We start from the raw sequence: 60,948 nt of genomic DNA, 5'->3' as shown, positions 1-60,948 counted from the left end.
AGAAATTCAAAGTTGGCAGTACAGTAAACTGCCAAGAATCTGTTTCAGTGTTTCAAAATATTGGAATATAGGTATTTTACAATGGAGCAAGTAAATTAAGTTACACTGTTTGACACTGTCCCTTAAGAGTAGAGTTCTGTAGGTTGTGATAGGTTTGGCTTCTACTTCTTGTAACTGTAGAGTAGGCTGATGGTCACAGTACATTCTCCCATTGCTACAGCTTTGTTAATGTACTGGTTATGTTTTCCAAATTTCTGGGAATTCACATTTATTCTGGTGTCCTTGTTCGGTCTGTCCTTGACACGCCTTTCCCTAAACGGACATAGGAATGCCACAATCTCCTAGCCAGACATCAAGAACAGGAAAACCAAAGAAAGGTATTCTATACAGTAGCATTTCAACTGTGAAACATGTTGTGTGATGTACAAATACTAACACACCTGTGATGTTTATTATCTTGGAGGTCTCTATTCTGATGGTTTTGGTTTTATAAATCAGGTTTGAGAGCAGGCTTTGGGCGCTTTTTGTTTGCGCGTTTTGCACGGGTCCTTTATTACTGGATTGAGTGATTGCTTTGTGTCATTAGTGATCGTAAATAATATTTAAAAAAAAAAATATGCTCTTCTGTTACTCCACAATGAAAATGGACTTCAATTAAAGTAGAAACAAGTGATCCCTAGACACTACTTTTCTAGATCCCATTTCTACAGTAGGGCATCAAGATCTGTCTGAAAACTAGCTCATAAACTTTCTCTCTTGCTTTTTAAAGGAGAATGGGAACTGGTTTTGATCATTGCTTAAAAGTTACTATCCATGGAAAGCAAAAGTTCAGATAACTTACTCAACACGATATGCCCTTTGTTTTCTTTTCCTTTTAATGATTTTGTCCAAGACCTCGGTTTGGCTGTCATCATACAACTTTATGGAAGGCCACCAATCTCCTATTTATAAGCAAGTTCATTTTGTGATGATAGTTAACGAGAACTAATTATCAAGGACTTGAGGAATGCTGAAATAGATACGATGTGGAGGCTCTATTTGTTTTTTTCCTTTCTGTCCTGGGAATTGTAGAGGCCTTTTATTTCATCTTAGTTGTTGGTAATTGAGAGGTTTTCGCACTCTTCAGGCTGGATTCCTAGAGTTCAGGTTTCTTTAGTACATCAGTGGTGTGCTAGAGTGCGCTGTCGTTGAGTTTGCAATATGTGCATCTGGGCCACGCTGCCATTCAGAGGGACCTTGACAAGCTGGGTAAATGGACTGTCAGGCCTGTCTTAACAGAATTCAGCAAGGGCAGATGCCAAGTCCTGCACATGGAAAGGAACAACCGTTTGCTACAGCAGGTGCTGGAGCTGCCTGGCTGGAGAGCTGCTTTGCTGGGAATAGCCAGAGGGTCTTGGCAGAAAGTGAGCTGAGAATGAGCCAGCAGGGTGCCCTGCCGGCTGGGAAGGTTAACGGTGTCCTGGGCTGTATGAAGAGCAGCATAGCCAGGGGACTGAGGAAGGGGATTGTACGCTGCTACCTGGTAGTCCCTGGGTTGTGTTCAGCTCCCTGGGTATAATTTTGAGCCCCCAGTGCAAGAGAGAGTGGTCTTTCATCCGTGAGCGAGTTCAGTGGAGGGCCATCAAACTTTGCCAGGAGCAGGGCTACTTGCCTTTTGGGGAGAGACTGGGGGAACTGGGCTTGTTCAGTGTAGAGAAGAGATGACTTTGAAGGGGACCCAGCAGCAGCTTCCAGTACGTGTAAGGAGAAGACAGAGACAGGTGCCTCCCAGTGGTGCGTGACATGAAGCAAAGGTACAAGAGGCATAAATGGAAACAAGAGGATTTCTAATGGAATGTGGGCAGCTTCACCATGGTGAGAACAGTAAAACAGAGAGGTTGTGCAGTCTCCCTCCTTGAATGGTTCAAGATCAGAGTGGAAAAAGCCCTATGCAGCCTCATCTGACCTCAGAGCTGAGTCTGCTTTGAGGAGGCGGTTGGCTGAGAGACTTGCCGAGGTCCCTTGTGACCTGATTTATCCTGTGATCCTGTGTGCAAGTTGCTGTCTTAACATGGATGAAAGCTTGGAGCGTAGTATAGAGTGCCCTGGTTACGCCTGTCTTGCCTGTTGAATACCCTTTTTGGTGCAGCGTAGAGAACTGCTGGGGATTCTTCTATGTGAGGATAAGCTTTAGATCTTGGTTATGCTTTTTGATGCTTTTTACCTTTTCAGGATAACCTGTAAGTGGGTGGAGCACCAACTAGTATAGTATATAAACCAGTAAAATCTCTGTCAACAGTGTGTGCTTGTGTGTGCAGTATGAGTACTTCAGCAGTTCATTTATTTACTGTCTTGCTAAAGCACCAGTATTTTGTTAACTGTTTATTAACGTAGCATATTCATGCTATGCTGGGCTTTTTTTAGTTTAGAGGTAGTTCTTAAACTTTTAGGTATAAAAGTTCAAAGGAGATATAACTCTAGTCTTTTTTGTTTTGTCAATTCAGTGTGACTTGAAAAAGCAGTTGTTTGGAAATGCATGCATTCATTCATGCTGTCTTACATAAAGTTGACTCCCCAAAGTTTCATTCTGCTATGACATGTAGAGTTGTCCAGGTTAAATGTTTGTATGTGCTGGTTGATTTTTAGCATGCCAAATCTAATTTCAACATGTCAATTCGTGTTTGAACAGCAATAGACGACTTGTCGCAAGGAGACTCAATCAGGTAAGACTTTAAACATACCCAGCACATACCTGAGGAATGATTGGAAAGACACAGTACTCATTTTGCTTTACTTTTTAAGAAGCTTGGAGAAAGAGGGGAGTGATGTCAGTTGGCATACTTCTGAGGAAGAACTCGATTTTTCTCCCAAGGTATGGTGTATTTACAGTAAATGTCCTATAAATATAAGTGATCTGAAGGCAAGTTTTCTGGGGGATTGAAAGAAACTACAGTTCTAGCCAATATTGTTTTCTCCTTAGAAGCAGTCTCTGACCTGCCAGTCTTTCTTTTGCTGTGAGTTTTTCCTAAAAGACCTGTAGCTGTGGCAGATCATGCAGTAGATTTGTGATTTGAGGCAAAAGAGCCATAGGCGACGAGATAAACCACCACAGTTTTGTTTGTTCTTGGTCATTTGAGTCAGATTTTCAGTTTATAAGTTACTAATATAACCTGTTCTGTTCTTCCCCAAACACTGTTAATGTTTCCTGTAAATTTCGTGATAGAATCCTAACTGATAACGGGCACTTTTTAATGAAGAGGTACTGAAATCCTTCATCACGTAGTTCTCCTTTCCTCCTCATCAGGTTACTCAAGAGTGCTCAGCGGATGAGTTACTCAAATGGGTCATCTTTTTTTCTTCTATTGAGATGGCATTCTGTGCTTGCACGTAATCTCACACTGCATGTTTTCCCTCCTTTTTTTTTTTTTTTTTTTTTTTGAATGCTTAGGCAGTATTCTTTTTGTCAGCTACAAGCTCTCAGGCCTGCTTTTTTTGCTAGTGTTCTGAAGAATTATTAACTTCTGCAGTGATGTCTGGAGCATCTGTTCTGTTGCTCTGGGATTCTGCAGCGATGAGGAACCGGTGTTCTAGTTCAACCTACTCTGTAATACTGGAGGTGCAAGCATGTTTAGTTTTAACATGATTTCATTTTCTTGCACTGATTTAAATATAAATTATGCATTTTTTGGGCATGTTTTTGAAATGTAAGGATATTCTGGTAAGTGTACTTGCAGGGACTAATCAATGCATTAAACCTAGGGTTCTTAACAGTTACTTCCCTTGTGCACACTTGCAAGTAAGCATCCAGAAGCTGCGATCTTAAATATAACTGAATTTTACTGAAGTACTACAAATATTAAACCCAGATTTTTAAAACTGCTATGCATGTAACCATAGTTGTGGAAACAATTTTCAGAAGGGTGCCTGCATGGTATTTTGGGGGTGAAATACTCACTGAATTGCGTATGTGAGGAGTGTTTTTGTAGTTAGAAGTATAGGATGGAGCCAACACCTACCTGACCACTATCAAAAGGACAGCCTGATTACATTTAGTGTTCAAGGTTTGATGTGACCAAAGGATTTGTTGTTGTCGTTAGTGTTCTAAAAGAAAATAATCATTTATTTACAGAAGCTGCAGAAGCCAAATTTGACATTGTTAATGAATGTTTCCCAGCAGTTCAGGAAAAACAGTAAGCTATTTGGAACAGATTGCATAGTATACTAATGTTTAAAAAACTACTTAGCAAATCTACTTTTATATAATTCTTTTCCTATAGTAAATGAGAAAAGTAGCATTTTGAAAACACAGCACTTGGTCACTTCAGAAAACATAAGCCATGTTGTTAAAATGAAGGTATTATCCCCTCCTAAGCCTTTGTCCCTGGCCAAGTCCTTCCTCCATCCTGCCCATCCTTGACTTGGTTCCTTTTCCAGACGTTCCCAGATTACTCCATTAATCTGGTAACATGCCTGTTGCCATTTCCATAACTCCTTTTGTTGTTGTTTTGACATAACTGCCATGTCTCCAAAGACGGTGAATAATGAAGTATCTTGCAAGTCGGTACCAAAGCAAACTGTCTTTCAAAATCTAAATAATTTGCAAGATAAACAAGAAAGTTGGAACAAGAAAAGCATGATTCAGGCGAAGTTTCGCAGAAATGATGACTCCCTTTTTGCAGAATCTAAGATGACAGACTGGAAAAAAGAGACACCTCAGCTTCTCTCAGATAGTTGTGGTCTTAAGGAGGAAAAGTCAAGCTTCAGTAATGGCTTTGAAAGTGATAATAGTTCTTTGTCAGCAGGAAAAAACCCAAGGCTTGAAAGTCAAAGACCAAACTCTGTCTTTCTTGAACATGTGGATGATGAAGATACAGAAGAAGAGCAATGTGAAGTAGATAATAAAGTCTGTGAAGCACTGAAACAAGAAAGTGAACACTTGTGCTTGAATAGGCATGAAGAAAATGTAAGAGCAGCATTTCACTCAGGCACCAAAGTAAGTTATATAAGGATGATTCAATCACAAAGGTATTTTCTAAGGGTGATAAAGGTAAGAACCAAAAGGTAAACTGGATTTCTGTTAATATTTCATGTATATCCATCTTTTGATCATCCTTTTTTTATATTAGAAAACGCCTTTACTCCTAACCAAAGCAGTTTCTTAGGTATAAGAATAGTGTTGGGCAGTATTTTCAATATTTTTTTTATTGGTTGCAGTGGTTTTGCAGGAAAACAAATAGGCAGTATAATTTTTCTGAAATAAATTCAGTTTTTCTCAGTTGTATGTACGGTTTTTATCTGTCAAGATTTATTGCCATTTAGTAATAAATACCTGGTGTGATGGCTGAAATAGAGGAACCAGAAAGTTTGAATAAGATTGAGAGCAGGAAGTTAGTGATTTTCCTGGAGCAAAGCAGAGGAAAAGGAGCGTGTTCCAAAACAATGTAACTGAAATGAAAGCTAGAGTTAGGCTGACATGAAGAATTGCTTCTCCGGAGCTTTGCAGAGCCAGGGCTAATGACTTAGGGCTAATGTCATTGCTGTCTCCTCAGAGATTCCCATGGAAAAACTGAAGGCCTTGTAAAACAAAGCTCAACAAAGTTTCCCTGTTGTCTTACACAGGAAAAGCATTTTTAAAGTTGTCGATGGGTGGCTAAGAAGGTGCTTGTTTCTGCTATTTCCAGCTGTTTGGTCAATCTCTTTTAGGAAAAATCACCTGAACAGGAAGAAGAGGAGAAGGAGCAGGAAAAGGAAGACACAGGTGAAGAGCTACAAACTGCAGTTGTTGAGGGTGTGAAAAACTCTATTTGTAATGATAGCCATCAAGTCCACAGTGCTTCCAAAGACAACACTGGTGAGAGAAGTGAGTTAGTGAATACTGATCCCAGTTCTTCCTCTATAAATATTAATGCACAGAAAATGAACTGAAATGGTGATTGACTTCTGAAACAGTAAGTTTTTCCCTTGCCTGTGAACCCTAGTGGGCATTGGCAAGGAGGAAAGTAGCTTTTGCTCCTTTTCATTCATTCCTGAAGAACAAATTGTGGCCTTGGATTCCAAACGATGCTACATGGAGCAGGTGTCATTCTTGGTTTTGTTGCTGTGTTCTCCCTGAAGCGATCAGAACAAAACGCACAGTTGAAAAAGAGGAGGATTAGAGAGTCTTGGTGTGACAGTAGTATTCCCCTTTCTGGCCCGTACTGTCAGACTGAAAAGTTGTGGTTGCTCTTGGCTGAAGCCTGGGAAAGATTTGAGTCAATCTGAGAGAAAGCTGTTCTGTTCCAGTGCCTCACCTTGTCCAGTTTTAAAACGTAGAAAGTCTCTCCAGTGCCACGCTTGAGTGTGCTCGAAAGCATTGCCCCGTCAGTCAGGGCTGAGCACTCTGGTACTCACCTCAGGTCTTGGAGCAGGAGGAGAAGGCACACTTTCCACTGTGTGTCTCCAGAGAGTAGAGTGGTGCGGTAGATGTTACCAGAGTGTGTGTAGCTGCTGATCAAATGCTACAGAGCGGGCCTGGCAGAACCTGCTGTATTCCAGGTGTTGTGCCTATACATGCTCTTCTGTCTGTGCATTTTGCCATAAGCCTGCATTTGGCACAGTGTGAGTAGTCCTAGCTGAGGCTGGAACCAGCAGTTCCCCTCTGCTAGGACGGGTGCCCTCACTGGTCTCTAGCTCCTTTCCCGTTTTTTGTGTGCATGTCTCCACAAGAGCGAATCCTGAATCAGTTTTACCTAACGGACTAGCTTAAAACGGAGAAATGAAGATAGTTTAATCTGGCCAGGAACCTACTGAGACTGAGCCTTGCGTGTGCCTAGTAGAGAAGAGATTCGGATGTTAGCCCCCTGGGATAGAGACAAGTTGTGTGTTTGGGGTGAGATTTTGGGCTGTGAGCCTCTCCTCTTTTTCAATGGCAATGCTTAGGTGTCTACCTTCTGGGAAGGTGCAGGCTAAAAACTGCTAGTCAAGGAAGGTCTTTTCTGGTAGTGCTACAAAAGGAGCATTGTTTCTTGGTGATTTTAGCGTGAAGATGTGTCGGGTGGTGTTTCTATGGTACTTCTTGTACAGTGGATGGTGGTAGTCAGTGGCAATTTCTGGAGCTGTGGACTGGAGAGCAGGTGACCTAAACTCTGTATGCCACAGGGCTGCAGCGTGCTGGAGCCTTTTCCTGAGTGTGACCCAAACCCGTCTTCAGTGCTGCTTGTAGCTGTGTCAGCTGTTGTGCATAGCCATCTTCTGCTGGAGAGGTGGCGATCCAAAGGAAGTACCATGATGTTGTGTGCTGGGTGTGAAGAAACCCTTGAATTCAACGCTCACTCCTTAGTTTGTCCTCAGCAACAGAACCGCTGTGCATCTTTTGGGCGCAGGGGTGATGGGGAAAAGCAGAGTGAAATAGAAGGGCTCAGTGTCTCACCTCTTACTGCCTTTGTAGGTGCCCTGACTGCGGTGGGAGCAGAGGAAGAGGAAGATGCTGGATCTCCCTGGGATTCTGAGGTATTTCCCGTGAAGGACACCGGGGTTCCCAGTGGGGCGGGGGTGGGGAGCGAGATCCAGAAGCACTCGGAGCTTGGGCCCTGCCGCGGCTGAGACTTATTTCCCCTTCTCCTGGTTCTGCTGTATGTTTGTAACTGGGGGCCCTTGAAATACTTGTGCTGTGTGCTAGCTGTTCAGCGAGGCTTGGGATGAAGGTAGGTCGAGCTAATGATTTGGGTCTCATGGCAGCTGGCCCTTGGAGTTGGGTTTCTGGTACAGTATTGCGGCAGTGAAGTTTCTTGCTGCTTAAAATAGTCTGAGCTCCTCACGGGGGCTGGCGGGATTGTTGCTTTTTCACCACACAACTCTATTCCGCTGACGTGTTCAGTGGTTGCCCTTAGGGTCTGCAGCCTAGATGATGAGCTGCTTTGGAAAAGAGCCTTTCTACCGTTTTGGCCCTTTTTGAAAGTAATGTTCAACAGAGATACCACACGTGCTGGCTGTGTTTGCCCTTTTAGTTCTTCCTGTCTGTGGTAATGGGTTAGAAGAAAGCGGGCAGAGTCTGTAGCTTACCCCCTCTGACTTTTCTTGTGAGGAAGAAGGAACTCTTCCCCATCTCCTTCTTACAAATACAAGGCTAAAATATTATTGGGGGGGTTTAGGTAGCTTTGGTTTCTGTAAGCTTTGTCTTGCTCGTCTTTGTTCAGCCCAAATAGTCTTTGTTCAACCCTTGCAACTGGGAGTAGCAGTGTGTTCGCTCCCCACTGCAGGACGTGTGCCTGGGGAACGTCAGCACAAATTTGAGTATCGGGTACCAGTTCAGTCCGAAAGTTGGGTCCCCCCCAGACCTGCAGTTACGGGTTCGCAACCCACAGCTCAAGTTACCGTGTTAATTCTTCCTTGCGGCTGTGCAGTTTGCCAGCGTGACAGACTAGTTTAGATGAGTTGTGAGGTTTTTGCCTAAGATCTGAAAACACACAAGTCTGCTGTGATTTTCCAATATACTGTGTCTTGACGTGCCCTTTCCAAGGGGCTGATCAAAGGCTTTTGTGATTCCATGCTGTGCAAGTTGGCTTAGCAGGAACATTTTGCGTAGAAATGAGTTGAGAATTTGTACCGATGCTCACGCCCGTGTTTTATGCTCTACAGATGGATTCTGAAAGTCCGGAAGAAGGATCACCTGGTGTGTTGCTTCCAGCTGCAGACAGACACGGAGCACGCTCACGGATTGTTTCAGGGGAGCGCCACACCGGTAACTTCGTGGTGGACTAAATGTTTGTCTGTAAACACGTACAGGCTGAAGTGAGCTTTTATCGATGTCTGCCTTAGGAATGCACTTACGGTGTGGGTGCGCGCTATAGCAATGAAGTGCTTAGTATTTGTTAATTAACACCAGCTGTCACGGCGCTTGCTGGCAAGTTGTAAAGGAAGTTACCTTGTTTGCGTTACGTGTGCCCTTTGGATGTGTTTGTATCTCTTTGGGTTCGGGCTCTTGTGGCATAGTGCTGAAAGTGTATGTGGCTTAGGGCTGACCTGTCTGAACACCTGGACATTCTTGGATGATAACGTAGCAGAAGAAAGCTATGATCTGGCCAAGCACTTTTCCCCCCCTGTCTTAATTTTTGATACCTTACTGTTACGCTTTGCCTAGGAGCTAAAACGTGACTGAAAGTTCAGGGTTTGTTGTGAAGGGCTTCTGCCTGTAGTTTGTGACGCTGTCTCTTGAGCATCTGGAGTGTAGAATGGCAGGGAAATTTTGCTGTTGGGGTAGAACTCTCATCTGAAGGATTTCTTTTTTACTAAATGGTCAGTCCTGCTTGTAGTGTAAGTACAATAGAATAGCTGAAGAAGCTAATCCAGTAAGCTGGAAGCAAAACTTTAAAAGCTCCTGGGAGTTTGTAAATCTACTTGTCGAGTAGTTGTCATGAAAGTCTGCTTTGTATGAATCTACTAAGATGAGTTTAAAATGAGTGTAAAAAGGGGATAAAAGGTGATTATGATAATCTTGCTAAGGTATTTCCATACTGCTAGACCACCAAGTTTCCTGAAATCAAATGCTGTTTGTTTTTTAATCATTTTTTTAAATACAAAAGTTTTGCTATGGAGCCATTCTTAATAACATTCCATACACTTCTTTCATGAGAGGACTCAAACTGTAAGATGACTAAAGCAGAGGACTTGAGAAATATAGGTGGGCCAGTAGATTGTGTGGGTTTGTAAGTGATTTAATGTTGGAAAAAAATCTTAAAAAAAATGAAACTGTTTGGAACTGTGCTATAAATGCAGACTACAACCAATTGTAATTTGGGTTTTTTCTTTTCTTGCAAGCTGAACCAGAACAACCTGATAAGAACTAGTTTGATTCTTCCTCATTGAATGATGTGTATGAGATTTCTATGTCTGCACCCATGTTTTCTCTGTCCTATCGATGGAAAGGAAAATATCCCTCAACATCACGGTCATAGAGCTGTTATTTTATATAATTCATAGTGTTATTTTATGATTATTCATTACAGCAGACCAGCTTTGGCTTTTGAAATAATCTTTGTAGAAAGCAGGATTCAGCTCCTCAAAATAAGTATTTTGATCTTGTTTTGTTAACAAGCAAATCCTTATTGCTTCCTATGGATTGTCCTAGTTCTGTATTATTTCTTAAATCCAAGGTGCATGATGGGAAGCGTGCATTGTCCATTTCTTGTATACTGATACAAATGCTGGATGATGAGGTAAATTGAATGTTAAGTATCGCAGTCTCGATGAAATAATGCTTGCAACTAATACTTAGTTGTAGAAACTACTGATGTTGAATGGAGTAAAAATTTTATAAATTAAATAAATATGAATAAAATAACACTTTCTGAAACATTTTTCACTTCCAGGCTTTTTGGAGAATTCCAACAATTCCCAGGTAAGTATTTGTTCATGTCAGACTGACTACTTGTTCTGCTCATTAAATATTATAGAGTTACTTTAAGTGTGGTTTGTTTTTTTTTTTTTTTGTCATTGGATTGTCTTTCATAGCTGAAGGCCCCTGAATCTGTTTTGGAAAGGAGTGAAACCTCTCCTAACAAAAAGCAACAGAAATCAGGTAACGTTCACTTCATGTGGTTCTGGGTTTAGCTTCATAATCTTTCTAGATAGGAGTATTTATTAAAGCATCTGATTTGTTTTGCAGATCTTTTGGAGGAACTCGGCTTAGGAGATGCAGAAGATGTTGAAGGTATTCATAACAATCTCTTTGTAGTGTTCTTTTATGGACAGACACTTTGTACTTGCAGTTTTCTTTCTAATATTAAATTAATGGCTCTAGCAAGGCATCCTGGGAGCAGAAGGTGTGCTGAAATATACCTCGGTGTATGTGTTTGCTCCCTCCTCTAGTCTGCTGTTCAGCACTGTCCATACCCTTCCATGATGTACGCTTCCTACACCGTACTTGCTGTCATCTCCCCTTTTCAGGCAGTCCTGAAGTCTGCTTTTCTTTCCATGGCTCAACACCCCCCCCCCCCTTCCTGATTGTCTTGGTCCTTTGAGCGTGTGCTGTGGCTGATTCCAGGCTAGGGATCTGTAGGCTAGGCTGTCCAGGAGCTGCAGGTGAGCCACAAAGGGTAATTCTTGGGCTCGTGCCGTAGCTGTAGTTTTCAGGAATTATTACTTGCCTGGCTTTTCTCTACCTGCCTGGCAGTTGTTTTGAAACATGTACAAACACGTTCCTCTGAGGCTTCCCTCTCTTGTTTCATGGAAAATGACCAGCAGGCTCAGAGGCAGGGGAGGGAGGTGAGGAAGAGAGACAAGATGGGAGGAAATTAGTGTCAGCGTGTTTCAGAAATTCTCTTTTCTTCGGAAACAAGGCTAAAGTTGAGGCGGCTAGCTGGGCGGCTATGTATTTGGGAGAGGATATGTAACCTTAATGGGTTTTTAATGTCTTTGTTCTAATGTTCATCAATTTGCATATTTGATAATTTGTGTTGTATTTTGTATTAATCACACTTGTTATTCAGATGAAAAACAATTTGCCACTCAGGTTTTAGAGTTTCTACAATTGGCTATTGACAATATAAACCAGAGAGAGGTGAACAGATATGTAGACAAGTAAGTGGACTTGTAACTTCTAAGTATAGAATACAAATAGTTCCAAGTTCTTTGGCATCTTCGCTTTAGGGGAAGAAAAAAAAGAGTATTGTTGTTCTTTGGACAATAATAGAGATGTAACTTCTCTCTAGAAGTATCTCCCTCCTCCTCCTCTCGCTCTTCTCCCTTTCATGTGTTTGCAATGGGTAAGCAACAGGTCCCCTTTTGCCCTTTATTTTGCACAGTGGTCTGGTAAGACACACAGGTATTTGTTAGAGGTTGTTCAGTTAAAACGTGAGTTTTGGTTATGTCTGTATTCCACAGTAATGTGGAGTGTAGCCCCATAATGGACCAGTACGTTACAATTTTACAAACACAGAAAGGAAAGGTTGCCTTTTCATGGCTTGTTTCATGTCAGCTGTTTTTCCTCTGTGGCTTTATTCATTTGCGTCATGCTGGTTTTTACCCATATGTTATCTTGAAGGTCAGGTGCTAAGAAGTAGATGCAAAAATTTCTTTCTTTCAAACAGTTTATGTTTGGATTTGGGTTTAAGGAATTTAGGTTGCTTCAGCAAAGCATCATGATTCCTGCAGCACAAATATTTCTGACTCTAAAAGGGTTGAAATGCCATCCTTGCCAACTTGATTTCATAAATCTGGAGAACGGGTACAGTATCTTTCACAGTTAAATGTTCAGTGAGAGCTGGAATTTCCCATTCTATTTACTTTGTTACTGACTCATAGTAATACATTCTTAAAATTATTTTTGAGTCAAAATAAAATAGTGGTGTTCTCATGTTTTCTGTATAGCAAAGTAGCTGCTGTCCACTGTAATCTGCAAAAAGTCGTTATGTACATTATGTACAATTTATGAAGAGGGAAGTCTCAGAATAGAGTGGAGAGGTAAAGACTAAGTGGAAAGAACTACGATGACGAGAAGTCATCTTTCAATGCTAGCTAGAGAGCAGACAGAGTAAAAGGTGGGGGAATGACAGGCAAAAATACTGGCATCTGGTTTACCCTGTGAATTTTTTATATACATTTTTTTGAATGACGGGCTCTTCAGAAGCCTTGGAGTAGGGTTCTGCCAGTGTTTAAACTAAGAATTTCTCCCTGTGCTAAAAGTGAAGAACTCTTGACAATGAGGAGTCATCCTCTTTCACAGTGTTGACAGAAGCCAGTAACACAGAAAATAGACTCATGAATTACTGCTCCAAGAAAAGAAGAAATTTTACTTGCAACAGCTAATGGGAGAAGTCCTTAGCTTTTTAGTTGATGTTTTTTGAGTTATTTTTCCAGTGGTTGGAAAAATAATTACTGACTAGAGTTACTGACAGGATGAGAACTGGAATTTTGCAGGTAGAGGAACACTGTAGCCTTTCACCTTTCCTGCTTCTTCCTTGTTCTGTACCCATCATACAGAAATGTCAAGACTGATTAAACCCTATGGAAAAGGATTCTTAGAGGCTCCAATGTTGTTAAAATCTTACCTAAAAAGGGAGACATCAGGCTCAAATAGCTGCTGCTGAAAACTTTCCTGTTGACCATGACGGGCAAGGCTGAAGAGGAGTTAAGGGTTGCTTTTCATTCTAGCAGCATGGCACCTAGTTTTAAAGTGACTGCACTCTGAAACAGAATCCAAAAGACGAAGGCACCTACGTACTCTGAACAGAGAAAGTGACTTGCATCCTTAGAAGGGCAGTACAAAACCCTGGGTGCTCGCAGGTCTGCTTTTATCCCGCTTTCAGGCAGATACAGTTGAGCAGAAAAGCTTATTCAGTCTGTGTTGTGCAGACAGGAGAGGTGTCACAGCTCTCCTGCATCCACAAAATATTGAAGTCTATCTTCTAAGCAAAATTGTGGTGCCCATGTTACATGATGGGAGTGATGGCGCATACCAAATTGTATGGTAGGAAGCTGCCTGCATTTTTCTGTTTGTGACCTGAATGAACATTGGTGAAGTGACAGAAGAAATCTGGTAAGCGTACCTTCATGGAAGCAGAGTAGGAGCAGCCCCGTCTGTCTGACCGACTGACCACCCGCTGCTGTACTTGGGTGGAGAGGCTTCTAGGAGTAGCACGTAGACAATGAAAGTTTGTAAAAGGAGTCACCTACAGGAGAAAATGCCAAGAGTAAGGTTGGCCTTGTGACTCATAAATAGTGAACCCTTTTGTACTTTTATGATTTTATCTATGTTCTTCCTGTCTTGCTCGCTTTTCTTGTGGGAAGAATGTTGTGTCCCTCTCCAGCAGCGAAGCTTTGTGTATTGAAAGGCTATTAGGTAGAAGCCATAGGCTTATGGAGCAGGAAAGGAGATGCAGAGTGATTGAGGTGAAAAGAATCCATCTCTGGTTTTAGATGCCACACTTGACCTGCTGGGACTTGTTTCTTTCTGAATACTTGTTCCTTCAAAACGTTCAGTGTGCCTTCCACACAAACAATACAATGAGTTGCTGCTTCTCAGTTGTGTCTGGAACTATCTGGAGTCCAGTTCTCAGATATAACAGAGATTCAAGGTAGGCACCCCATAATGGGGAGCCCAGACTGAGTGAGTGCCTGCTTCCGAGGAGTTTGTGACCTGTCCAGTATTACATAAAAATTCTGAGAGAGGAGAGGATGGAATCCAGTTTTCAACAGCAAAAACATCCGGATCATGGGTTATTTCTCCACATTTCACAAGCCTGTCTTTCATTCAGTGGCCCGTCCATGTCTTCTGGAACAGATGGGGCAGCAGTTTGACTGAAATACTCTGTCTAGATCCATGTCTAGAGACACATTTGTGTCGTGCAAGGAATAAAGCTGGGGTCTTCAAGATTTCAAGCCTGTGACTTTGTTGTTCATGATTTTCTGTGCGCAACACATAGGGAAACTGAAATTGCTGGAGGAATACTGTGTGGCACACTGTGTCAGAGATACAGAGGTGTGTATCTATGTATGAGAGAGAGGTTGTGCATGTTTAAGAAACAGGAATGGCCTCTTTGTGACCATATGTAGTGATTTTCAGCAAATTTCCCTTATACATTAAAAAGTAGAATGCCTTGGAAGAAAGGAATTCACCCAGATGCATCTTAAATCTGTGTTATGATAATCTTCTCTCGGAGTGCACAAATTTGAGGGGATATATTTTATGTTAAGATTTTTGTCACAAGTAGGATGATTCAAGATGCACTCTAGGTGTAAATAAGTAGTATTAAGTCATGCTGGTTAGAAAATTGTGTGGTTTTTCACTGCAGGTGAGAACTGGGGATCTACCTTTCATATGTCATCATCAGCTGAAAAAGACGACGTGAAGGATGCCATTGAATATTATGGGGTGCAGGTATGTAAGCCCAAATATTTTGGATTACAGTCTGATTCAGTAAGTTGTATTATACACTAAGGTAAAGAAAACTTACCAGTCTGTGAATATTGCTGAAGAGAGAGTCATGTAGGTGAAGGCTGCGTTACAGTCTGAAGTAAAGTTGGATACAGTCGTCTTATGGTGGGGTAAAATCCTTGTCACTATGTCGGATGCTTGCTGTTACACTGATTTGTTGTCAGTTGGTTTGCTTACATTTTGAGGGGTGTTTTTCCTCTTGTGCACTGCTAAGAAACAGTGCAGCCACATGTGGGTTTTTTTTTGCCTGTGCAAAATGCACGTTCAAGTGAAGAGGGAGATTTGTCTATAATATGCTGATCTGATTGATGAAACACGCCGGTCTTCCTCTTTGTAAGACAAAGGTCAAAGAGAACGTCTTGAAATGTGGTGACCTTTCTGAGGCTTCCCCAGCCTCTGCAAAATGTGCTCTTGTTTGGCCACGTGAAGTGTTTGAAAAGGGTTTTCTCAGAGGGTATCCTAGAGGGGAATAAGGCAGCCGTCCTGCTTGTGGCGGGCGTGCGGGGCAGGGCTGCACAGCGGGGTCTGGCGTCCTCTGGAACACCCGAAGGGACAGCGTAGCAAATGATTTCCACCCCACAGCCGGGCATCACGAGAGACGGACGTGCCTAATTCTAGCAGGCAAAGCGCAGGACTTAAGCCTGTTGCAAGGTGGTAGTAGTTGGCCAGTGAGCTTGGGAAGGGGGAGAGTGAGACAGGTGGTGTCTGGCTGAGGTGCTCCTTCCCTCTTGTGAGCGGAGGGGTCTTTGCCGCGGGAGAACAGGGCCTGGCTGACGAGAGGAGCGCGAGGAGCGTGACGGTCTCAGCCCGCTGGGACACCAAGGCTGCAGGCCCTCTTCAGGAGGCACCACGAGGGGAAGGGGCGTGTGGGCAGGACTGTGACACGGGGCAGAAGCAGTGGGAGCTGTTGAGAAACAGAGCGTGGGGACAGGGACTTGAGGGGGCTGGGTAGGGTTAAGGCATGGTGCGGTTTTCCTGCGAGCTTGGGTTCCTGATTTCTGGGATGAGGGCAGGAGCAGGCAGGTTTCCCTAATAAATCCTTTCCTTTGCACCTTGGAGTGGAATTTATTATTTCTGAAGCTTGGGTGAAGAAATAATCCTCCCTTAGCCAGTTCTCCGTGTGGTGAACGGTAAGAAGCTTGTCATGTTCGTTCCCGTTGGGTTAGCTTAGGTGGCCGGGGACTGTACAATGCCAGACGGCAGAGCGCGATGGAGGGAGGAGGGTGGGTGAGAAAAATGTTGGCAGTTTTAATGAAAAACGGTATTAAAGCAATAAAACATGAAAAATAAACATGCTCTGTGACAAATGCCGGCAGTTACAGCAAGCAAGCAGGCTAAAAGGTAAAAGCAACCCTAATGCCTAGGCAAACCTAACCCAAGAAACTGCTGTCTCTGAGTCCTTCTCTTGTTAAGAAGATGGTGTGCAGTGAACCTTTCATTTAGTGTCCCTTGATTTTTGTAATGAAAATGGCTTTCAAAATGCCTTATTTCTATTATAGGATGAGTTTGCAACAGAAATTGCATAGATTAACTGTAGTAATTTTTCTTGATAATCTTTCTGTCTGTACCTCTTTACTTAAGGATAAATATATTTTAGAAACTATCAACTTGATAGAAAAAACAGCACATGAAAATCGCACTGATAAGGCAGAAATTTTCACATCAGAAATTTCACAGCAGAAAATGAGGAATTGCACAGTGCTGACAAGCAGTTCTAAGTCCAAAACCTTGGAAAGAAAGAGATGCAAGAATGTGGGTTGAAAATGAGAAGAGGGAATTGAAAACAAGTTTTAAAAACGTTACAGCAGAGCTAAAGCAGCTGCTTGGTGAAATTAATGAAAGTGGGAAAACTCCTTCCCTTGTGGAAGAAATGTCAGAAGATGGCTTCAGTGCTGAGCTGAAGAGTTCTCATGTTGTTTCGTCTCATGCAACAGAATCAAGTAGCAGCTTAGAAAGTAAAGGTGAATTTGGAGACATTAAACTTATGCTAGGTGGAAAAGTACCCAAAATGGAAACTGTAATCCAAGTCTCGGTGTCCTTTCTGATCAAGATAACTGAAATGCAAACATGGAAGATACCTGGAGTACAGATGAAGAAGATTGCACAAATAATATGGATGATACAAAGGTGCCTCTAGCAAATGGAAGTAGTAGAAACGTAGTGGGAGGTCCTGAATACTCCCCGAGATACAGCTTAAAATCCAGTCTTTTGGATGACATTTCTAATATTATTCCTACAATAAGACAGTTTCTCCACGTGGTGAAAATGCGCTTTTTGTAACAGAGAGGGAACTTGGAAAAGACTCTGGATTTAGTGATGACTTTCCCAGGGACTGCTTTATCGACAAAATAGGAGAAGCAGAAATGGAAAGTCTTTTTGCAAATGCTCAGCAATCATACGTCATGCTGAAAAGGAATCTTGATGAAGAACTAAACCAAGATACGGGAAGATTTAAGGGTAGGGTAGGAATGCTGCAAATAGTATTCCTGGCTTTGGAGAAAGAGAAGGTACAGCTGCCAGAAGAGGTAGTTCACCTGCTACTCTTTATTCTTTAATCTCGCTCTGGATCAACGGTCCTGTTCACTTTAGCTATTCATCATTAAAGGAGGATGCTTCCTACAAATTGGGGTTTGTTCTAATGGAAATGTTCCTTGTGAACAAAGAGAGCAGTGGAGAGTTGTCTTTTTTCCCATTTTTGGAAAACGGAATGCATTATTGCTCCAGTTTAACAGCAGGTGGCACTCGGTTCCAGTGCAAGTAGTTATCACTACATTGCCTTAAGAAGAAATCCACAGAACTCTATCGGTTCTGATTCTGAATCAAAGAATGAAAATAGCTTCTGAACAGGGTCTTGACTAATAATTCATGTGCTGTGATATCTGCGTGGTGTGTCTTCATTGCCTTTCACTAAAATTCCTCTTTCCTGTGAAACCATTTGTGTTTGTGGGTTTGGGATCTTTTTTTTTCTTTTCTCCCCTTGTTCAGGGAGCAGGAGCCCAGCACAGTTCCACTTGATATTCTTTTCTGGTGGTGTTACAACTGACATTGTGCAGTCCTCCTAACTCTTTGTCCATCAGTAATGCTTTCACTTCATTGTTGTTCTCATGTTTTAAGAGACACTATTGTTTTCTTTCTAAGGGCTGTATTCTTGTTATCTTTAATCATGAGTGAATTCAAAGCACTTTCAATGACATGATACGCTTTGTAGTGTAATTTTGTGAAAAGGCTTCTCTAATGTTATATTATTTCAGGGGTAAACCCTGAATTAATCAATCTTGGATGTGGTGTTTCTGTCTTTTAGAAATACTAAGAAATACATGAAGCTTAACTTTCTTTTTATAGGTTGAGAAGGAAAAAAGCAAACGAAGAATTTCAAAAGTGCAGGCGGTGGTGAAACAGGAATGTCTTGGTAAATTAAATATACCATCAGACAACATCACTAATCGGCAAATGAAACAAAAGATTACTGTAAGGAAGAATGACTGTTTGAAAATGGAGAATGAAAACACTATAGAAGAAAAAGACAAAAAGAGTTTTTCATCTGGGGAGAGCTCAAAATTGATTGAAATGCCAATGAAATGGTAAGCTAAGGAAATGATCTCTAATTCTTATTTGTAGTACTATGTAAGTGTCTTAGGTTTTCTAATACTGTGGTAGGTGAAGTAGTTTCCTCAGTGGTGAAAGCCATAGTGAGTAGTCCACTGCTTCTCAAAAAGTGAAGAAAATGTCTTTTTAGAAAACACAATGCTCACGATATTCAAATCTATTGCCTGCTCTAAAAAAAGAAAAGGAAATAAAAAATAAAACCCCCACCCAAATTCCTGTGATTTCCTTGTCAATACTGAGGCAAAATGCATCTTCAAAACCAGAACTGAAGACTGGAAAAAGCAGTTATTTTTGTAGGAAATGGCCGCCTAGAAAAGAAAAGTAGGAACTTGGGGTTTGCTACTACTCCCTTTTCTAGGTGATTTTAGTGATCTCCGTGCAGTTGGTGTTTTCCTTTTCATTAAGTTAATATTTGTCGGGAGAGGGGAAAAGATGGTATTACCAAACGAATCTCAAAAGTCTAAAGAAGGCACACGTATTTTTATGTAAACCTAAAGCAGGAGTTTTTTCCTGTCTGTCCTTCAAAGGAATCTCTGCTCTAGATGCTTTCTGTAACATGGATATTATAGGTATTCCAGCTTAACCTGGCTCTAGCTCAGATTCCACGTGTCCCCCTCACTCCTAGGGGCAGGTTTTTTAAGTACTTGGGTATCTTCCACGATCTTTGCAGTCAAGTCTGTGTTTTTTATAGTAGATATTTTTTGTCTCAGTCGTTTCTGGACATCATCTTATGTCTGTTTCACAGAAATATTTTTTGTAAGCCTACTCACTTGGTGATTTATTTTTTTTTCCCCTTTGTTTGATGCAGTAAAATTGCCCTGAATGCCAAAGTTGCAAAGAAAAGTAGAAGGCAGCCTTCAAAGCAGAAGGCTCATCAACAGATGAGCTCTTCCAGTGGCAATCATGGTCAAGTACGGGATGATAGCACTTCCAGTGAAACATCTGAGGATGAAGGAAGGTATGCATAAAAGGAATGCTGAAAACAAAACTTACTTAATGATGTAAATTGACCTAAGAGCTAGAGGCAAGTTTGGGATTTTGTTGTGTGTTGAGGCTTTTTGTAAACCTGATGCATATGAAGATTCTTGTTCTTTCTTGTGACCACACTACCTGGTGCACTTCGTGTTGACAAACACTTCGCTTTTGTTTAGAGTGCTTTGAGCATGCTGGCCAAGTTAATGTTAAGGTTACTGTGCACAAATTCTGATTAATTACATGAGTGTGTGCACAGGCATAGAAGTATTTTATGTGTTTAAAAAGGGCGAGGAGAGACTTACAGAAAAGCAACATCACTCTTTCACTGCAGGTATCTCAGGATTTTTTGCCCTGCTCCCCGCTCCACCTTTTCTCTTGCAGCTGTGTACCCTCCTGACTTCTTGTCCACCCTGAACTTACTTGTGTGGGTTGTGGCAAAGTGAGAAAGAGAAGTTGTTGACACTATTCAGCCCTAGCTAAAAATCTGGTGTGTTATCAACACTGTTTTGGTCAGAAATCTAACACACAGCCCTGTGTGGGCTGCTGTGAAGAAAATAAACTGCATCCCAGCCAGACCCAGGACACCAGAGAATCCAAAGTTACAGTTCTTTGACCTGTAGGAGAAGGATTCTCGGTACTGAAGAGAGCTAAACCCCTGGTATTAAACAGGGAATGCACGTAAGCGTATAGCTACATGTCTGTAGCTGTAAGATTTCTGTCACTTTGCGTGAAGTTTAGGGAGCAGTTATTTCAACTATTTGCTTAATATCTTGCGGAAAAATTAGCCTTCCAGTAGACATTAATAGCACACAATAATTGTTTCAGTCTTGAACTATATCTAGCGAAGTTACTATACCAGATTTTAGTTTAATTCACTTCTGAAATGAAGTTTTCAAACGAACTTCAGGTATTATTCATACTGCAATGTAAGCATTCCAGTACTGAAATATATTTCTGTTTTCTAGACCTGCAGCAACAACTGGGAGTGAAAAGAACAAGGTACTGTAAAACGAAGTTCTTGATAAACAGTTTCTATCAAATTTTAATGACTTAGATGGGAGCAGTGTTTATGTAGTGATCAACCAGATGTACAAATTGCTGCTGGTATGCAGCTTTATTGTATTTGAGACAAATCTGTGGGCTGTGAAGGAGAGAATGAATCATTCATGCATTTGGAATGGTCTGTAATACTAGACAGTGAAATTACAGAAAGTACTGTATTTTTTGTAGGTCAGCATACCAATGGAAGTAACTGATGACCCTGGTTTAACTCGCTCATCTGACCCAACTTCAGAGGATGTGGAATTACGAACTTCAACCTACAAGGAGGCTATGCTGCTGTTAGAACAGCTTCGTGTGGATCATACCGGTATGTTTTCAAGTCACCGTCTTCAGCTGTTACAAGTTCCCCTTAAAACATGGTTTCTTTGTATGCATTCCTAAGTATTTTAGTTTTTATTTTGATATAGTATCTCTTTATGATTAGAGATCCCCCTCAAAAGCTGTGACACTGTCACCTGACCTGAGATGTTGCCTGTATTATCAGCCAAGTGCCTTACGTTATCATTGGTTCTCTGTCTAGTCAGAGCTGGAGAAGCAGTTTCTTGCAAAGTACAGTTCAGCTCCTTCTAATGCGGTCATCAAAAGTCAGCAAGAGCTTTTTCTTCTTTATATCCCCTTGATGTGGTTTAAGCCCAGCCACACCTGAACACCTAAGCACCACACAGCCACTCACTTGTTCCACCCCAGTGGGGTGGGGGAGAGCATCGGAAAGGGAAAAGTGAGAAAACTCATGGGTCGGCATGAAAACAGTTTAATAGCAAAAGCCACGCACGCAAGCAAAGCAAAGCAAGGAATTCATCCAGCACGTCCCATGGGCAGGCGGGTGTTCAGCCATCTCCAGGACAGCAGGGCTCCGTCACGCATAACAAATACTTGGGAAGACAAAGTGCCATCACTCTGGATGTCCCTCCCTTCCTTCGTCCTCCCCCAGCTTTATATGCTGAGCATGATGCCGCGTGGCATGGCACATCCCTTGGGTCAGCTGGGGTCAGCTGTCCCAGCTGTGTCCCGGCCCGGCTCCTTGCGTACCCCCAGCCTGCTGGCTGGTGGGGTGGGGTGAGGAGCAGAAAAGGCCTTGGCTCTGTGTGAGCGCTGCTGGGCCATAAGGAACACATCCCCGTGCTACCAACCCTGTTTGCGGCACAGCTGTAAAACATGGCCCCGTACCAGCGACTGTGAAGAAAATTAACACTATCCCAGCCACAACCAGCACACCCCTCAACTGCTAATGACAAAGAATACAGCAAAATAATGGCTTTGCTTAAAAATAATAAGTACATATATATAACAAATTTCAACTGTCATAAGATGCTTGCATATATGCACACGGCATTATATAAACATAAGCATCACTTACTAGGGCTCTTAAACTATGCTAAAATTTCATTAGGCAAGTGTTAACCTTGGCCGAAGGCCAAACTCCCCGCCCAGTGCTGCCACTGCCCCTCCTTGACAAAACGGGGTGAAAAAGCTTGTGGGTCAGTGTGAAGGCAGGGCTGTCACTTCCCAGTGACTGTCACTGGCAAAACAGACTCCACCGATTAAAATACATTTGGATAGTGAGAAACAAAGACCCAAAACCTGAGAAGGAAACGTCGGCACCCCCCCTGCTCAAGCTCTGCTGCGCTCCTTCCCCGCCACCTCCCCAGGCAGCACGGGGAGGCTGCGGTCTGCAGTCGGGACGTAGCAGTTTCTCTCTGCTGCTCCTTCCTCGTCCCTTTTCCCTGCTCCAGTGTGAGTCCTCCCCCAGGCTGCAGTCCTTTGGGGAAAATCTCCTCCAGCCTGGGCCCTCCATGGGTCGCAGGTCCTTCGGGAAGGATCCGCCTGCTCTGGCACGGGGTCCTGCGCAGCACTGCGCTGTGGGTATCTGCTCCAGCATGGTTCTCTCAGGGGCTGCAGGGGAATCTCTGCTCTGGCACCTGGAGCAGCACCTCTCCCTCCTCCTTCGCTGACCTGGGTGTTCGTTTGCGGGGCTGGTTTTCACATGCTTTTCCCCTTCTCTGCCCGTGTGGTGGTTTCGCCCTTTCCTACGTTTGTTTTTCCTGAGGAGCTGCCAGCACGGCTGAGAGGCTCAGCTGTGCCCTGCGGTGGGTCCATCGAAACCGTCCATGTCCAGCACGGGACGACCCCTGGCTCCTTCTCACAGGGACCTTCCCACTACCGAGACCTGCCACCTGCACCTAATGCAGCAAAGCATTGAACAGCTTGTACATTGGGCAGTATTTGTGCAGCTTTGTGTCTTTTCTGTCTCAAACCAGGTTCTGCTACTTTGTTGAAAATGCAAAACATACTTCTTGAATATGAACAGAGACTAGACCGTGGGACAAATCGGTATACAGCTCTCTCACTCGAAGTAAGGGAATTGGGAGGTGAAAAGAGGGAGTCACGGTTCAGAGCGGAGAAGCCTCAAGATTTGAAATCCATATTGGCTCACCAAGAAGCAGAATGGAAAAGTGATATCCAAAGCCTTAAGTATGTAAACTTGTGGTCTGATAATGTATTATCTTGTCAGTGGTTTTATTCCAAAAGACTCTGATGGTGCAGGCAACAGGATGAGAAGTTTCCAGTCTTTTGGGTTTGGGTATTTTGAATCCCGTGGGCCAGTTATGCTATGAGGTACATAATGTGAGAGGGGAAAAATGTCCCTATATCAGCTCCATGTACGATGTTCTGGATGTTGTTCTAACTTTGTTTTCTAGCAAGAGAAGAGAACAAGAGAGTGTGTATGGGGAAATCAGACTTATAAGAGAGATTTGAGAGATGGTTGGATTTTTTATTTTTTTTCATTTTGTCCTTGCGGCTTCTGTTGGCCTATAATACTAGGGTTTCTGCTAACTCCACCCAGTGCAAGTCAAACCAGAGCTTAGAGCATTTGTTTGCTTACCTGTTTGTTTGTTGGAAAGGTCAAGTTTGGGATTGCCCCTTTCCCCACACTCCTGAGCTAGACCCGGAGGCGTGAGGTTTCTCATCGCTGTTGACATCACGTCAGACAGGGGTGGCCAGCAGTCACCGTAGGCAGTTCAGCAAGGACAACTGCAGAGCCCTGGCCTGGGAGGGGAGATCTCCTTGTGGTGATCCCCGGTGGGACGGCGTGGCTGGGGAGCGGCCCAGGCAGAGAGCGAGCTCAGCAGGAGCCCCCGTGAGCTGGCAGCTGGGGCGGCCCGCAGCGGCCTGGGCTGTATGGAGGGCAGCAGTGCCAGGGCACTGGGGGCAGTGAGTGCCCACCCCTCCGCAGGGCTTGCTGAGCTGTGTCTCGAGCCCGGGGCCCGGTGTTTGGCCGCCCAGCCCAGGAGATCTTGCCCAGTCCGTGTGAGGTCGGCAGGGAGATGCCGGGCTGGCCCGGGGGCAGGAGCACCAGCCCTGTGAGGGGAGGCTGCGGGAGCTGGGCCTGGGGGAGTTGGGCCTCCCAGCGCGGGGGAGGGGGGTACGAGGAAGACGAGGCCGGTCCCAGCTTGGCCTGGGTTTGACTTCAGCAGGTGTTCAAAATCCTCAAACATCTGTCAAGTATAAAGAAGTAGTATTTTCATTCTAAGTGAATTCTCCAAGCAGCGTTAAATTTATACTTTCAAAAGTTACACTTTTTGTGAAATTACACTAGAAACTACATGTAAAGCTTTCTCCTTGCAATATACGCCATTCAAATACAAATGTTTCTGTCAGTCTTTCAAGTAATTTTAGTGGTGGTTGATTCTTGTCTTGCAGAATTTCTAAAGCAGGCTTTCAATTGGCAGTTCTTTCCTTACGTTGACACTTGATTTTTTTTTTTTTTTTCTTGTTTACTGTTGTGAATATATGGGAAAAAATAGCCAAAATAATGACCGAATACAAAGCTGCTTTCTTGTTTGGGTACCATGGGCACACCATGGACCGTTTTTTACCATGTCAGTGCTCATTGCTGATTGTTTGAGTTGGTAAAGAAGCTGACCTTCCATAAGGCTTTCCTTGTAAGTCAGCTTCAAAATGAAATTGCTGTAGTTTCTCCCAGAGGTAGATCCACTGAGGTTTTAAACCTGTTTTTAATCGTATTCAGCTTAAACCCCATGCATTTCTGAATCTGGTTTTGAACACTGACATCGTTCTCGAGTAAACAGAAACTGCTTGTTCTGTCTGTGGGCAGCCTTACAGAAGGCTTGCTGAAAAATTGTTGCCATAGATAAGTGGCGTGCTGATTCACCAGTATTACTTCTAGTCACTGAATCCGTAATATGTAGGCTCAGTATACTAAGAAAATGTATGTTAACCATAGTAAAAGTTTATGATGCTTTGATCCGATGAGACAACAAACTCCTTTTTCAACATAATGGCTTTAATATGAAGAGGATTTATTTTTTTATGATAGAAGTGTACACACTAGTGTGCATTTCCCTGTGTAACCTTACAAAAAACTGGTAAATCAATCAATGGTTTATTTCCGTATTTTGTACAACTGATACCGTGGACAATGGAATGAAGTTAGAATTCTTTAAAAAGTTGAAAAGTACAGTAAAAATATGGAATCGGGAAACATTTAAGTTTTTTTTATGGTTTGAGTTGTCTCTGCAAGTTCATTATGTGGAACATCTACTTTTGTATCAGTGCTTTTGTTTCTCAAATACTCTGTTAAATCCCAGGTGTTCTTTGAAACAAGAAGAAGCAAAGAGACTCAGAGTAGAGCTGCTCTGTGAGAAAATGAGAGAAAAACTGCAAAGGAAATAAGATCAATATTGTAAAGAAAGGGAGGAGAAACAGAAACTTGAGTTACACTCAAGGAATTTAGAAATGGAGATAAGAACACTGAGAAAGCTCTTGAAACAGGTATATTAAATAATGAATTAAACACTTTCTTTTCTGCTTCTTTTCACTTGTATTCCAGTATGCCTAGAGAAGGAGGTGCTTTGTTCATGGAAGAGGCATTGGATAACTATTGCCAAATTTTGAGGGCAGTAGAGAACAGTTGGTTCACAATTGGTGTGTTGTTGTTTTGTTTTGATGGGTTTTTTTGGCTTTGCAGTTTATTCATCCTTTTTTTCTTTTTCAGAATTTAGGTTTCATTTGTATTTCAGGCAAAGCCTGACTTTTTTCGAAATTACTACAAAACATCCTGTATTTCTTCTTCTTAAATTTTCAGAAGAAAATTAAAATTTATTCTTTATAGGTGGATTATCATAGCTGTGGGGAATCAAAAACCTTTTCAGGTATTCTGGGGAGAGTGGGAAGATGTATTGCTAGCTCTGATTTTTCTCGAGATGCAAGCAGTTGTATTACTGTAGGTTGAAGAGGAACATGATGAAACACAGACACAGCGCTCTCAGGAAAAGAGGGCCAGAGCCCTTCAAGAAGGAATTTTGAACAACCACCTTGGGAGACAAATGGAACTAGAAGAAGAGAAAAGAAGATCTATAGGAAAAAATTCAGAGGTAAGCAGATATTTTTTTTCGAATAAGTCAGATTTCACCATATTTGTTTTAAAGTCATAATAAATCTTATATAACTTCCCGTGTTTCTTGATGGTTTATTTACTGTTTACCGGTGTAACTTAACTGTGTAAATACCTTTCCTGTTTTCTCTTATGTCTTTAAAAGTTCTGGAAAGCAGCACCACTCCTGTATGTACCTGAATTACTTGTGCAAGTCGGAAACTAATAGAACACACTATTTACCCCGTTTCTTAACCTATCTGTTATTTGTCATTTCACAGACATTTTATTATCACTTTTTAGGGTTTCTAGCAATGAGACACCTAGCTACCTATGTCAAGGTTGGCCAGGAAAAAGTTGTTTGACAGTGTTTGTGTTTCCATTGCTTTTTTTTTTTTTTTTTTTTTTTTTTTTTTTTAGTTATTCCCTTATTGAACTTACTTACTTCAAGTATGCCTTTCTTTTCCACCTCCACATACTGAAATTTTATGATCGAATATCAACAATGAATTCAACTCTCTGTAGGAGTTAGAGTAACTGGAGGAGAAAAAGCAACCATAAACACTGTATTCAAAGAGATCTTGAAAAGAGTTTACTGAATTTCCTAAGAATGTGCAGTGCTTGGAAGCCTTGTTTGTTCTTGGCTGTGCTGCCCAATAAATGTAGGGTGAATGTGTTTAAGTCGAAAAAAGTTATACATATAATAAAGAGGAAATATACAGGACTATTGCATTCCGGGGGTGATTGAGTTTCATAGCTAACTTCCAGTAACACAAAAGGGTAAGTGTTCAGAAGACATTTGAGAAGGAAAATACCCTTTCTAGCCTTGTTTTTACCAGATCTGTAGCACAACTAATTCAACCTTAAAGGCAATATTATAAAGGCATGCACATACAAGAAAGCACTGTCATTTTAAAAGCTTTACACTTGAGATGTTTTAAATAATTTTATTATTTGGTTGTAGATTTAAGGGGGTATTGTGTATTTGGGATGTTCATTTAGGTTTTAAGGATATGTTGCACTTCCGTTGTGTACATACATTGTACACGTGCGTGGGTTCACAGAGTAGCTTATTGCCTGAAACTTCATCTTTGAAGTCATGCTTCAGTATTAGAAATGTTAAAATGCAGTTTATTGCTGAAGGTTTTTTTGTAGATTCATTTCCCAATTGGCTCTTTATTCATGTTCCCTGTCATTCAGGAATCCAACACTGAGAGAGAAAAGGATCTGTTGTACAAGAATCAGTTACTACAAGATGAGATTGCTGTGCTAAGGCTAGAAATCAATCAAGTAAGACTTAGGCACCAGGAGGAAGAAGGAAAATCTTTAGAGGAAAATAAGACCTTGAAAGAAAAAAATGAAGCTCTCAAAAAGGAATTTAAACTGAACAAGGAAGCATTAACACAAACGGTTCTTCAGTACAATGCACAGCTGGACTTACTAAAGACAGAATCTGCAGTGCTGACTTCCAGACTTGAGCAGACAAACGAAAGTAAAGACAGACTAGAGACAGAAATCAAATCATTTCATTCCCGCCTGAATGCTGCTGTTCAAGAACTTGAACGTCATCGGTCATCAGAAAAGGATGCTGAACAAAGATTTCACAGAGAACGTGATGAATGGCATCGCTTGCAAGACAAGCTCCATCATGACCTCTCCGACACACAAGAAGCCAACAAGAGCTTGTCTCAGCAGCTGTGTAAAGCTGAAAGCAAAGCTAATAGGCTAGAAAATGAGCTTCACCAGTTGGAGCAAACCCTCAGAGAAAAAACTTTGCTTGTAGAAATGACACAAAAAGAATTAAGTCAAGCCCAGCGTCAGGCAAAGGAATGTGATCGTGCTCAACAACTTGAGAAAGATCCAGTAAGCGAACTTGTAATAAAACAGGAGTCCTTGCAGGAGCGATTGGCCCAGCTCCAGAGTGAAAAACCTTTTACTGCGTCAGCAGCTGGAAGATACACAGAGCAAGAGGATCATGAAAGAAGAAGTAGTGAATGATGTGCAGGACCGGTTTAATGATACTCTGAACAAACTCAGAGCTGATAGGGAAAAGCAAATTTATCTCATAGAAGAGCAAAACAAGGATTTAAATGCCAAGTGTACTGATTTAAGGGAGCAAGTCTTCGAATACGAGACTGACAAAGTAGAAAGCGAGGTAAAGGATATGCTTAGAAAGAACAATTTAAAGTTTGTCCGTTCTTGAAATTATTTTGTTTCTACAGTGAACCTGGTATGTTATGTGCATGGGACCAAAGAGTACTGATTTGTTCTGGTTTGTTATGTTTCTCTCGGAATTGCGGAAGGTTTTGGCAAACGGGATGTTAGTCCTCAGATCTAAGCAGAGAGCAGAAAAAAGGTATCCAAGTCTAAGCTTTGATCAAGAAACGTGATTCTTCTTACTTAGTTCATAAAATGTTGAAGAACTCCAAAAGATCAGATTCCTCTAGAAGCCCCTGCCTGCTGGTTGGTGGAAGATCCCATGAAAGCTTTAGATGGGTCAGTGTTGTCCCATGAAGTGCATACCTACGTAATCCCTACTGTGAGCAGAGGCACTGCCAAAAGTGTTCTCCAGCATCTTTTCCACCTTTTTGTCTAGAAGAGGATGGCCTTTGCTTCAGCGAGGGCATCTGTTTCTGTAGTTACGTATTGGTCTGTTTGATGTGAAGCCTGAAGGGATGGAATATCCTCAGGAATTCTGTCCCGTGGCATTCTGTGGAACGTGGCTAACGGATAGAGACGTCCGGCAGCTTCTCTGTGGAGAGCGCTAGATGCACAGACTGTACGTAGGTATTTTTCCTGTGCTCTGTGTGTGTGATACATCTTTCTTTTCTCTTTTGAAAGTGCGAGAGTGAAAGAAAGGAAGTGAAGAAGCTGGTAGAGTTGAAACACGCAGTTGAACTACGTCTGGACCAAGAAATGAAAAGAAACCTCGATCTGCAGAAAGACTGTAAGAGGTACGGCTTTTTAGCGTGGTGAAGAGGTATCCCTGCGTAGAAGTCATGTTTTATTGAACTGTAATGTAAAAAATAGGTGTACCTAACTGTGAGCAGATGCCAGCCTCGCGTTAGTTCTTGCAAGGTACTTCTGTACACCAGCCCCTAGTTTTCAATAGCTGCCAAAACAACTGCAGCTGCAGGTTGCCCTGCAGTTCTCCGGGGAAAAAGGGAGTCTTTCATTCCTCTTTTCAGGTGAAATCTGGACTCTCCAAGCGTATGTGGCACAGGAATACTGTTTTTTCCTGGTAATTCCTGGTGTGTCAAGCATGTTAAAGATGAAGCAAGCCGTGTCTGTGCTGTTTACATGAGAGTATGTGAAAAAGTCCAGTTTTGTTTCTTTGCTTCATTGTTTTTGTGACTAATTTGCTGTGCAGGTTGAAGAGGCTGCTGAGCAGAGCTACGAAGAAACTAAGGGTGTATGAGGAGAGAGGGGGACTGTCCCAGCTGAATTTGCAGGGAGAAATGAAGAACGGATATTCTGAAATGGTCAATGAAGCTGACAGATTAAGAGCAAAGGTGAGCTTTGCTTTGTTTGAGTTATTTTGGTGGTGGTGGTTTTTCTTTTGGAACCTCTGTTCTTTCTTCATACTTCTTTTCATGTTGTTGACTTTGACTTTTGTTTTCTTGGCTGTATTTCTGAAATTATTTGGCTGGTTTTTGATGTTCCTCTATGGTCACAGTAGTAGGCGACTGTAATACTGATGTAGCTCTTAGGGGTAAAGATGGAAGTGTTACGTACACAGCAGTATCTGCGAGGGCGCATCAGGGGTAGGCTGTCCTGCAGAGGAAGGGCAAAGCAAGAGCCACAGCAAGGCTGGCAGGGTCTGTGACCACACAGGCCAGGGATCAGCCCCACAGGCCCTCACCAAGAAGAGCAGAAGAGTTCTGGGGACAGTTCTGGGGACAGTAAGCAGAGTCCTCCAAGAGTGCAGATCACCAGGCCGGTCCATAGGGATGGGCAGGTCTGCAGTCCTACTGGGACGTCACGTCCATGGGTGAGGGCCAGGGCTGAGAGCAGTGAAGGCCCAGCACAGGCCTGGCTGCAGCTTGAGGCCGTGGCAGCATCGTCGGGCTCCGACAGATGCATTCCCTCTCGGAAGAGAGGGGAGTAACGCCACCGTCACTCGGAACAACTCTGTGCAGTTGGCCTTGCCCAAGGTCACCCCCTGAAGCCTGTCTCGGGCACGAGTTGAGCAGGAGGCAGGTGGGGGTTTGCTTTTCGGAATGGTGTCTTTGCTTCCCAGGGCACGATGCAGTGTGAGGTGATGCAGAAAAAATGAATGCAGTAACTTATTGCTTACTAGTAGCTGACTCAGTCCGTCTTTCCCTTGTCATGGAGACCCAGAAACGCTTTTGAGGTTGCTCTGGCTGTTTGGTAGCATGGAACCTTTTATCTGCTTCTCCGCTCATTTGTTGCTAAAGTAGCTGTGTTTCAAAGTTATGCTCCTTTTTAGAAGATACTGTTGTAGAACGAGTCAACTGCCTTGAGAGTGGCTCATTTTTAGTTCACAGGTTAGCAGCATATTTGTGTTCCTGTTGGAAGAGCTATTTTGAATGACAGGGAATGGAATTACGTTTGGGCAATTTTAAATAGGTGTAAAGTTTCTACGTATTTTAGAGACTCTTTCAAGTGTTGACTCTGCTGGTTTCCCCCACATTTTTAAAAACAAAAGATGATGGGATATCATGTTTTATGGTTAATAGGTATAGACGATGGATGTTTCTGGAGGGGGAAAGAAGGGGATAGAGCTGTAGTTGACCATTGGGACCCATGGGAAGTCTGATATTTCCTGGAAATCATTTGAAAACAAACCGTAGCTTTGACCTAAAGAGACTGTCTTCTGCCACCAGTGCTGCAAAAGCGGTGTTCTGAACCACTATTTCCAGATCTATTAGCGTAATGGAAGGAAAGGGTATCCGTTTCTTGTCTTGTCAGTTCTGTGACGAAGCTTTGACCGTGTGACAGCATGTGACAGTTCCTCTGAAGCATGATACATGGGTTTTTTTCTGATGAAACCAGAATGTGGCTGTGATGTAACTGGGTATGGGTGTGTTTGATTTCCTATGATCGTATGAACATCTCGCAGAAGAATAGCCCTAGTGCTTTTCAGCCTAGCCCTGCGGGTGTAATGCCGCTGGTTTGGTACCTCTTGGTCTGTGACCCACTGCAGAACTGAGGAAGGATGGGAACCTGAGGAATGCTGTCAGAAATGATGTGAAAGCTGTTCTTGTTTTAAAAGAAGAGCCTGGTTTCGCTTTTGTTTTAACACTGAATCAGCAGATGGTAAATACAGTGTTGATGGCCAACTCCTTTACCAATTTTCACAGATTTGACTAATTTTAGATCCCTCTGAGTTCCCTGTTTTTTTCCCCTTTCCTGTCTACAGGTTGATGAACTTTCCCAGCAGCTGGAGATAGAGTCTAAAAAAGGCATGCAGCTAGAAGCAGAAAATCATGATTTGCGAGAGGAGTTGTCCGTCATGCGTGGGAGCCATGAAAAACTGGAAAAGAGCAAAAGCCAGCTGAAAGAAGAGGCGGCTAACCTCAAACACCATATGGAGACTAACATGGTGGATCGCAGCCAAATAGAACAATACAAAAGAGAGGTGGAAGAACGAGCTGCACAAGAAATAAGGCAAAAACTGCAAGAAGTCAATCTGTTTTTGCAGGTAAGTTAATTTCTTGTGTGTGTCTGTTATAGACTTCTGTTTTGGTTGTCATTTTTAGGGGTGGTGGTGGTGCCTGATTCCATGTGTTACGCTGTACTTCTGTTTTTCCTGAAGGGCAGTGGGAGAAGGGAATATGGTTGGGCAAGATGCTTTCATGTGCGTGCAGTGTGCCTGCAGGCCCTGAATCAAAAACTTGCCCAAGGTGGGTTTTCATTTTGCAGTTCTTGGAGGGGTATCACTGTCCACTGGTCTGTTCTCATTGTTTAGGTCTTGTTGTCATTGTTTATCCTTGAATGGGTATTGCAACTTAGAGTTGTCACAGCCAGCCATACACATCTTCCTTAGTCATTGCACAAGGGGCAACGCTCAGAAAAGAAGTCACCAAAGCTGCAGGGTGGGGGCTGGGGGTGCGGCATCTCCATGATTTCTTTGAGGAATGCTATGCCCTGTCCTACAGAGATAGTGTTCTTCCATCAGTAGCTTTGATGAGTAATAGTGCTAAGATGGGGGTTCTTTCTGAATGAAAAGAATCATTTGGTGTGGTAGTTCCAGGTTTCTGCCCTGGTCGCTGATGGCAGTGAGGAGGCACAGTTGCCTCGCTGAATAGAGCTGGGCCCTTGAAATTGGGTACGTGCAATTGACTGGCGAGGAGAGTTCTCTTTTTCTTTGCGGTGGTTGAAAGTGTGTATCTACTTCAGATGCAGGCAGCCTCCCAGGACAGATTAGAACAAATCAGAGCCAGTCGTCATGCTTTGCTGACAAACCAGCTAGAACAGAGAATTGGAGACCTCGAACGTGAATTGGACAGGATAAAAAATACCCAACGAGACAGTATTTTTCAAAAAGAATCCGCACAGGCAGAAGCGGAAAAGTACAAAGACCTGTATCTGGAGGAAGTTAAAAATGGAAGATGCCTAGCAAAAAAACTGGAAAGGTAAGTCCCTGCTCTTTTGGGGTGATAATAAGATACTACTTTTTCCTCAAGCAGTTTTCTTCATTAAATACCTTTTCTACATCTGGTCAGCATTATGCATAAGATAGCATATTTGTGATGAAAGTACCTTAAGGCTCCCCCCTGTTCATTGGAACTATCTTCATTTCTCTTCAGTGTTCCAGCAGTAACACCACCGATCATGGGCGTTAAACTCAACTTCAAAAATATCCTATTAACAGGCAGCCTTTTTGCCAGTCTCTAATCTCCTCTTCTTACTCTAAGTATGGCAGAAAAGATAATGTCATGTCCTTTACTGCTTGAATAAGGATAGGCCCTTCAGAGAACGGCATTTGATGCTATGAAGAAGAACAACAAAAATCTTTTGGCTTCCATTTTAGCCCCATGTCATAGGTTTCAGCTTTCTTTGGGAAAGGAAGGGTAGCCCAGAGTTCTTATGCAGGTGATGTACCTTTCAGGAAGAGCTATGTAAACACACAGTGTGCACAGACTGCTTTGAGGCCTTAATGCTGAGAAGTCCAAGGTATTGGTTAACTCTTGCTGCTTCTTGCAGGTAGAGTGACTACTTAGAAATAGGCTCTCCAAAAAAAAACCAGATCCAGTTATGGAGATTTTTTTGGACTCTCTTAATCCCTTCCACTTTCAGAAGTCAGATAATAATCAAAGACCTGGAGGGTAACTTTGCGGAGGTGTTATTACCAAAGATAATTCTTTGTATGCTTCTGAATGTTTCAAAGCTAATGAGAGACTAGCAGAAGCCAACGCTAAGCTCCTTCAGGAGTGCCATAGAAGCAAACCTTTAACTGCAAGCAGCGCTGTCAGTGGTCCAGTTCTGTATTCAACTGAACTGGGACATATTAGCAACAATCCGGCACTGAATAGAAGTCTAAATCTAGGAGGAAGCTTCCTAACCCCGACCGTGAATACGTTACCATCAAGAAACAGAGTTGAAGCCTATGTGGCTAAGGTAAGCGTTTTTAAATACTGTTCTCAACTAGTGTTGAAGAGTATCTGTAAGCAAGGTTGTGCTTTTCAGTCTAAAGTTAGAATCCATTTCTAGTTCCAAACCATATGCTCTAATATGCTAAACCAAATTGCTCATCAAAACAGTACACAACTAGGTGGTAGAAACGAAGACTTTTGGTCATCAGGGTTATACAAATTTCCAGAAGTGCTCAAAGACCAAAAAATACTGAGATCTAAATGACAGACTGCGTAACAACATTCTTTTGCAAGAGAAACTGTGATGAAGAATACTGTGGCATAGGAAGCTGCCAAAGAAGCTCTTCAGTAAAATTTAGTGCCGATGCCCCATCCCTGGCAGTGCTCAAGGCCAGGCTGGGTGGGGCTTGGAGCAACCCGGTCTAGTGGAAGGTGTCCCTGCCCATGGTAGAGGGGGTGGAACTGGATGATCTTTAAGGTCCCTTCCAACCCAAGCCATTCTGTGGATGACCTTTTTTAAAACAGCGAACTTTATGATGAGTGCAAAATCCCATCAGACATCTTTCTTTGAGACACCTTTTCCTCCTTCACTGATGTTCATGCTAGCAGTTTCTTCACCGGAACTTGTTTTAGTACAATACCAACAAAGGGATGCTTCAAAACTAGGATGGTATGAACAGGACACGTAACTTCTCACTTGAGTGCGGGACGTATGCTGTGCATAGGAGGCATTTGATTTTGTGGGTCCTGCTATGTGGTGTTATATGTAACTGCTCCTCAGGAAGTCTACAGAGCTTTCTGATTTTGTACAAAAGCTGCAGCCTCTGCGTACCTCTGGTCAAAGTATGCCCTGTAATTAGCAGTCAGCATGATAGCACATCCCTCACAGACGTAATATCACGTAAACGTGATATCATGAGACTTGGAAACCAGATGTCAGTCGTTGTAATCCGTTTCCCACCTAGCATAGGACTGAGGCATGGGCAAGCTTGCCTGTTCAGTCAGAGTCTGTCCCTCGCGTATTCTGTTGTTGAATGGATGTGAGAAGCATTCGCTCACTTTTAAGCCTTACCCTGGTTCGGTGGTCCCACCTACACTGGAAAGAATCCATTTAAATAACGTGTCTGCATACTGTGCCTGGCTTAAGAAAAAGAAAAAACCAAACCAAACAACAAAACAAAAATGGACAAAGCGGTGTGTAGGTAGTGCATAGCAGCGGCAGTTAAGAGATGAACTTTTCTGTATCGTTGCGAATGTGTTTTTTGTGTCAGAGGGGTGGACATAACGCTGCATAAAGAACATGGGAGGCAATTAGTACTGTACCACCTGCAGGGATTATTCTGCACGCAAGCAGCAGAAAGGAGGCGAAATTCAGGGATCCACTGCAAAACTGAAGTAAGGAGAAAGCCAGGACAAGGGAACAAGAGGGACAGGGAGCAGGGAGCACGTGAGGGCAGGGGAAAAAGAGAGAGAGATGGGAGCGAGATGTTACAAGAAGAAAAAGGCAAAGGAGGAAACCATCCCACTTCTAGGAAAAAAGCTGTCCTAGTTTAAAAGAAAAGGGTTTAACAGTTGTGGTTTCTTTTTTTGAAGAAGAAACAGGAAAAAAAGAATAACCTCCCTGTTACTAAATCCAGCTGCACATCTCTTTATGATATTTCTTCCTATTATCACCAGTTAGGGAACAACTGAGACTAATTGTAGTGGCACTGCCTGTAGCCTCAAGTCACCTGACGTTCAGTGTATTCAGGGAAGTCTTAAAACCTGGTCTTCTCTGGAGTCCTTCAGAAGAAAGGAACTGAGTTCTCAGAGGTGCAGTAGTTGCTAGAGGACTAGGTGAGTATTTCACTTAGAACTGCGGGCTTAATTGTTCTCAGTCGGGTGCAGTATGTCATGTGCATAACATGCATCTGAGAAAAGAGGATTGAATTGGAACGTAAGACCTTGAAGTCAGGAAGTAACAAAAGGGAAAAACTGCATGTATCCCTCTGCATACAATAATGGGTGGCAAATCTCAATCAGTTTCCAAGTGCAAAATCACCAGATGCACAGTCTGTGCTGTCATTTCCGCAGGAGTCCCGTGCCATTCAGGAGGCAAGTTGGAGCATGAGGGAAGAAATCAGAGATTATAGTTTTAGTCTATTTTGAAATGCTTTGCTGGTTGTGCTGCCTAGTATTCTGTCTGTTCACCAGACTGTTTCAAAACAGAAGAATTTCTCTGACTCTAAGCCTTTTCTTCACTTCACTGTTTACTTCAGTTATGCCTCAGCTTTGTTTTCCCACTAACCCGGTTCCCTTCTACAGAATTTGCCTTGCCTTTAAATTCAGGATGCGCAGTGCTGCCTTGGCTGGAGATGACACATGTTTCTGCCACTGAAGCTCTAAATGACAGGGAGTTAAGAAGCTGAAATTGCAGTGTGCCTCAGGCAGTCCTTTGAGGCTTCTTTTTTTAGTCAAAGCTCTCTGCAGATTTGGTGTTCCTTGTAGTAGCTTCCTCAAGGTGAGAAGGGCTATTGGAAGTAGGGAACATGCCAGCCATTCTGAAGGGGAAGATGTTTGTGTGAATTTCGTTTGTGCAGAAGCTTTGAAATAGCTTCAAGGGCAAAGAGGTGAAAATAGTTCACACTGCTATTATTCAAAATGATGGTATTCATTCATTGGTCCTGCAGCTGTTGGAAAAAACCCTGGTAAATGATGCTGACAAGAGGAAGAAGTGCTCCAGTAGCAAGTGGACACAGTTTCTTCTTTAGACTTAACTAAGGAATTTGGTGTTTAAAGGCTTGAAAGATTGCACCGTTTTCCTAAACATTAAGCATGACTATCAGTGATTACACATAGAGCCGTACATGTTGAAGATGGTCATATCACAAGTTCAGCAAAAAATGAGCGTGTTATTCTTAAAAAAGCATAAAGAAATGTGTTCCATTACAGTATAGCCCCTTCCCCTTTATCAAATATATACGCTACAGAAATGAATAACCTTGAAGTGCAAAAGGATCTTTAAAAATACAAAAAAAGTTCATATTGGCACAAGCTTATTAACCAGTAGAATCCCAATCACATGCAATGTCTTCGGGGTTTTTTGGTGGTTTTTATTTGTATTAGAGCTTCAGTAATGTGGAATAAATTACAAGTACTTGACAAATTCTGTGCATGTAATTAGACAGTGACCGTAGCAACTAGCAATTCAGTATTTCAGACCTGCTCCCTTAGTCCATAGACTAAGGCAAGGAATGTCTCCTGCAAGTGCTGCAAGGAGGTTTTGGGACTGGAGTCCTGTTGTTAGGTTTAACAAATGTCAAGCTTAAATCCTCAGAGCTGTGCCAAAGGCTGGTGAAAATGAACATGGGTGTCTTGACAGACAAGAACAGTGAACTCTGCAACCAGGGTGAATCAGTGGATAAATGAAACCAGTTTAATGTGGGAAGGGAAATGTCTGCTTCCTACTTCATCTTCCAATTTCTGTTCCATTTCTGATTTGGCTTTCTGCACTCTTGTAGCAGTCTTTGTTAGCTTTTTTACTTGCTTCATTTACATGTAGGCCACGTTCTTGTTTCTCACTGACGACCTGTGAACTTCAGGCCGTTTTTCTTTCTTCTTCAGCTCCTTCATCAAAAATCTGTCCGTCTCTCTTCTCTGCAGCCAGATACATGGCAAGGTTTGCAGCCAGCATTGTTTAATGTTGGGATGGTATTTATACTGGAAATGTTGTCTGTTTATGCTGTTAGGTTTTGATTAAAACTTACTGATGTATTCACATTTTCCTAACACTGCGCATATTTTGAACTTTAGTTTGTGCAAGTGAAAGAATGACTGCTGCAGGGGACTTCTCTGCTTTATGTATTTGTAATGCAATGGCTTCTGTGGTAGTTAACCATCTGTGAGATGTAATGCAATGGCTTCTGTGGTAGTTAACCATCTGTGAGATGATAGTCTATGGATTTAATCTGTTATAATGGAACTTTGAGCTCTAGGAGTAGGCTGGTTTACCCTCCTTGCCACTTCTGATATACAAAAAGTTCTTGGTGGTCGCAGCAGTTGTGTCTAGGAACTCAACTTCAGAACAGTACTGGTACTCCAGACTCGGAGCATCATTTCACGGAGTCTTACAGGATCCAGCTTACTCTGTGCTAAAGCAGCCTGTGTGGATAAGTAGTAAGTCAACACCACTTTCTGAAAAAGAACTGTTGAGAAGGTGCCTGCTGCAAATGAACACCTGGTGTGTTACCGCCTGAAGAGATGTGCAGTGAGGTGAGAAGGTTTGGGACACTCAGCTGTGATGCCTTTCCGAGGGGTTTGGGGGGAAGGAGAAAAGTGGAGGCAAGTTAAGGTCCTCGGAGGTGTATTTTGCCTGGCTCTTCATTCATTCCCTTTTCAGAAATCAGTGTGTTGGCTTTATTTCCACCTATTTCTCTTCCCTCAGACATGGATGAGAATCACAAAGACATTGATGGAATGAATAAGAGGAAAACAAGACCTTTTTCTTCTCTTGATTGATTCGTACGTGTTGCGGAGGGTCCTGTGGACCTTCTAGTCATTGTGAAGACTCAGGAAACCAGGGAAGGTGGTTTCTTCTAACACCACTAACTACTACGACTTTGCTTGGGCTTGGTCCTGGGTTTGGGCCGTATTTTGGTCTAGGCGTTAGTTTTCCTGCTTTTTTCTGTTACCTGTGTCTCGTCTCAGGAGTTAGGGGGTCCTTTCTCCCCGGAATTTTGCTTCTGCTTGTACCTGCTTGAAAACAATTAGAGATTTGGGGGGTCCTTTTCCATTGTTCATGCAGCTCTGTTGGCACAGAGTATTTCAATGAAGTATCACGGAGTGGTGCTTCTCCTGCAGGATCTAGTGAATTTGGTCCCAGCTATCCCTGTGTTCCTGGAGAGAGAGCCCTTCCCTCCGCTTCGCTGGTTTACAGCCCCGCTCCTTTGACCCTTGCAGTTACTGCCTGTTACTGCTCCTCTTGTGAGGGTAAGCAGAGTGGTTTCCTTCCTGAGGCTCTTGCTCTCTCTGTGCTGTTGAGTACCCTGTGCAGTGTTTCCGTTCTTCTTGTTGTTGTTATGCTGCTAGGTGGGTCTGCTCATTTCATAAAATAAATGCTCCTTCCCCCAGGAATTCAGTACTAAAATCAAGAGAGTCGCAGAATGAGTGAGGGGAAGGGGCCTCTAGAGATGATCTAGTCCAACGTCACCCCTGCTCAAAGCAGGGTCAGCCACAGCAGGTTTTCTCACTGTTCTGTCAGCCAGGTGTTATACATCTCCAAGGATGGACACTCCACAACCTTTTCTGGCAACTTGTTCCAGTGTCTGTCCATGCTTACAATTTTTTTAAAAATAATAATTGTAAAAATCCTTGTGTTAAAATTTCCTCTATCTGGATTTGTGCCTATTCCTCTTGTTCTTTTGCTTGGCACCGCTGAGAAGAGTCTGGCTCCATCTTCTGTACTCCCCCCACCAGGTATTTATACACATAGATAAGGTCCCTCTGAGTTTTCCTGTTCTCCAGTAAAGAAACAGTTGCAGCTCTCAGCCTCTCCATATAGCTCACGAGGTCCAAGCCCTGCAGCATCTTCATGGCCATCGTAGCCCTGGAAGCTGTATGATATCTGTTTGGAAATTCACTTCTGTGTGTCACAAATTTGATGGAAAAAATGTAGGAGTAGCAGGTATCATCAAATGTAAACAGCAGCATATAGCGCTTGGACTGTGACTCTTAAATTAAGAGATGTGATTCCTTCTTGTGAAGGCTTCTGAAGGCAGAATCATAAGTGAGAATAACTTAATTGGTAACAATACCCACTTTCTAGGGGAGAAGAGGCGTAAGTGCTCCTTTGTAGTGATCCAGGCTGATTCCAGCTACATAATAAACCCCACAGCACTTGCTGCGTAGAAGCTGTAGCTGTGGTTATCTTTTCTTAGTACACAGTTTGCAAGAAAAAATTGTGTGTGCTTTTATGTTTTTATAAATGTGTGTCGTGGTATTTGCAATAACAATAAAGAAGTTTTGGCATCATCTGTAGGAGCTCTTTCAATTTCCCATCTTAAGGTGGAGAAAAGAGGAATATTGGCGCACGCTTTTTTCTATACAAATGGTGTATGTCAATCCTGCAGCAGCTGCTGGTGCAGCTCTTCTCTCTGTGAAGTTGCAGAAGCCAGCCTCAACTGGCTGATTTGTCCCTGTGGGTGGCATTTGTACCTATCTCGGCATGTAGCTGACATTCTGTTCGTGTGTTTGATGATAAGCTTCAGCCATACCTTCACTGCAATAACTGCGCTAGGCTTTCTTGCTTTCTTCCTGTGTATTTTGTTAAATGCCCAGTAATAATCCAGCTGGTGAGTTACAAATTGTTTTGTTAACGTTGCTGAGCAATGAGGCAGCTGCAGCCCGACTGACCAAAAGTTTCTCTTCAGTAGAAATCAAACCCCAAACCAAGATGTGTCTATTTGGAATTATATTTTTAGGTTGTCTCTCATTATGTGTGGATTTTAAGAATGTTTTAGAAGTTTAATATTAGAAAAACGTAACTTTAAAATATTAACTGTATTTTCTGTATAATTCTAGGTACAGCAGGAACTAGATGAAAAAATCGCTAAAGAACTTAAACAAGGTAATGTGTCACTATGTTAGGGGCGTTTTTAAGGAAAAAGAGGAGTGTTCCTAACTCTTGAACATAATGGCTTGAAAGCTGTGAAGTTCCTGTGCTAAGCACAGGGAGGTTTTTCTGCTAGCTTTCCAGTTTAGACTTGAATGTGAAAACTTCCAGCTTACCAAAAGATTGTGTAGAATGTTATGCAGTTGCCTGAAAAAGACAAGTGCAGAGAAAACTAACCCACTTCCTCTACACGGGTGCACTTGGCGTAAGCTGAAGTCATGTTTTTCTAGAGTGAATCCTTGAGCACAAACGTCAAACGTAAAAGAAGCCCTGAGAGAAGATGTTTATAGACTTCAGCCATCACTGCTTCTTCCATGTGCATCAGTTGCATTCCGCACTAAATCATACCCTGCACATTCTCTGCTGTTGGACCTTGGTTTTTTGCCGTTTCTTATTCATTGCTTGTATTTGTAGCTTATATGTTGCAGTCTTTTTTGAATAAGCAAGAAAAATGTAATCAGTGATATGAAAGATACCCTTTCTTTGGGAAAAGATCATTTCGTAGCACTTAGGCAAACATAAGATGAGTTGAATGCTTTTAACACATAGCATGAAACATGCTCTATAATATGAGGCCAGGTGTCGAAAGAGGAATTCCACCTGTTTCAGGGTAGTCGTTCCTCCAGAGTCACTGCTTTGCTTTGCAGTGACTGGTGCTATTTCAAAGCAGGTGGCCCCTGCGAGAATTTCCTTCTGTTCCTGCATGCTTTTGGTAATACAGAGAGTGTTCAGCTGTAGCTTCACAGCTCGTTCCCTGTGTCCGAATGGACACAAAGCCGTTGCATTTCATCCGTGTGCATTTTGAACCTGACTGTGCATCTGCTAGGTGTCATAGAGTGCGTTTGGTTTCAGGACCTTGTCTGAAAAACGTGGCTGGAGAAGAACAGGAAAGGTGGGCTTGCTGTCATTGAGTATGTGTTTTTGTGGAGGAAAGAGGGTTTTGCCAGGGTGAGTTACAAAGACGCCCCTCAAAGAAAGTGCCAGGCTAGGAGACTTGTCCTGGCCTGACTGCATTGCAAAGGTGTCTGCGTTTTCACCGGCGGGTTCTTTTTAAGTTTGTCACAGAGAAGGCAGAAGCTGGTTTTTAGGAGTAGAGTTCCAATAAATCACTGCTTTGAACATTCAAGGAAAACAGATACTGGAGGTTCGAGAGATCTGCAGGGGGGCTCAGTTTAGCACTGGTGTAAGCAGGAGTCATTTGTGGATTCCCTGAAGACGTTCGCTGTGTAGCCTATAGAATTTCTTTCACTGGCTTTAGAAATACTGTTGACTGGTAAGCAAATGTGGAAAAAGATTGTTTCTTCCTTTGTGCCTAGCCCTTTGATTGTTACGATCCCTTGGAAGTTTTTAAATCTCTTTCTGGATTATAGTCTCTCCAGTTATCCATGATGTTTTCATAGTGACTGATTTGGCCCTGTCTAGTGTAAAAGCAACACCGGAATCTTGTTTCTCTTCTCCCTAGCCACTGCTGAACTTGAAGCTGGATCTGCTGGAGCTTCTCCCATGGTATTTTCTGATGGATCTTCAAAAAGTATCCACGTTGACCAGGATCCCCTTTGCAGGGCAGTACAGGAGTACCGCGATGTTTTAACCAAAAATTACCTGATTTGAACAAAATGCTAGGAAAAAAGCTCCGGAAAGGATTTTGTTTACATAGCGCGTCTATAGTTTCTCATCCCACAGTTCAGATGTGAAAATGTGTTTATTGCAGTCCGAATGTGAATTCTATTAAATGGATGTCAAGCACATTGCACTTGCCTGTTGGTTTATTGATGCATAGGTGTTTTATTTTGCACTCACCATAAGAAGCACACCTGTTTTTTTCTGACTAGCAGAATGACTCACCTTGATTCTTGAGTGTGACAGAATTGTCAGAATGTTTCTTATTAAGGTAGATGCATTATTTTTTCTCCACTGATGTTCTGTGTTTTAACAAACGCATTCCCTTTGTTCTGCTTAATCCTTTCGCCCTATGTGTTTTTAATGTTTCCAGTGTTACTTTAATGCTTAGGACATCGTTTGATGTGATTTGAGCCTGCTGCTTCAGTCCAGATGCCGTGACTGTTTCTGCCGATAAAGTGAAATCTTTACCAGTGGTCATGCTGGAGGACAGGGCACTTTACGTTGCTGTCACCTTATGCGCCTTAGGTTTACCATTACTGTGAGTGTGTAGCAGTGCCAAGAGAGTTATGTGGTGGGTTTGGTATGTTTGTTTTGGATCACAGAACCACAGAACGGGTGAGGTTGGAAGGGACCTCTGGAGGTCATCCGTTCTAGCTCCCCTGCTCAGGGAAGACCACCCAGAGCTGGTTGCCCAGGACCGTGCTGGCTTTTGAGCATCTCCCAGGATGGAGCCTCCATGGGCAGCCTGTGCCAGTGCCCAGTCACCCTGATCGGAAAGAAGCATTTCCTGATGTTCAGCCCCGACCCTCTGTGTTTCAGTTTGTGCCCATGGCCCCTCACGGTATTCATCTTGGGGTTCGTATTAAAGGTCGCTGCAGCTGTAGACATCCCCAGTTACTACATCAGCAGCTGTACCGTACCTGAAACACTTCATGTGCGGGAAAAATGAATGTTAAAATATTAACTTCCAGTCTCCTCAGTACTTTCCAAACCTTGTATGATAGGACAGCCAATCTTTTTGTTGCTGCTAGCAGCTGGTGATGTGGTGGCTGTAGCCCAGATGGTAGCCAGTGTTCTGGGACATTTGTGTCAATAAAAGAAGCAGGTTTACTTCTTTCAGGGAGTTACCTGTTACTGAAGATCTACATTGTCATTTCCTGTCCACAGAAGTCAGTAGTGATCAGAAGATGACAGAACAAAGTCCCAGTTCTGGGAAGGGAAGAATGGTTGTCCCGAGATCAATTAAGACTGGAAAAATCTGGGGGTTTTACCCACTAATTCAAGGACTTGAGTTAACAGGCAGTGAGGAAAGCAATGACTGTTGCTGTGACGCTGTTCCTTTTTATATGAATACATATTTGTGAAGTTCATATACTGTATTTAATTCCAGATACTCTGTTTCAGCTTGAAATTTAATAAACTTTGTCATCTAATATATGTCTTTGTTTTATCGTTTCCCTTCTTGACATCGCTTTCTACCCCTTTCCCTAACCGTACAGCTCTCCAGAGCGCTCTGCTCCTTTCAGCTCTGTTCACCGCTGCACCTTCAGCCTGTCCTGGAGGCCAGGCAAAAGGCCAGCATGTGTGTATGTCCTTCTCCACAATTGTGTTAAGACCGCAGGCTGGTGTTGCGGTACTCATGATCAGTTCCCAGACTTTCCCTGTATTTTAGAGCAATCCTCCTTGTGGTTTGGGCAGAAGGTAGCAGGTGAGCTTCTGGTGGCCGTGAAACGCTGGGAAATCCCACAGGTTTTGATCCCCTGCAAAGGAAAAAGGTGTAACGAAATTTCTCCAGCCTGCACCAGAGTGGTCAAAGAGAAGTTCAGCTTTTGCCACTTTCTAGTGTCTCTGCACAGAGGAAGCAGGGACAGAACATCTTGACATTCACGTTGTGTTGTCAGTCACGGTGATAAACTCAGACGTGACCTGTGCTCAAGTTTCCTCACCGCTCTCTGCTGCCAGCTATTAGTGAGAGGGGAGAGCTCTTGGCTGGTGGAGCAGCAGAACAGAAATTCGGTGTTGGCATCTGCCATAACCGGCATTGATAGCAGTTATGATGAGGCGTGAGGGGGTACAGAGAAGTCCAGGCAATTCCTGCACCCGAAAGTCCATCCCCAGTGTCACTGTGGGGACACTCCTGATGAAGCAGGAGAGGGCATGGCACTTGGGGGAGGCTCTGAGGCCTGGAAGACAGGGAATGTCTGTCCCATCTTCAAGAAGGGCAAGACTGAGGAGCTGGGAACTGCAGCCTCACCGCGCTGCCTGGGAAGGTGGCGGAGCACGTACTCTGGGAGCTGTTTCCAAGATGCTGGGGACAAGAAGTTGGTAGGGAGGAGTCAGCATGGGTTTGCAAAGGGTGAAATCATGCCGCACTGACCTGGTACCTTTCTAGCGATGTGTGAGTAACTGAGTGGACAGAGGAAGAGCAGTGCGTGTTGCTTACCTTGACTTTAGCAAGGCTTTCTCTGGCTTGTGCCCGAACAGTCAAGTTCAGGTTCAGGAACTTCCTGATCTCTTTCCAAAGAAGAAAGCAAGCGTGTTTCTTGATTTCTTTGCTCAGGTACATTAGAAACCCTTTGGGGTCAGTAGCTACAAGCAGGTTGCAGATCTTTGCAATCAGTTGTATGGAATAAACAACTCTGTTTCAGAAAATCTTATTATGCCAGTTGCTTTTTCCTCATGAGCAAATGTGTCAGGAGTTTCCCAGGTTTTGCTGTCTTCAAAATACCATGTTGAATTGCTGCTACAAAACATTAGTTTTTCAGTTACTCATTGGCAGAGTAGTGGTTGAGTAGTGCTGCTGCAGCACTAGTATGTCTTCCCAGTGAGTCCTGACCTCTGAAACATCCAGGCTTTTGCTTATAATTCATTGCTGATCGCTGCCACTCCGCTCCACTGATGCTCTGCAGAGGGAACATAACTCTGGTACCCTATAAGCATGCTGACCGCCTGTGTCCTGTTTTCATCCTGCCTTTACCTCAGAGGTACCCCTCGCCACACTTCCCTGGGTATAGAGATAAAGCACTTGTGACTGAAAACAAAGCAGCTGCACGTTCTGTGTGCCTAGAAAAGCCAGTGGTAAATGCTGCTTTACTGCTGGCTCCCAGCGAGAAGCGGAGGTTACTGGCTGCTGGGCAAACCAGCGTTAACATCGAGCACAGCAGCGAGGGAAAGCCCGGTCCAGTCATTCACTGCAGCGATGACGTGTCTGTTTTCTGGTTGCCAGTGAGAAACCTGCTCTCAAATGTGGGTGGCTGCTCCTTGCTGCTTGTTGGAAACAGCCCCGCTACCCTGCAAGTGGTGCGGTGTCGTGGTTTAACCCCGGCTGGTAACCCAGTGCCACGCAGCCGCTCGCTCGCTCCCCCCTCCGCCAGAGGGATGGGGAGAGCTGGAAAGGAACGCAAAACTCAAAGGCTGAGGTAAGAACAATTTAATAATTGAAACAGAATAAAAATGGAAGAATAGCAACAACAGTGACAATAATAGTTATAATGAAAAGGGAGAGGGAAAGGAAGAAAGGAGCATGTGGTGCACAACGCAGCTGCTGGCCGCCCACCGGCTGATGCCCAGCCAGTCCCCAGGCAACAAGCCCCCTGCCCAGCCAGCCCCCAGGTACACAGAGAGCAGGCGTGCCGTCCCATGGCATGGAACACCTCTGCGGTTGGTTCGGGTCAGCGGACCTGGCAGTCTCCCCTCCCCAGCCCTTGCGCCCCTCCAGCCTTTTTGCTAGCGAGGCCTGAGGAACTGCAGTGCCTCACACCAAAGCCAAAAGACAGCACTGCGCTAGCCCCTAAGAAGGTAATTAACGCCATCCCAGCTGAAACCAGGACGTGCTGCTAACACATCTGGCAATACCCGAGCTCACTATGCTGAAGCAGAGCTGTATCCTGTTCCATAAAACAGGGAACTGATCTTCTGTGCAGGTGTCTATCTTGCATAATTTCTGTCTAAGCGTCTGGACCAGTTACCTAGCGTCGTAGTACCTGACCACGCGCTATTCGCACACAGCGAGGGCATGCTGAGGGTTGGTTGTTTGGGGTTTTTTTCATTTTGTCTGTACAATGCAAACAGTGCAGGCAAATCGCATGTGACCAAGGGATTTTCAGCTTCTCCCTGCACCCCACTGCCAGTGTTCCTTGCACTCCAGAGCAAGGGGTTCAGACAAAGGATGCCTTTCTTAAGCAAGGCAGAAATGTATGAGACTTTGAACAACCAGCATGCCAAGAGATGTTTCCCACTACCAAACCACATCTCTTCAACTATGCCTATTAGTGGAGCTTTTTCTCTAACGTGAGCTTTGGTTTCTTTCCTATCCATCACACCTTCAGCTCCAGACCACAGTGTCAGGCATTCTACTGCTAAATCCAGCAGGCTGTTGAGGATGTGACAGTGCAGAAACACGTATAGCTCTGTATACAAAGATACGTGCATGCAGATGTGTCTGCAGACGGAGATACCTAGCTAGATACAGGCACACACAGCGTGGATCTCTCTAGCAGCCTACTGGATTTGGCAAGCCCCTTCCTCTGAGTCCTTAGTTTGGGTTCCCGCCCACCCTTGGGCCTCTCTGCTCCCCTGAGCTGGTGCAGATGGGCCTCTGAAGAGCTGGCAGCTCCTCTGATGGGCCTGGGTCAGCTGGAGCAGGGTATTATTCCGTGTCCCACCCCACCTGCACCACGGTCTCCCTGTCTCTTTTGTGAAGGCAAGCAGAACAGCTTTTCTCACGTAACCCAAGACTTAACTCCTCAGTGCCTCAACACCTTCCAGCATGCACGTGGGTCAGATTTCTCACACTGTGTCACTTGTACCCGTTATTTACCCATAAACCCCCAAGAAATTGGCAAGACGACCTTTGGCTGTCCCAATCTCTCCTCATACCAGTGTCTGTTAACTTAACATTGCTGTTGGCTAACTGATTTCTTTTCACTTCTAAAACAGGTTAACATCACAGAATGCTTAAAGAAATAGCAGTGTGAAAGACAACTTCTTGATCTGCTTATAATTATAATGTCTTTGCATGCCTTTTCCTAGCACAGCTAGTTTGAGAAGACTATGGAAACCACCATCAAACAGAGCTCCTCTACGTGACAGCCAGCAGCATGGCAGCACAAGGTGCAGGTGCTGGGAGGTATCAGGGTACCTAGAGAAGGCCCCTAGGACAAGGGGTGGACAACCAGTTGTTCAGTTTTTACTGTACCATCGGGTTGATTTATCCCTCCTCTCGCCCGCCGGTTACATATTGCCAGTAGCAGGTGGTGTTGGCTCTTTGCACCTGCAAATTAAGTTGATTTTATAATTGTCTTTCTTGACACAGTCAACCTTGAATTTGCAAATTGCTTTTCATTGGTAGTACTGCCTCTCCCTAAGCATAAGCGCTACTTTAACTGAGGTTACTGTGATAGCTGATCATTGTGCTACCTATTAACTATGATGAATTATTAATGATTAGTTATTACTATTAATCACTGCTATAAGCACAGCAAGGACAGTAACTGTTAGGAAGACAAGCAGCACAGTCCATGTTTTATTCAGGATAATCTGGACCACACACTAGTTGGGCCTTTTGAGCACAGCTGTGTATCACAAACAACAAGGACAATATTCACTTTTATCTTCCTTGCAAATTCTGTTCTATTTGTAGAAACTGAGTACAAGTTCTGCTCCCACCTCACAGGCCCACCCCCAGATGTCTACAGCAATACCTTCATGTAGAATGGAGCTCCAGGCACCTTTACAAACAAACAAGCAAGCAAGCTTCCTTCACATCTATAAACACCCGTGGCATCTACACGAATACTACTGCCAGTCACCTTCTTGCTGGTGAAGTGCCAATTGGCCGTAGCCTTAGAGAAAGTTCCCTTTTAACCTCCGGCTGTATTATCAAAATCCTGTGCATAAAACTGCGTTCCCTGTTGCAGGAATGAATAGACAGTTATTACCCAGCTCAAATGCTCCTCTTTAATGGCTCTTCATGAAACAGCATCATGCTTACCTATTTCTGGAGCATCCAGGCAAAAATAACCCTGTACAAAGCTAACAGTCCTTTCACAGCAACTAGGTAGCCACAGTAGAAATTATTTACCAAGGAATCCTAAATCACACAGGCCCATTCCAGCTCCCTTTTCCACATAATTCTTCAGAGCAATCTCATCAACAATGTGTCTTTGTATTTACTGTTCATAAACTCTGTTTTGTGCTGCCCTCTAATTTTCAGGAGTTGCAGGGCTGCTTCCCAGAAATACATCAATATCTCAGAGAAGCTGGGATTTAAAACCTGGCTTGTTTCTTGGCATCCACAATGGCGCTGAGCTTTCTCCCATCAAGAAAAGGACATACGTGGGGGATTTTTTGACTCATCTATTTGGGGGCAAGGAAAAAATTACTTTGAACATGGGCTGAATTTAATCTTCGCCTTATAAATGACTGGCTGTTTTACATTCCAGCTTCATCCCTGCAACAAAATCCTGCACCTGTATTTTGCCACCTGTTCTATGAGGGGCCCGAGCCACTGTGAGAAAGACCAGCTTTCATTTTGGACATGGAAGACAAGATGTGTCGATGTTACGGGCATACAGACAGGAGCAAACAAGAGAGAAGTATGTACCAGAAGTGCAGGGGGAAAACGATGGATCACTGGCTTTTGCAATTTACCTAAACGTCCTTATGTCTAGATTATCTTCACTGATTAAGCCTTTCGTGGTGCTGTAGTAGAACCTTTGTCATTCTAGAAGTTTTTCACTTTAATAAGTTACTATGGCTCAGATGGTACATGGAAGAGTGCAGGGAAACTTCAGTGCTTTCATCAATAACGCTCAGCTGCTCAAAGGCCCAGGGTGATGAAGGGCATTGCCCTGGGTACATCTGTGTGTTGAAGCATGGCATTAGCAGTAGGGTAGCCTGGCAATTCCCTTTCAGCTATGAGCAATTCTGCTGGCACGTGCACTTTGCAGAAAAGCAAAACTGCTGACATACACAATGTGATTGTAGAGCATCATACACATCTTACAAAAAAAAAAAAAAAAAAAAAAAAAAAGTAAGGGCTCCCAGGTTGAAGTTTGTCTTTCTTACTGCTTTCTACACTGACCAGACTTCTAAAAAATGGTGGAATCAGAAGTTAGATAACACTCAAAATTACTGAATGGATACTATAAACTACGCCAGATGTTAACCTCTAGATAAAAAGGAAGCTGTCCCCTTCACCCATATAACAATCATCACTTACATTATAACAATAGCTAACTCTACCAAATATTTGAATTCTGTTCCATTTCTCATCAGAGACACTTTCCACTCAGATCCTGGCAATTTTAATTGAATGCGAGCTGATGACTTTTCAGGGAAGCGACCTTGAAAATCAGAAGCACAATTCTTCACAATGCTTCCCCAGTATAGTTACACGGAAGAATCTTAAGCCTTTTCAAAGGCCTCTTTGCACTTGCTAGACATAAGCTGCCCTTACGCCTGACTCTTGTATCCAGGATGAATTAGAACAAGCAGGAGAAGAAACATGGCAAAAAGCAAGGCCGTTTCCGCTCAGCGTTGATGAGCACGCACTTCCATGCATTTTGCACTTGCAGTTTAATCATGGAAATCATTCTGCACACTCCTACTGCTAATGACCTGATTGTTAGGAGAAAGGTGGGCCCCAGTCCTATTGACTGTTTACATCTTAATGTGCCCTGGTTTTGAAATCTATGTCCAGACTAGCTGAGGTTCTAGGGTGTTACATTTCCTCTGCAGCATCACACACTTTCAATCAGCATCGGCTCTTTAGCCATAATCGCTTCCTGCCCTGGCTTCTGCTCGGCACTGCGACTTGCTGCAGAACAGACCCCCCCAAACCTGGTCTGTGTGCATGAAATGGTATAGATGAAGTGGTATTTAAGTGGCACTTGGCAAGAACCGGTTATATTCATTGGAAATGCTGTGAATGGGTTTGAAATGGTTGTAAATAGGTTTTCACTGTTGCATGTTTTTTCCTGGTCTTCTGCATGCACGTTGCTTTAAATGCAATTTTGACAATCTGTCCCCGTATCTGAGGGCACTACATCACCTGCATGTTCCATCAGTGCAAATAGTGCAGATTCTTGCCATATGCCACCTGCAACTCTGGCCGCTTCACAGAAACGTCACAGCATTCATCTGCACACAGGTAGGTTTCCATCTGCATCATAAGCAGAGCTGAAGTCTGAAATTATACAAGTGAGAGTTCCGAAAGACTTAAGCGCAAAAGTCCAAAGCAAGAACCAACATTTTAAAATAACATTTTATGATAGAAAGCTTCCATATGAAATTCTAGTGCCCTAAAATATTTCTTGGTAGGGAATGTTTTCTCACAATTACTCAGTATTTCTTGTAATATGAATGACATGCACAATAATTGTATCTGTGTTAGAGAAAACTTCCCTATAATGGGCACTGCTCTAAAACCTGACTTTGTCCACATTCAACAGGTTTGTGTTCTGCTTGCTTCTGCTTTTTGTGGATTTCACTACTTCAAATCCAGCTTCTTTCATTTCTCCGCCTGTATAATCTCCGCTTGTTTCTATGCAGAGCACTGTAATCACTGCTGAGAAAATTGGCACTAAAGATAAAACTAAAGTACAAAACAAAAAGATGATGGTGGGACAACCAGTAAAGCTGTTTTGGTGGACAAAACCAGCGTATGCACATGCCCTTGTGCTCCCTTGAGTAATGAACACCTTTTATCAAAAAGTGCAAGTAGCAGACAAGGAGTTCAGCACTGAGTGAAATTTCTTGGCGTTCAGCAGCACCGTGCCTGATGTAAAGCTGAACGGCAGCAGCACGTTGTTCCACTCGAGTTCCAGAGTTTCTGGAACGTTCTGCAAGGCTCCAGGAAGGAAGGTATTACCGCCTGGGTGAGGTCAGGCCCTTAGTGCTAGCAAGTAATTCTTGGCAAAAGTCTGAATGCTATTGTGTTTTCAGCTTTGATTTCCACCTTTGTCAGTGAAGCTTTTATTTTCTTCAGGGACAACATTGCTACCGGAAGAAATGTCAGCATTTCTGCCATAACTAAACACTACTACAAAAAAAAAGGTCCCAGAAAAGGTCCCCAAGACAGAATATAGCACACTGGAAGAGGCTGTTAGAACAGGACTTCCAGGACAAATGCCCGGCTCTTTGCTCTCTTCTGTCATATGTTTTTAACCTAAGCCTGGTACAAGTTTTCCCTCCCTCCCTCAAGGCTTGGCCCACACAGATAGCGCCTTCTGGCACATCTAGGTTTTGCGGTTTGTCTGTGCACACCCGATATATGAAGTATGTCTTATTATTTAAGCAACAGGGAAGCAAAGACTGATTTACGTGACACAGCTTTACTGGATCTTTACCGTGACTGAAGAACTCTCTTCCACTTAAAATAAGAACAATCCACAGATTTACTTTTGTGATTCTAATCAAGGAACTGCCGTTTCCCCAGCTAGAAAGCAGAAATAAGGACACAATTAGTAAAAATTAGTGGAGTTGCATGCACAGGTGCCAAAATGCACCACAGACCAAATATAACTGGCAAGCACAAACCGTCCTGATGTTTCACTGGCGTGACTCACATTCGTAGTTTCCAAGTCTCTTCAATCAAGGCTTCTACCTTCTTCAGAAGTGCCTTCATCGTTGTTGTCATTTAATTCCTAAAGGAACAACAGCTCATGGCTTGGTATTTCTCATATTAACTGTGGAATTAATTAAATTCTTTCTTAACAATGCACAGAGAACTCAACCCTGGCATTTAGGATCATTTCTGTGTGAATCTGCAGAATAAAATTCTTAGCAGAGCGCAGATTCCTGCAGGAGAGACTGAGAGGTGGAATTATGTTACCACATTTGCTATGAAAGTAGTACAGCAGTGGCCATGAGAAATCATACGAACCACCTGTACTGTACCTTCAGCTCTAGCACAGTGTGTTTAATGTGTCTCTCAGCTGCTTTACTTATAAAACGGATTGAAGAATAAATGCTCCAGGAACTAAGGATGACAGGCTATAGTTGATAGCAAAGGTTGAGTCATACAGAAATTCTCCACTGTTGGAGTAAGTCCTCAAAACAGAATCCATGTTCTTTCAATCCAATAGGCCATGCAGTATTTGAAGAACTTTGGTTGCAAATACGTGGACATGGAGGCACTTCACATGGACTGCAACTAGGGACGTTGCCCTTGGACCACTGAAGATGGCTCCTGCATTGCTTCATGCACAGCAAATGAATGTAACTCATCTTTTTATAAGACAAGTCAGTCATTTCACTGGAGGCATCCTTTTCCAGTACTCATCAAGACTTGTCCTTTCACTCCATGATCTCTATTAAACAAACAAAAGGAGGAAGTGACCAACCTAGGGCAATGCAGGAAACTTAACGGAATATGACAATTACCTCCAATTCAGCATTACCTCTTCTTGTCCTTAGCATCACCTTTCTCTGCCCTACTCATTTTGGGAAAATTGGTTTATGACTCTGCAAGGACTCACTGGATTTTAGGGAACATCGCCTGTTAGTTATTGAATCTTTAATCTAGGCTTTTTGCAGGAAAAGACAGTTTCCAAGAGCACTATGGACTATGATGACCCTTTTCCTATCTCAGCAGGGCTCTTCACGTGCCGCAAGGAACCAGCTCAGCCATCCAGCCACAGTGGGCAGAACCACTGTAAATGCCTTCAAGTCTGAAAAGGGAGTTACTTTTTTTTGTTGTTGAGGGAACTTTTCCATCAGAAAGAGTAAAGCACAGGCTTTTTGTAGACAATACTACTCCTCATCTCCCAGGAGACATTTGCTTTGCTACGTCTCTACAACCAGTGGGAATCGGCAGAGATCCTTTGCCCCAGCCAGCTGACACCCACTGACTGGCATTCCCCCACTCAGCACACAACGGTAATCTGTGGTGCTCTTTTTCCATTCCAGTCCTCTTTCGTACCTCCTCAGCATCAGAAATAACTTCTCCTCCCCAAAATTCAGCTCTACTTCATTTCCTCTCTGTTTTACCTTTTCACCGCTTTCAACACTTTTGCTACGCTGGCTGCAGTGTGGGTTCACCTGGAGTCAAGATACATCTGCAGCCTTCACACCTGCTGAGCTTCCACCCTAGGCTCTTCCTCTTCCGGGGACTAACATCCTCTAGCTTTCTGTTTTAGTGTCACTAATACAAGGCCATCACTCTATGTCCACATTCTGGTTTCAATCCCATTTATTTTTCCTGCTTTATTGAAATGAATCAAAGTAAATTAATGACATAAAAAATATTAACTTTCAGGGATGACCTATTTTTTAGCTGGACTGCACTACAGGTTTGATTCAATGAAAATAGTTTCAGGGTGGTTATAATTCAATAATGCATCAAACACTTTTCCTGAGTGCTTTCTTTCCACCACATACATACAGGGATCTAGCTATTCACTATGGATTAAAAGTTACTGTAAATTCACAAGACTATAATTTAATGTCATAATTTTTAAAAGCATATTGGGCCCTAGATTAAATTTCAAGATACCCCTTCTGACTGGGTGTAAGAGACTGTGCTGCTGAGACCCACCATCGCCAGAGCAGATGTGTTGTCTCAGCATTGCTATGGCAGGAAACTCATGCCATCCCCACGGGGAACGATCTGTACATTGTTAAGGCAGGAAGATAACACCACCGGCACAGAAGGGATTTAAGGCAGGAGGGTAACACCGCTGCCACCGCAGAGATCGGTCTATACATTGTTAAAGGAGGAAACCGACGGACGCCATGGAGCAACGGGGGAGGCTGATCCTGCACAACCCAACCAAACCCCTGTGCACGTGCCCAGACGTGGGGTCAGGGGGTCAGGGTGCCCAGAGGCCCCTGAGGAGTGTTGGGCACGTACACCATTGCCGGGTGGAAGGTGTGGTGTAGCAGAACAGCTTGTAGCAACTCCATAAAAAATGGAACCAACTAACATGGGACAGAACGTTCCCCCACCGGACTGGGGAACGAATCAGACCGTTGGGACGCTGCACTCCGGGGTGGTGGCTATTGCCTTGAACTCTTTCTTTTTCTTCCCTTATTTCTTTCCTTCCTTTCTCTCACTTTAGCTCTCGCGCTCTCTCCCTTTGCGTTTGCAGATTTATTGTTAGGCAAATAAAGTTCCTTGGCTCTTGACTCTGTGTCTGTCTGTGTGTGTGTGTGCGTGTGTGCGCGTGCGCACGCGTGTGTGTGTCGGTGTCTCTGTGTGTGTGTGTCTGTGTGTGTCTGTGTGTGTGTATCTGTGTGTGTGTGTCTGTGTGTGTGTCTCTGTGTGTGTGTGTCTGTGTGTGTGTGTGTGTGCGCGTGCCTGATACCTGCCTTGGTGCGAAGTGAGTGCGGAGTCTGGATCCGCGGTTCTGTTTGCCCGTGAGGAAAACAGCCGAAGGACAAAGCGATCGAATTGAACAAGAGATGAGTCTCTACAGAAGTTTACAAGTGTGACCTCCTGAGAGTGAAGGGCGGCGGCAGGGGTGGGAAGTGGTAAGAGAATTTACAGTGAGGCCCTCTCAGGATGAAATAACCCCTCTTTGGTGAAGCGTGTGCCCACACTCCTACAGATGTTCATGATGTTTCCCCCACTGAAGTATGGGGCGAAGATTTCTATAAACTGGATGACTTTTGGGCACCTATCATGCTCGCCCAGCTGCCTGAGGGCGAGAATGGGCAAAAAATCAGTGTTTCCAACCGCAGAGTATAGTGGATAGGATCACGATATTGCAGAAGGAAGCTAAAGTTAGGCCTGGCAAGGGAAAAATCCATAATTTGTGCAGTTTTAGGGGCAAGTTTGCAGCAGCCATAGAAGATAGGAGCCAAAGATTGTGTCAAGATGGTGCCGCGGTAGATTCCTTGAAAATGGCAGTTAAAACACTGCCAGAGCAGTTAGAAAAGACCAAACAGCTATTAGAGCAGGAGAGAAACCAGAATGCTTTGTTAAAAGACACGTTAAGAGAAGAATTGTGGAAACAAAGTGACTCGTTTGGGGAGGTGGAGTTGAAGTTAACAGAGAAAGGGATTAGACAAATACACGCCCAGGGGGAAAAAGAGGCAGCAGAAAACCCTCCTCACATGTATCCCCTGGTTAAGACTGAGTGTTTATATGAGACAGACAACGACACTTGTGCCCAAATTGTGCCCAAATGGTTATTAAAGAGGCTCCGTTTACAGCAACTGAGTTAGTAAAATTAAGGAAGGATTTTGCAAAGACTCCAAAAGAATCTGAAACAGAACATGTTTGGAAAGTGTCCTTGTCAGGAGGGGATGGGATTTTGTCGTCAGAGAAGGAAGCAGAAGGATACTGGGGCCCAGGTGTGTTTTTAACTGCTGGCAACCATCAGGCCCCATGGTCATTAACGCAGAGGGCAGCGTATTGGGCCGGGGCAGTGAACCCTCTGGAAGGGGAGACCCCCTAGCCGTAACAGGTGCGGTGGATCAGCTGGTAGGAAGTGTACAAAAGGCAGCTTGTCTGCAGATGATGTATGGCAGGAGGCTTGAATCTCGCCAGGGCTCCCCCATGATGGTGCCTGTGGACCCAGAAGGGGTGACTCCTCTAATTCCAGGACTTCCTGATTCTTTAAAACCCACTGGGATCCAGCTACAGGGGAAAATACAAAATACCCCCATATCAGGCAGAGTTATGTGAGGGGAAATTGCTCAACAGCTAATTAACTCTGGGACAAAATACGGTCCCGTTGGTAGGTCCTGGCAAAGACCTGAAACGAGAGCCGCAGAACTGCGGGAAAAGCTGAGGGACGCTTAGCACAGGCTCAGGGAAGTCAGAATTCTAAATCGGTCCAATGTACTGATCCTGGGGGAGGGAGACCCCTAAGCCGGCAGGAATGGTGGCAGCTGGGGCTCCAGAGAGGTATTCACTGGGATCTAATGGATGGGCTCCCGACCCAGAAACTGGAGAAATCTGTACAGACATGGTCAGGGCACAAAGTTAGTTTCAAGCCACCCCCTAGTGCCCCACCATCAATAGGCATTGGGGAAAAAGCTGATGAAGTAAAGAAACTATCCTCCATCCCCCGAAGGTGGGGGGGGAAGGGAGGGTGAATGTTTATTAGGCAACTCACCTTAAATTTGAGAGGAGATTTAATGATTACAGTGGCCGTTGGAACACAGAAAAAACCAGTACTGACACAGGAGCACAAATCACTGCACTGACGCAGAGTGAGGCAGAGCAATGTGGAATTCTGACTTTGCCTAAATACCCAATTGTCCTAAATGCTTTAGGGAAAACTCAGCCGGTCCCTGTGGCCTTGGTAACATTATGGATGCCTGGGGAGGCAGACCCAGGTAACACCCAGGCTGCAAAAGGCCCTTTCCCGACAAATCTTTTGGGCATAGATGTGCTGAAGGGCAGGCAGTGGTATGATACCCAGGGGAATTCATGGTCCTTTGGCACTCCTCAGATCAGAGAATTAGCTGAAACGTCCTGGGCAGAAGTGCGCCTGTTGCAAGCAGCACCTACGCTCCCCCCTTCCAGGATGACTGATGTGACAGCCTGTCCCTTGCCATTAGGGGCCCGGAGGGGATAGCTCCTGTGACTGAGGATCTTAAACACCAGGGCATTTTAACATTCACCCACTCCCCATACAATTCCCCAGTGTGGCCGGTTGGTAAATCAAATGGGAGGTGGAGACTGGCTGTAGATGATCGTCGACTTAATGCAGACACTGGTCCCTTGGCAGCAGCGGTGCCTAACGGAGCTGAGCTCATCTCACTCGTTCAGGAGCAGGCTCATGCGGTGATGGCCACAGCTGATGCCAAAGAGATGTTTGTCATGGGTCCCCAGCAAGAGGAGGACCGTGATGGTTTTGCTTTCACATGGGAGGGACAGCAGTACAGCTTCACTCGCCTCCCTCAGGGATATAAACATTCTCCCACCTTAGCACGTCATGCTTTGGCACAAGGATGAGCCCAAATTCTCCCAGAACAGGGAGTTAGAGTTTATCAATACATCGATGATGTTTTGGTAGGAGGGGATGAAATTATTCCAGTACAGGTGACACAAGGAAAGATTATACAGCACTTAGAGTCTCTGGGACTCCAGGTACCAGAGGGAAAGATACAAACTGCTGCAAATGAAGTGAAATTTTGAGGGATATGGTGGAGAGGAGGTTCAGCCTGTATTCCTCAGGACACCCTCTCAACACTAGAGCAGGTAAAAATTCCAGAAAATAAAAAGGAGCTGCAGCACGCCTCATGCTTATTGTTCTTCTGGAGAAGACACATCCCAGACTTTGCAATAATTGCACGACTCTTATATGACCTGCTGCGAAAAGGAGCAGCTTGGGAATGGGCTCCGGCCCACGATGAAGCGTTACAGCTTTTGGTGTCTGAAGCAAACACCCACCGGGCTTTGGGTCCTGTTCACCCCACTGACCTGTCCAGATTGAGTGGGGGGTTGCACACTCAGGATTGTCCGTTCATCTTTGGCAAAAAGGACCAGAAGGTCCTGCCCGCCCGATCAGATTTTACTCCAGGAGCTTTAGGGATGCTGAGAAATGGTACTCTAATTGGGAAAAAGGGTTGTTTGTAGTGAGTGTTGCTCTCAGAGAAGCGGAGCGAACCATACGCCAGCAGCCTCTAATTTTAAGGGGACCTTTTAAGGTAATTAAACCTGTGTTAGCAGGAACTGCACCCTGCACCCCCCACCCCCTCCACCCGGGGTTAGGGTTAGGTTTTTGATTCAGACTATTAAGTACAAGACCAGGTGTTGTCCATGATCAAGTAGTCTAAAAATAGTAAAGCAGTAGCACTGGAGTCTACCCCAAAACAAACCCACTTGTTTAAAAAAGGTTTGGTGAAGGAGTATGGCATTATACAGGAAGATGTAGCATTTCAAAGACAGTAATAATATCGGTGAGTTATGGATTTACGCTGATGTATTTATTCAAACAGTATAGTACAAAGTACAAGTAATTAAGCTAATGTTCCAGGAGGTGACACTGCTCTGGTCATTTTCAGCTGTTCACATTATAGAATTCTGATCATTATCATCAGTGATTATTTCTTTTACTTGAATGCCTTTTGTATTGTTGACTTCCATTTATTATGAATTTTCTAGTCTACCAGTGACTGAAAAAGTGTTAATTAGATTATGCTTTCTTTCAAGGAAAAATGAATTATTTGAGAAGAGGCCGATGCTTGTTCATAGTTTTAGCATTTTTGATTTTATTTAAGACTTTATAACAAATTACTAGATATGGCTGACTATATTCGGGTTGTGATTTGATACACATGAGCATAATGTACTTTCATTTTATATTACGTATTATATATTAGACTTCTCTTTTCCTGGGATGGTAGATTGAAATTGTCATGGATAGAGATGAAGAAGAACTTGAGGAATTGCAATCCAAGTGGTGGTGTCAGCTTTTTGTAAATGCTAAGGTTTTTTCAGACTAAGCAAAGGTATTTGGGAGGTTATATATCTATTTTCAGCATCCAGTGCTTAAAGGGAGTGGGGGACATAACCTTAAATTTAAACCTCCTCTTGCCAGTTCAATAGAATTACAGGTGAAATGGTTCTAATTTCACCTTTTTATACTACCCAATTTAATGAATACCAAGGTGGGGGAAGTATATCAAATTACTTCAGGTGAAAAGTGATACATGCACTTACTCATTTGGTTCTCCCCAGATTTGGAATTAAAAACTTTACCACTTATTACATGATTCATAAATCTTTGTTGAAGGGAAATGCAACTGTTTCATACTCTTATGATTCTGATGCTTTTGATAATTTGAAAATGACTATTATAGAAATATTTAAAACTCCGTTTCCAAATCTGGCTAGTTTCTGTTACCATCGACTTGTTCCTCTGTTATGTAATTAGTTCTGTGACTAAAAAAATAGCCTGAAATTTACTGTCCAGTGAAACGGATAAGTTCTGGATACCTATTAATCGCAGAACTTGGAGGGTAGTTATTTAGTTATTGGACTTGCCAGCGCTGGCGAGAAGAGCCGGCCACGCAGCCTCTTGCTGCTCAGCTGCTCAGTACGAACCGCATCTGACCGTGCAGTTTGTCTAACCCAGTCAAAAGGTCAATTGTCCCAAACAGACCCTACTCAGCTGTGCAGCACTTGGAGTACACCAGGGTGCTCAGTGGCTCCAGGGACTCTGCCAGCGATGAAACCTGCTACTGCTGAGGCGGGGGAGCCCCCAGGCTTGGTGGAGGAGCGAGGAAGAATGGCACTGAGAAAAGAAAGGACAGGCAGCTGGGAATTCTTGCTTCTTCCTTCTGCTCCCCCGGTTGCTCTCAGCCTAAGGGTGGCCGCACAGATGCGTCCCCTGAAGGCCATCTTCTTCAGTCCTGTTGGCCATCAGTGTTTCTGGAGCTGTCGAGCAAGAGTGTTAGACTCTCTAGACACAGAATTCTAGAAAGCTCTCAAGAAACAAGCTCTGTTGTGCTTCCAAACTAAGATGCACAACATTTTGTGGAATTCTGATACTGGTTTTTGTTTAAATTAGCATGTTATCAGTTTCCTCTTCCCCCCCCCCCCCCCCCCCCCCCCCGTGATAACTGGAACCCATATTCTTTCCTGAAGGTGGAATTTTAAGAGGTATCTTTTTAAGGTAATATGGATGATGTTGAAGTATTATATTAGTCACTGTTTGTCCACCAGGAAAAATGCTATCAGAATAAATTATTCTTATTTAAATGAAGTTTTTTTCATGCTGTCACAGCTCTATTTTCTGTATCAGCTGCCTTCATGTATAATAGTAAAAATAATACAGGCTTATAAGTGATGATACTGTTAAAGCAGAATACCAGATTTTGATATACACTGTACATACCCAGCAACACTTCTGCAGGGTTGTACTGTGTAATATTAATGAGACTCATATGCTTATTTTTAATCAGTTTGCATGGAATAGGAAGCTAGTGTAGGGAGCTTTGGTGAAAATGGCATAAATGCTGGAAGAGTTTAATGGGAATTTTTAAATAATCCTAGGTCCAAAGCCTAGTCTTTTTTTTTTTTTTTTCAGTCTCGGGGTTGATGGAGATTGGGTTATAGAAATACAGAATTTTTTTAGAATAGGATTTTTTTAATACCAGCCTGTTTTATTTTCTGTTGTGCATTTTTTTAAAACAATTTTGCAGTATAGAGAAATACTAAAGTAATCATGACAACGAAAGTACCGTATTTCTTTAAAGGACTTTTTTTTAATAGTCAGTGCTTCTCAGGGTAGGAATTGTGCATGTCTGCATTGCTGAATAGCATGTAGCATGGTAAGGCCTTAACTGGGGTCTGTGGTTACTCTTGCAGTCTAAATAAAAACTGTGTAAAAAGCTCCAATGTAAAAACGGTTATACTGATGGGTTGGTTAGAAGGCATTCCAAAAGGGAGGTTTATTAGTATTACTCAACTAACAGGCACTTAGCTTTGTTTATTTACATTGCATGGCTTCTTTATTCAAGCAAGATTTATTCCTTAAGGTTGGATTAAATCTACACTTAGGCTCATTTTTATATTTAAAGAATTATTGGCCTTATCATCAAGCGTTAGGAGAAGGCAAATCATACGGGTTTTCTGAGCTTGTTTATGGCGCCGCTTGTTACTTGTCTTTCTACTCCACACCAATGCTCACGTTATAGGTAGATTTTTTTTACCTCTTAATTTTATACCCTAATACAGACATTTCCAACAAAACCTGTAGCTGTACAGTAGTTCTAATTGTCTGTTATTCATCTTTTCCTTCTTGTGAAGGAGTTGATACTATTATTAGTAACATACTCCAGGAGTAAGTGGATAGCAGTTTTACAACAGCGTATCTGTTTCTCTGACTAGTCACCTAAAGTTCTGTCCCTTTCTGTGCCATTCTTAGCCTGCCCTTCCCTGTCTCAGGAACGCTGCAGGTTCAATGTTCTAGTATGAGAGTTACCTGATCTGGTTTTAGAAGTTAAAATTAAAAGCATGTGCTGCTATGTTGTATCTAGAAATTAACAGCAAGATTTAGGTTTTAAAGCAGAGAAATACTGTGCTTAGTTCTCAGAAATATCGACAAACTTGCTTCTGTATTTTTCATTAAGTATATTCAAACGTGATATGAAGTGATCTGTCTTTTTATGGTGCGCCCCAAAATTGTTTGAGGATCTTCAAAAGCTATTTAAAGTAGAAGAGGGGTGGTAGAAAGTGCTTTTAAAGTATAAAGCTCCTGAAGTATTGTGGGTAGGAAGGTTAAAG

General features: G+C 43.3%; 1 protein-coding gene and 1 pseudogene across 2 annotated transcripts; both read left to right on the top strand.

Annotated features, from left to right (window-relative positions):
- The first annotated feature begins 4,483 nt into the window (after nucleotides 1-4,483).
- Nucleotides 4,484-32,731, top strand: LOC308057169 (ankyrin repeat domain-containing protein 26-like; annotated as a pseudogene). Its single transcript, XR_013931975.1, has 16 exons — nucleotides 4,484-5,040; nucleotides 10,326-10,354; nucleotides 10,622-10,666; nucleotides 14,748-14,833; nucleotides 18,233-18,471; nucleotides 19,305-19,454; nucleotides 20,437-20,470; nucleotides 20,702-20,840; nucleotides 22,792-23,005; nucleotides 25,144-25,327; nucleotides 25,783-25,929; nucleotides 27,129-28,119; nucleotides 28,770-28,882; nucleotides 29,299-29,440; nucleotides 31,312-31,593; nucleotides 32,292-32,731. The product of XR_013931975.1 is annotated as an ankyrin repeat domain-containing protein 26-like (transcript).
- On the top strand, nucleotides 16,135-18,239 carry LOC308057162 (uncharacterized protein). The gene is given in 6 exon segments (XM_080411313.1): nucleotides 16,135-16,561; nucleotides 16,564-16,602; nucleotides 16,605-16,908; nucleotides 16,911-16,945; nucleotides 16,949-17,132; nucleotides 17,135-18,239. Coding segments are annotated over 6 exon segments (1,083 nt in total). The 5' UTR covers nucleotides 16,135-16,351; the 3' UTR covers nucleotides 17,446-18,239.
- Nucleotides 32,732-60,948: the final 28,217 nt, after the last annotated feature.

Source organism: Falco punctatus, assembly GCF_963210335.1.
Source record: "Falco punctatus genome assembly, contig: scaffold_50, whole genome shotgun sequence".
NCBI classification, from domain to species: Eukaryota; Metazoa; Chordata; class Aves; order Falconiformes; family Falconidae; genus Falco; species Falco punctatus.
Note: the sequence above shows the minus strand (reverse complement) of the source record. Positions and strands in the feature narration are given on the sequence as shown.